Genomic DNA, 70,515 nt, shown 5'->3' with positions numbered 1-70,515 from the left:
TTCCCGGCAAAACTTTGTTGGAAGACATTAAATGAAAAAAAAAAATTTTAAAAAGGCAGTACCGAAAAAAACCATAGTAATAGGTGCATAAAATTAGCACAAAGAATAACACATCATTACTATAATATAAAAAAATTAACTACAGGACATATCATTATTCAAAAACATATGAGACAAGAGTTTTTGCATGATTCAACATAAAAAGATTACATTCACGAGATGCACAATCATTTTCATTATAAAAACTGAAGAAGAACAGAATATTAACAAGAGAATACAGAGAGGTGTGCAGAAAAGAAAGTAACAAAGACCAATTCTGGTGAAAAACGGTCGCTATTGTTTTCTAAGAATTGAAGAACAATACCATGGCTTGGTAAGCTTTAATTGCCCAAAACCCAAAGCCCAAGCGTAAGAAATATTTTATTTTGGAAGCCCATTTGTGCCCACGTCGACTTGAATAAATTTTTTTGACATGAGTGGGACTATTGACAACTCTCTAATCTCGTCATAAAATCTTTTTTTTTAGTTATTTTTATTTTAATTTCTTCTTCTTTTCTTTTCTAATCTTGTTGTCCTACACAATACGTTAAAAAAAATTTCAGTAATGGATTTTTAAAGTCAATTATTAAATAAAATTACACATATTTTAAACTGTAATTTGAAAGTAAACTTTTGTCTTGTAACTCACAAAAGGCAGTACACGACCCAGGTAAATTGCTGAAATGAACCATTTAAAATCACATAATTTATGTATTTTAATTTATTTACAGGATTTAGGTAGCGTGTTTTTTTTTTTTTTTTGTCTGAAATCTAAATTGGTTTGAATTTAACAAAAGTTTTAATAGGTTTAAAAACATATATTTGAATAAAATGTTTATTTTTCTTTTTAAAATATCTGAATATAAGCGTTAAGTTGTTTATTTTTCAAAATTAAAACATCTTAAATATGATATTTTGACATATATAAGTATATAACTTATAAATATTAACAATACTTAAATTTTATTGGTTAAACACATGACAAGTTATAGATAAATTATTTAATTAGTAAAAAAAAGTTTGATAATGTTTACCTTAACAAACCAAGAAAAATAAAAAATATATATAACCTATGTATCTTTTTACATTAATATATGATACTTATAATGTTCTTTTTGGTATATTAGGTTGATATTCTTATTAATTACAAAAGCCAATTAAAAATATGAGGGAAGGATACGAACTAAATAAGAGAATGGGTTGCTGGCGGGTTCTCTAACTAAGAATGGGTTTACTAAGTTATGGTCCAAATAAGATTTAGAGAACGGGTTTACTAAAGTAGAAATTTCATTTGTTAATATCCACTTTCTCATTCATAGAAAACTCAATGCATTTTCGTGCTTATGCCAATTAAATTTCACACATACATATACCCGTGTACATAATCACGCTCAACACATGGCAATACATCACATAAACACATGGGCAGAAACATATAAATCTACATATGTAAATATCAAAAATAGACTTTTCAAACAAGTCAAACATATACATACTGTTTATTGTGATTTGTTTTGAAGTCTAGTTTACTTACTTCTTGGCATCATCATGTAACAAATGCGTACTGATATCGTCGACCTAAAATTATCAATAAAATTTTCATAAGATATAATCAAGTCTCAATCATAAACTTTAATGTTCTCAAATATCTCATTTTAAATAGCTCCTAAACTCAACCTCAAATGTCCTCAATGTTCGACCCTCAAAACGAAACAGTCCTTGTTTTCTATTTTTAATAAATTATTCTCTCATTGGAAAAATCTCAAATTTTATAGACCATATGCTGACATATTGAAAATTCTTTGATAAAAATTTCATAACTTAATTCCTTTAAAATCTATCAAAACAAATTGACATTTCAGACATCATCAATACTATCAAACAGTTTTCTGTTTTGAACATACTTGTTTAAAAATACAAAACAATTTATTGTTTTATCATAAAATCATAAAAACATACAGAATCATATTAGACATATATAAAAATCACTGATCCAAATTTCATAATTTTTGAAGAAGTCTAGCTATGGTAAAAATAATTTCGTAATTCATGTTATTCACTGAAATCAGAAATTTCCAGGCTTTTAGACCTAAGTTTGAAAAATCATAACTAAATGAAATCTTATCCGATTAACTTGAAACAAGTTTCAAAACATTCTATAAGACGTCTAGCTTAACATGTCCAAAAATCAAAATCAAAATCAATTTGCACAAATTACTATGATTTTCGTAATAATGCGCATTGTCAGCATATTTCCTGTAAAATAATAAGCACAATTATGCAAATGAAGAGTAAATTAAACTTCACAATATGGAAATGCATGTGATACAAATTTTTGCTAAGTTGTTATGATGAAAACAATAAGCTACAGATTACAATTAAGGCAAATGCATCATTCCACACAAATTAATCACATACCAATGGTAACCACATTGGCACACAGTTTTTATTATTAAACGTTAAATATTATATGATGACGATTCCTTGCAATACTACAATATTTCTAAAATCATAATCTCAGTCTTAGATATATAGAAGAATACACTCACACTCACGGCAGCAACAACTCACATAAGCATTTATTACATGATAACACTGATAATAATTACCGAAACTCAAAGCATATCAATAGCAGCATTACCGCCACAATCTGATCCAGTATAGGTTTGATGAACTCATCAATGAATTCGCTAGAAGGAAGATATATATACTCCATCTGTTCATGGTAACAAAAAATATAATGGAAATTACTATACTAACATTAATACCTAATCATTATATGATTCTAACTATATATTTGACTAGAAAAAGATTTACTGACCTACTGCATTTGTTTATTTATTTATTAAACGTACTCAAATTACAGGGAAAAAGGGATTTCCTTGGTGAATTTTTATTTGAATTATATATAACTAAATTGTCTGTCAAATTAAAAATGAGAAAAATAATTTTTCTTAAAAGTAAATAGAAAATAATCCAAATACGCAGGAGAGTGGCAGACCTGTTTACTTATTTCATAGATGTGCATGACTGCTCCCTATTTGAGTCCTCTTCTTCGGCAGATTTGCTCGACATATTCAGGAGACAGAGATGAGAGAACCTCTTTTCGATAATGAAACACTTCCCCGGCCTTCACAAAAATGACAAGGACATCTGGTATATGCTCAGTAACCTTCTCCCAGTTCTCGTCTTTTGTCATGTAATACACTTGTTTAACCATACAAGAAAATACAAGTAGCTTAAGGTTTTTAAGATGTTCAATTCCAATAGGAATCTCCATCAACAGCGGGCAAGGCCCAATCCGCAGTTCTCTAATATCAGGCATCGCACCTTTCTCTATTATAACCGATTTCACCGCGACAAAGTCAAGGAGATTCAATATTTGGAGTTTTGGAAACCAACCTGCTTCAAAGTGAAAAAGCTCGTAGTTGTATGTCCCTGCGAATCTAAATTCCAATAAATTAGGCAAGGCTTGAAGGACTCTGATTGGCTCCTCAGTCAATCCCGACAAGTCCAAACCCAATCTGATTAGATTTTCAAGTTTAAAAATCCAATCCGGTAGTTTCTTCATATTCCCCGTCAAGTAGAGACGCTGCAGATATTGAGGAGGACTACTCAAAGACTGCAAGTCAAGCATCTCTTCTTTGCTTGTCATTTCTACTGTTAAGGTCTCTAGGTTTTCCAAATTTGCAATCAAAGCACACAGATCCTTGCCATTTCCATTTTGGGGCCTAACGCCCAACTTTCTTAGCTGCCTTAGCTTCATAAGCTCTTTAAGCACTTGAGAGTCAGCTTCTATAATAGACAACTTCTGCAGATTCGTTAGCGACCCCAAACCCCCGCGTACTTTGGCTACTGCTGCTTCTTCTGTTATACTAGAACCTGAGGTATAATGGTACTGATACACCATTAGATAACGCAACTTTTTAAGATTCCTGATCTCTACTGGAAGTTCTCTCACCAAAGTATTTTTCATATTCAAAGTTTCTAAACTGAGAAGATTTCCAATGGACGTGGGAATTATTTTTACTTTTGTATTTCTCAAACTCAGATAGTGTAAATTGAATAAGTTCCCCACTCCTTCAGGAAGGTAATCTACAGGAGCATCTTCCAGATCTAGTACTTTCATGAGCTTGAAATTGGCAATACTTGCATTCATGAAAGAGTCGGGCAGCTTATCTATATTGAATAGAAAAACAGAACGGACCTTCGAGTCCTTGATGCTCACTAAAGCACCATCATCAATACTTCTCTGCACAGTAATGCGTCGAGTTTTACTGCAGCGACTCAAGTCCTCTCCGTTCAGCAGACGACCGAAGCCCAATTCTTCAGTTTTTCTGATGATGATCTCGTGCATAAGATCATGAACTTGGCAGATTCTAGCTCGTCCAGAAATATCTCTCTCTGAAACTTGAACCAAGCTTCTGTCAACGAGCTCATTCAAGTATTCTTCTGCAACCTGTTCAGATGTGGGGCGTTTGCTGTACTGGACAAAGCCCTCAGCTATCCACAAACGGATGAGTCTAGCACAGTTAATTTTGTAGCTCTCTGGAAATAAGCCAAAGTACAGAAGACATGATTTGAGATGGTGAGGAAGATCATAATACCCTTCAGATAAAACTCGGTTGCAATCTTTTAGATGGGGATCGCTTCCTAACATTGAGCCCAACCTATCAAACAATTTCTTCCATTCAGATACAACCCTGTTCTTGGTTGAAAGAAGTCCACCTACGGCCACAATAGCAAGAGGCAAACCTCCACATTTTGCAAGGATGTCCTGGGACAACTCCCTCAACTCTGAAGGACAAGAGCCTCCGGAGCTTGGTCCGAACGCCTTTCTACAAAAAAGTTTCCACGCTTCATTCGGACGCAAAGTTTCAAGCTCATGGACATGAACAGGGGAAGATGATTTGCAAAACTTAGCGACATTCATGTGTCGTGTTGTGACAATTATCCTGCTGCTTTGCTTGTTATCAAGTAAAGCATGCTCCACGTCTCCCCAGAAATCAATCTTCCAAACATCGTCGAACACAACCATGTAACTCTTGTCCTTCAGGTGGTCCCTCAGCGCGGTGATCAGCTCCATCTCTTCCATGTCGTGTGTCTCCACTGAAGCAGGCTCATTTGTTACACGATGAAACTCCTTTAGAATTGTCCTCAACAAATCATTTTTGTTGTACTCTTTCCCAACGGTGACCCAAGCCCGGCTACTGAAGTGAGTTTTTAAACCTTCATTGTTAAAAGTTTTCCCGGCAAGAGTGGTCTTGCCTAGTCCTCCTTCACCCACCACAGCAACCACTGAACGTTCAGATCTTCCGTTCACCATCAAATCAATCAATTTATCTTTAATGGATTCGATGCCCACAACTTCATCATCTTCAACGAAAAAGGAACGAACTCGAGAGTCATGTGGGATAACATTTCTGGTTCCACTGCTCGATGGTTCATCAATAGATCTGAATCGATAGCTTTCTCCCCTTCGCTTTATATCAGCAAGCGCTGATTTGATATCTTGAATCTCAGTAGCAACTCCACGCCGCAGCTTCAGCTTCTTTATGAAACGACTGATTCTATGGAGAACACCAACGAGGCCACTCCCATGAGGGAGTTTTGCCACCATGAGTGTGTACTCGTCGATCACATCTTCAATGCGATAAGCTTCATCCCTCAGTTGTTTCACCCAAGTTCTGACACTTTCCTCACCGCCTCCTTCTAATTCTTCGACTGCTGCCCTTGCATCCGCATCTTTGAGGAAAGATCTGAGACTCTCCAGTTCGCTTTTGATGCTTTGAACTTCTTTTCTAACACCTCCCCACAATCGGATTTCTTCGACAAGCAAAGGACCCAAGGTCTCTAGAGCAAAGTTCACCGCAGCCTCCGCCATATCACGCCAGCAGGTCTAATTTACAAAGCAGATCGATGCTTCTGCATACACTGTTTGATGATTGTTTATGTTTGCAGACATGTTTACCCCTGTTTGAACATTGGTTTAAGAATGCAGAATTATCAACTTGCAGGTTGATTGTTTATATTTTATTCTTCATACTTACTATAGAATTAATTTTGAACTGAACAACCTGGAATTTGTGGGCATTTGAGCTTTTTCAGTTTATTTTAATATTTATTTTATTGCAAGTTGATTTGTTTATTTGTCGGCAAAAAATAAAGAAAACCAAACCATACAAATAAGAAAACTGCGAAGACCAAGAGCATGAAACTCTCTAGCCATACAGTATGCTACACAAACAAATGGATGCACCTTTCCTTTAAATTACTTCCAAGAACTAGGAGAGTTTCTGCGACTAACTGTATTCTTGATAAATTAATTTTCTCGCTGACAACTAATTCCCATTATCATATCCAACACCATCTCATCATTTGTGGTTATGCATCATAATAAATCAGTTAAAATGAAGGAGCTCGAACTCAACTCTATTTTGATTATATGAATAGAATTACTCGAGTTTTTGTGATAGCCGTGATATAATTTCATGATCAAAGGATCAGCCATTCCTCTAAAGAAAAAGAAAGCAATGTGAATCTCTACTTAACCATTCACATGGAGGATTGTTTTTGGAATTTGAAATGAAACTCAGATACTATTTACTATCATCTACTTCAACCAAGACGAGATCAATTGAATTTACAAAGTTGAGGCATTCAGTGTACACAAAGTGTCCTGGCTAAGTTATTAATGCGTAATCATATAAAATGAAAACGATTCCTTCCGAACTCCTATGGTTGAGTCTTTTTTTTATTTTATATATTCAACATATATATATAAAGTAGCTTAATTCAGTATTTGTATAAATTCCCAGCAAAACTTTGTTGGAAGACATTAAATGAAAAAAAAAATTTTAAAAAAGGCAGTACCGAAAAAAACCATAGTAATAGGTGCATAAAATTAGCACAAAGAATAACACATCATTACTATAATATAAAAAAATTAACTACAGGACATATCATTATTCAAAAACATATGAGACGAGTTTTTGCATGATTCAACATAAAAAGATTACATTCACGAGATGCACAATCATTTTCATTATAAAAACTGAAGAAAAACAGAATATTAACAAGAGAATACAGGGAGGAGTGCAGAAAAGAAAGTAACTAAGACCAATTCTTGTGAAAAACGGTCGCTATTGTTTTTTAAGAATACCATGGCTTTTTTTTTTTTTCGGCGCTAGAATACCATGGCTTGGTAAGCTTTAATTGCCCAAAACCCAAAGCCCAAGCGTAATAAATATTTTATTTTGGAAGCCCATTTCTACCCACATCGACTTGAATAAATTTTTTTGACATGAGTTGGATTATTGACAACTCTCTAATCTCGTCATAAAATCTTTTTTTCAGTTATTTTTATTTTAATTTCTTCTTCTTTTCTTTTCTAATCTTGTTGTCCTACACAATACGTCAAAAAGTTTTTTGAGTAATGGATTTTTAAAGTCAATTATTAAATAAAATTACACATAGATTAAACTATAATTTGAAAGCAAGCTTCAGTATAAAAATTTTTAATCAGTAAGAAATAGAAAAAGAAAAATATATTAGTTTAAATTTTTATAATTTATTTTGATTAAACAGAAGTGACTGAGTAGAAAAAAATAAATTGATTATGAACATAAGTAATTTATTGAAAAATATTTTAAGTGCGTTTAATTTTTTTTAATATAATATAATTTTATTTGAATTGAGGTTTTTCAAGAAGGGGTTCCAATAGCTTCACGATAAGAAAATAGGAAGGAGGTTTCTTTAGCAAAGGAAAAAAATGTGAGGGAAGGATACGAAATAAACAAGAGAAATGGGTTGCTGGCGGGTTCAGAATGGGTTTACTAAGTTATGGTGCGAATAAGATTTTGTACCATTTTTTAAGAATATGAAGATGAGATCAATGTGATTTAATCTTAAAAGAAAATATGGTGAAATTATGATTTTCTTTGGTCAATCCGCACATGGTCTTGTAATTCACAAAAGGCAGTACACGACCCAGTTAAATTGCTGAAATGAGCCCTTTAAAATCACATAATTTATGTATTTTAATTTATTTACAGGACTTAGGTAGCGTGTTTTTTTTTTTTTTTGTCTGAAATTTGAATTGGTTTAAATTTAACAAAAGTTTTAATAGGTTTAAATACATATATCTGAATAACATGCTTATTTTTTTTTTTTCAATATCTGAATATAAGTGTTAAGTTGTTTATTTTTCGAAATTAAAACATCTAAAATATGATATTTTGACATATATAACTTATAAATATTAACAATACTTAAATTTTACTGGTTAAATACATGACAAGTTATAGATAAATTATTTAATTAGTAAAAGAAAAGTTTGATAATGTTTACCTTAACAAACCAAGAAAAATAAAAAATATATATAACATATGTATCTTTTTACATTAATATATGATACTTATAATGTTCTTTTTGGTATATTAGGTTGATATTCTTATTAATTACAAAAGCCAATTAAAAATGTGAGGGAAGGATACGAAATAAATAAGAGAATGGGTTGCTGGCGGGTTCTCTAACTAAGAATGGGTTTACTAAGTTATGGTCCAAATAAGATTTAGAGAACGGGTTTACTAAGTTATGGTGCAAATAAGATTTTGTAACATTTTTTAAGAATATGAAGATGAGATCTATGTGATTTAATCTTAAAAGAAAATATAGTGAAATTATGATTATCGAATCTAAAACTAAGGACAATTCTCATCAACTGCATATGTTTGATTAAAAAATTTTGAAAACTCAAACATAATTAAAGCATGCATCATTCCGCATAAATTAACATACAGCAGAGGTAATCACATTGGGACACAATTTTCTTTTTCTTTTTTTAATTAAAACCTGATTACGATATGATGACAATAGAATTACAACAATTCTAAAATTACTGTCTTAGATATACAAAGATTACACTAACTCACAGCAGCATCCACTCACATAAGTATATATTACATAATAACACTGATAAAAGTATATTAATTGTAGCATTACTATAATTTGCATGTCTTAATTGACCGACGGGGGAGTATCTTCCTTGCGGTGAATGCATTGATGAGTTCATCGATCTTGTTAAGCTAAATTTAGTTCTATCAACAGGAAACAGATCGAGTTCTTTGCAAATAGGAGATTGACAACACCATGCAACGCACCAACAGATTGCTGAAATTCTTAATTGTTAAAACAAACACAAATGAAAGCAAATAAAAACTTTTTACCTGCACTAAGATACCTATATATGCTTAACTAGCTAGAATTCACGACTAAAGACAAAACGTCGCTCAATGTTCCACGAAAGCATAATAGCACCACTTCTCCCTTAAAGCAGCTAGTGACTAAATCCCAACCTCATCCTTGGCGGCTGTGCTGGTCTCAAAGTTCCCTCACAGGGACGTCCCTCCATAGGATACAAAAATCCGTTTAAGGTTCTTCCTGGTCCCACTGCTTTATCAGAAATCCTAGCATTTTCTCTTTGGAATCCTGCTACTTCCGTGTTATATCTTTCATATGGAATTGGTGATTCGGGACCAAGATAGCGCACGTCGTCAGCAACTGTTTCAAGCCTCATGTTGGGAGTATTACAGCAGCCATTATGGAACGTAGCATTGCTCATCAAAGCTTGTCTCTTATATCCTGGACGATCAGTCATATTTCAGTGAAGCTTGGAACAGAGTAACCCACCCAGCTACCATCAAACTTCACACAAAATGGAAATTCATTCATATCAGTGGCTGACCTGGCATTAGTATATCTCCTGTCAAATGGATCCGTTTCACGCTTCTGCACTTGGATTGGAATCTCTTGAACAGCCTTAGGTCTTTCGACAGCAAATCCACCATAACTCATTACTTTAGACCTCTTGCGAGCACGATAGAATCCAAATTTGAAGGTACTGCACTTTCTCAAGGGAAAATGGTCATCGCATTGCGAACCAGCTCCTTTCTTGTTGTTGTATCCTGGGTAGTCTTTTTTTCTAAATTGGACACAGTCGAGTCTTGAAAAAGAGTGCTTGCGGGCGAGTTCCTCGATCGATATGTCATTTGCAAAATGGAGCTGTTGTTTTGTGGCTTACATGAACTTCACCATCTGGCCTCAGCATACCACTTGCATTTCTGAAGAAACCTTCCACAAGGCTCATATGCATTCTGCGATAATTACCAGAAGAAAGATCATGGAACAGGTGTAGGAGCCAACATTTTAAGAATTGGTGACGTGGAAATATCACGGCAAACTCCTGAACACTACATGCATCTTGAATTATTAAGAAATATGGATCACTTTATCTATCAAGTTCCCTCGTATTATAACCATTTTTAACTCACTATATTGACACATATGTCCAATGGACTCACCAGGCAGCTCACCAATAACTTCGTCATCTTCTTCCTTTCCATAAAAGCCAGCATGGGGGAAGTTGAAGATTATTCTATCGAACTTCCGCTTGCTAAATTGAGGATGTTCCTTCATTTCAGTTGCATCAACTCCATGGAGAATGGATGCTCCCAGCTTCCTTAGGGTGTCCAAATTTGACCGTGCCTCCTTGAATTTCTGAATCACAGATTCTAGTCCATCCAAATATACAATTTATGTTCACTTCCAAATAAGCAAGATACGCCAACAAAATAATAATAATAATAATTTAGTTTTTTAGTTTTTTATTTTTTTCTATCTTGTTCACAAAATTACCATGCAGAATTTATAAAACTAGCTGCCACTGTTATTTTTAACAAAACACCACAGCATAATTTACAAGTTAATCACTCAATCTCACGGTCATTTTTCCCAACTTCTTCCCCACTCCATCTCATTTTAGAAATCTATTTTTGGTCTCAATTAAACTAATTACAAAAAGATATTTATCACTCATTTAGCTTTTAATTCTTTAAAGTGTCTATTTATGATTTCTAAGGATACCGTACTCTATAGACTAAGCATCATTAGATAATTAAAAAGTAATTAAAAGTCAATAATCTAGAACCATGTAACAGTGCCAAGTTGTGGAGTATGGCACTCATGGAGTATTGTAGTCACAGTTTTGAAGTTTGATAATTTTTACTTTTAAATAAACATAAATCACAAAATATTTTTAAAACCTAAAAAATGTGAACTTATTGTTATGGTTTAATTCAATAGCTTTACTTTAAGATGTGGCATTAATAATATGTTTTCCTGATTTTCCTGGTCATTTTACTATTTTCCTGTAAAATTTTTCATTTCTTTACGGTTACACATCAAATTAAGTGACAATTTAACATCAAATTGAGGATAAAGATCTATAAACAAGGTAATTTTTGCCACATCATATGATAAAATAAAAATTTAAAGAAAAAAAAAGATGTAAGACAAGAGAAAGAGATTAGAGAAATGAATGAGTTCCCATAAGAATCAAGAGAAGAAGCCCAGATGTTAGAAGCAGAGCCAAATTTCTGCGATAACCAAAAGAAAACGAGAAATCTCTCACCCACTAACAGTATTTGATGCTTTGATGAATAATGCATTATCCATTTGTCTTCTTCTTCATCTTTTTCCGTAAAGCTCATTTCTCTTTTCTCTTCTTCTTCTATTAGCAGCAGCTATACCTGCTACTAATATTGCCATCAAGATTCAAGGGTCGGTGTGTTGAATACAGAGAGTGTTTAACACTTAACGGTGAGATTAAAGTGCTGAAAAGTTTGTTATACGTTCGCAGGGAAAATGATCAATATGGAGGAAAATGCTTCATTTAACTTGACCCACAAATATACAATGACATAATTAACTTTACTGTTTGATCAAATTAAGGAATTATCTTCATGACTTTTAATGCAGGGAAAGTTTGGAAAGGTGTTTTGGGAACGATAATAAAGAGATTGAAATTATTTGAGGGTCGTGTTGTCATGTCCAAGGGCACGGCCCGGCCTTTGTATATGTGGTCGTTTGTGTTTTGGCTTTTTTATTTGTGTTTCCTTATTTATTAGTTTCCTTAATTTACTTTTCAAGTTCAAATCAAATACCATCTGTATTTTTATTGAAATTCTTCCAACCAAGATGGCTTTTTATTGATGAGCAGCGGTTACAATTTCTTTTAATGATTTTTTTAATTTTATTTCTTATATATGTTGCCTTAACTCTTATCTTTATTCTTAAATTTGTTTTAATAATCATGTTTTAAGTCAACAATGTGCAATTGTGAGACTTAGTGCGAAACCGTGAAGGTGGAGTTAAGAAGTATATATCTTATCATTTAAGGCCCACAAGTTTCTTATCCAATAATTAATAAAGGGCTAGAGGTAGGGACTGGGGACTACGTGCATTGAATATCATAAAGCTGAAGGAAAAGATGTATGAAAATTGCTTTTGTTGTGAAGAGACTCAACATTGTTTCGGCTCTCATTTATCCATGACATGAAAAAATAAAGAAGATGAAATTTCTAGCAATCTTTCTCTTTAACTCATGCAAAAACTAACACTTTGATCTAACATATAGATTATAAGGAGTGAGTCTCCGCAGGACCAATTTACTGAGCAACTTAAAGCAATTTCGAAAGCAAAATTACTAATTCAATCGCAATCATCTGTAATTTTCTAACTTTAGAGTTACCCATACTATTTTTTTAAATAAAATTTCTCTTTTATTTGATCGTAAATTTAGAGTCACCTATGCTTTTTCTTATAAAGTTTCTCTCTATTCTTTACCTTATAACCCTAACTGCAGCCACTTACACTTTTTCCCCAAGAATAGTAGAATGGCTTAGTAAGTTTAATTCCCCAATCCCAATTATAGACTTTCTCTGTGTTGCAAAAAGTCTGCAATCCACATGGATTTTATTCTCAAATTATATTTGAAAATCAATTATTTGATGATTGTGAGTGTATCCAGTCCAAAAATGATATATGTTTACTTAAAATAATTTGACAACTCAAATATAATTGAGTAAATTTTTTAAAAAAAATAAGTGATTGTTTGAAAATTCATTAACCGCAATCTTAAATATGCATTTAATTTTTAGAATAACGGTTTCACATACATGTCCAGTTCACTTCTTAAATCAAATAAATAAATCCATGAAAGTTGTAGACTAATCCAGATAGATGTCGCAAAATAATAAGCACAATTATGCAAATGATGAGGAAATTAAACTTGAGAAAATGAAAATGCATGTGATACAATATTTTGCTAAGTTATTATGACGAAAACAATAAGCTACAGATTAAAATTAAGGCAAATGCATCAGTCCACACAAATTAGCCACATTGGCACAGTTTTTATTATTAAACATTAAATATTATATGATGACGATTCCTTGCAATACTACAATATTTCAAAAATCATAATCTCAGTCTTAGATATGTAGAAGAATACACTCACACTCACAGCAGCAACAACTCACATAAGCATTTATTACATGATAACACTGATAATAATTACTCAAACTCAAAGCATATCAATAGTAGCATTGCCGCCACAATCTGATGCAGTATGTGATCGATGAACTCATCAATGAATTCGCTAGAAGCAAGATATATATACTCCATCTGTCCATGGTAACAAAAAATATAACGGAAATTACTATACTAACATTAATACCTAATCATTATATGATTCTAACTATATATTTAACTAGAAAATGATTTACTGACCTACCGCATTTGTTTATTTATTTATTAAACGTACTCAAATTACAGGGAAAAAGGAATTTTCTTGGTGAATTTTTATTTGAATTATATATAATTAAATTGTCTGTCAAATTAAAAATGAGAAAAATAATTTTTCTTAAAAGTAAATAGAAAATAATCCAAATACGCAGGAGAGTGGCAGACTTGTTTACTTATTTCATAGATGTGCATGACTGCTCCCTATTTGAGTCCTCTTCTTCAGCAGATTTGCTCGACATATTCAGGAGACAGAGATGACAGATATTCTTTTCCATAATGAAACAATTGCCCTGCCTCCATATAAGTGACAAGGACATCTGGTATATGCTCAGTAACCTTCCCCCAGTTCTCGTCTTTTGTCATGCAATAGACTTGTTTAACCATACAAGCAAATACAAGTAGCTTAAGGTTTTGAAGATGTTCAATTCCAGTAGGAATCTCCATCAACAGCGGGCAAGGCCCCATCCGCAGTTCTCTAATATCAGGCATCGCACCTTTCTCTATTATAACCGATTTCACCGCGACGAAGTCCCAGAGAAGCAACTTTTGGAGTTTTGGAAACCAACCTGCTTCAAAGTGAAAAAGCTCGTATTCGTATGTCCCTGTGAGTCTAAGTTCCAACAAATGATGAAAAAGCTCCTCAGCCAATCCCGACAGTTCCAAACCCAATCTGATTAGATTTTTAAGTTTAAAAATCCAATCCGACAGTTTCTTCATATTCCCCGTCAAGTAGAGACGCTGCAGATATTGAGGAGGACTACTCAAAGACTGCAAGTCAAGTATTTCTTCTTTGCTTGCCATTTATACTGTTAAAGACTCTAGGTTTTCCAAATTTGCAATCAAAGCACACACATCCTTGCCATTTCCATTTTGGGGCCTAATGCCCAACTTTCTTAACCGCCTTAGCTTCATAAGCTCGTCAAGCGCTTGAGAGTCAGCTTCTATAATAGACAACTTCTGCAGATCCGTTAGCGACCCAAGGCCCTGGTGTACTTTGGCTACTGCTGCTCCTGCTACACTAGAACCTGAGGTATAATGGTACTGATACACCATTAGATAGCGCAGCTTTTTAAGATTCCTGATCTCTACTGGTAGTTCTCTCACCAAACTATTTTTCAGATCCAAAATCTCTAAACCGAGAAGATTTCCAATGGACTTGGGAATTATTTTTACATTTGTATTTTTCACACTCAAGTAGTGTAAATTGAATAAGTTTCCCACTCCTTCAGGAAGGTAATCTACAGGAGCATCTTCCAGATCTAGTAGTTTCATAAGCTTATCTACATTGAAAAGGAAAACAGAACGGACCTTCGAGTCCTTGATGCTCTCTAAAGCACCATCATCAATACTTCCCTGTATAGTAATGCGTCGAGTTTTACTACAATGACTCAAGTCCTCTCCGTTCAGCGGACGACCGAAGCCCAATTCTTCAGTTTTTCTGATGATGATCTCGTGCATAAGATCATGAACTTGGCAGATACTAGCTCGTCCAGAAATATCCCTCTCTGAAACTTGTACCAAGCTTCTGTCAATGAGCTCATTCAAGAATTCTTCTGCAACTTGTTCAGATGTGGGGCGTTTGCTGTATTGGACAAAGCCCTCGGCTATCCACAAACGGATGAGTCTAGCACAGTTAACTTTGCAGCTCTCTTGAAATAAGCCAAAGTACAGAAGACATGATTTGAGATGGTGAGGAAGATCATGATATCCTTCAGATAAAACTCTGTTGCAGTCTTTTAGATGGGGATCACTTCCTAAGATTGAGCCCAACCGATCAAATAATTTCTTCCATTCAGATACAACCCTGTTCTTGGTTGAAAGAAGTCCACCTACGGCCACGATAGCAAGAGGCAAACCTTCACATTTTCCAAGGATGTCCTGGGACAACTCCTTCAACTCTGAAGGACAACAGCCTCCGGAGCTTGGTCCGGAAGCCTTTCTACAAAAAAGTTTCCACGCTTCATTCGGAGGCAAAGTTTCAAGCTCATGGATATGAACAGGGGAAGATGATTTGCAAGCCTTAGCGACATTCATGTGCCGTGTTGTGACAATTATCCTGCCGCATTTCTTGTTATCAAGTAAAGCATGCTCCACGTCTCCCCAAAAATCAATCTTCCAAACATCGTCGAACACAACCATGTAATTCTTGTCCTTCAAGTGGCCCCTCAGCGTGGTGATCAGCTCCATCTCTTCCATTTTGTGTATCTCGACTGGAGTAGGCTGCCCTGAGAAACTGTGAAACTCCTTTATAACTGTCCTCAACAATTCATTTTTGTTGTATTCTTTCCCAACGGTGACCCAAGCCCGGCTACTGAAGTGAGTTTTTAAACCATCATTGTTAAAAAGTTTTCCAGCAAGAGTGGTCTTGCCTAGCCCTCCTACACCCACCACAGCAACCACTGAACGTTCGGATCTTCCGTTCACCATCAAATCAATCAATTTACGTTTAATGGATTCGATGCCCACAACTTCATCATCTTCAACGAAAAAGGAACGAACTCGAGAGTCATGTGGGATAACATTTCTGGTTCCACTGCTCGATGGTTCATCAATAGATCTGAATCGATAGCTTTCTCCCCTTCACTTTATATCAGCAAGCGCTTGCATCTGCGTCTTTGAGGAAAGATCTGAGACTCTCCAGATCGCTTTTGATGCTTTGAACTTCTTTTCTAACACCTCCCCACAATCTGATTTCTTCGACAAGCAAAGGACCCAAGGTCTCTAGAGCAAAGTTCACCGCAGCCTCCGCCATATCACGCCAGCAGGTCTAATTTACAAAGCAGATCGATGCTTCTGCATACACTGTTTGATGATTGTTTATGTTTGCAGACATGTTTACCCCTGTTTGAACATTGGTTTAAGAATGCAGAATTATCAACTTGCAGGTTGATTGTTTATATTTTATTCTTCATACTTACTATAGAATTAATTTTGAACTGAACAACCTGGAATTTGTCGGCATTTGAGCTTTTTCAGTTTATTTTAATATTTATTTTATTGCAAGTTGATTTGTTTATTTGTCGGCAAAAAATAAAGAAAACCAAACCATACAAATAAGAAAACTGCGAAGACCAAGAGCATGAAACTCTCTAGCCATACAGTATGCTACACAAACAAATGGATGCACCTTTCCTTTAAATTACTTCCAAGGACTGGGAGAGTTTCTGCGACTAACTGTATTCTTGATAAATTAATTTTCTCGCTGACAACTAATTCCCATTATCATATCCGACACCATCTCATCATTTATTGTTATGCATCATAATAAATCAGTTAAAATGAAGAAGCTCGAACTCAACTCTATTTTGGTTATATGATTAGAATTACTCGAGTTTTTATGATTGTGATGGCTGTGATATAATGTCATGATCGAAGGAATCAGCCATTCCTCTAAAGAAAAAGAAAGCAATGCGGATCTCTACTTAACTATTCACATGGAGGATTGTTTTTGGAATCTGAAATGAAACAGATACTATTTACTATCATCTACTTCAACTAAGGGGAGATCAATTGAATTTAAAATCTAGAGGCAATCAGTGCACACAAAGTTTCTTGGCTTCCTGAAATTTCTACTTCATTCATTAATGCTAGATATGCTTTAAAACATGCACTACAAAAAAGTATGGAGAATGGGAACTATCAGCATAAGAATTTTTTGCTCCCTTGTTCTAATTCTTCCAAATATACGGTGTAAGAAAAATTGATTGTTTGAAAGCTTAACAAGTGACTTTCATCCATAGGATACAAACTGCTCGCATTTTCTCTTTGGAATCCTGGTACTTCCGCGATATACCTTTCGCACAGAATTATGGAACTATTGAAGCGGCCATTATGGGACCTAGCATTTTCTCTTTGTATATTACTCATCAAAGCTAGTCTCTTATATTCGAGGATGTATGAAACTGTCAAACCTAGGATATTCAGGAACAGAGTAATCCCTGCCGCTGCCATCAAACTTCGAAGAGGCTGGAAATTCATTAATACCAGTGGCTGACTTTGCATTAGCATATCTCGAGTCAAATGGAGTTCCATCCTTCTGCACTTGGATTGGAATCTCTTGAACCGGCTGATGTCTTTTGTTAGCGAATCCACCATAACTCATTACTCTCTTGCGAGCACGATAGAATCCAAATATGAAGGTACTGCACTCTCCCAAGGGGAAGGGCTCATCACATTTCAAACCAGCTCCTCTCTTGTTGTTGTAACCAGGGTAGTCTTCTTTTTTAAGATTGACAGGGTACATTGATGACAAACAGTGTTTGGGAGCAAGTTCCTCGATATTCTAGTCGCGAAATGTAGCAGTTGTTTTGTGGGTTACATGAACTTCACAACTATGCCTTAGCATGCCACTTGCATTTCAAGAAACCTTCCACAAGACTCATATGCATTCTGCGATTACCAGAAGAAAGATCATCGAACAGGTATACGAGCAAGCATTTTCAGAATTAGTGATTTTTAAAATATCACAGGGAACTCTAGACTACAATGTATTGAATTTTTAAGCAAAACGGATCACTTTATTAAGCAAGTTCACTCTTTTTTTTTTTTAACCATTTTCATGTCACTGTAGTGTATCGACCCACGTTTCCACAGGACTCTGCATATTTCGTCACTCTGAAATTCCTCACTAACAAGTAATCAACCATTGAAAGCAAAACATTACAATAATATCCTACATATGTAAGAGTCATCCAAATCCCAGATCCCTTAAAATCAAAGCGGGGTTTTCGCTTTCAACTTGTATCTAAATCTAAACGAGACTATAATTTCTTCATCAGCAATTTAGCAATTCCCCTTTGGAAACTATACTTTTCAATTAAGTTTCAATCCGATCCAGTAGATCTTCAAAAGCATGAGTCGTTAATCCCCTGTATTAACATCAAACAATGACAATGAATAGCTGGATCATTGCAAAAGAAATGAAAGTTTCAAATTAGTAAGCAATTCAGAAGAAACAGAAAATTTCTACAAGGAACTGTATCTTAAAGCAGCTCACTGAATAAGTTGATTGTTGTCTTCCTTTCCAGAAAAGCCAGCATGGGGGAAATTGAAGGTAATTCTGTCAACGCTCCGCTCTCTTAATTCAGGATGACGCTTCATTTCAGTTGCATCAACTCCATGGATAAGGTGTTGGGAAAATATGTTCTTTAAAAGCATATGTGTTTATTTAATTATAATAAATAATTTTTTTATTAATAAAATAAAAGATGTATTATATTTAAATATCTTAATTGCATTAATATTTTGATTAAAGTCCATTTAATTATATTATATGTATTTATGTGATCACCATGTGGATTTACAGAAGACATAAATACAAGTTATCTTATGATTAAATAAATTTAGTTCGTAATTGATAAATAAAGTTGGGCACTTTATTTAGGTATAGACTGTAATGAATTTTTTGAATGATTTGTCTTAATCATGTTTGAATTTATTGATGTAATACGACTACATTGAACTAGATCACATATGAGATTTAATTAACTTTGTAATAACTGTCAGACTTATTAAATCTCATAGGCATTGATTTTACTGTAATCTTAATCTTGAGTTAATTATGATTTTATGTGGATTTTTATTTAAATCAAATTTGATTTAATAGAATTAAAAAATAGAAAATATGGAGCCTAGGATTTCCACTAGATAGAGATATAAAAGGGTTTATTTTTTCCCAAAAAATAAAAAAGAGGCCACATTATACAATTCTGAGAAAAAGATTTTTCTCTCTAATTTTGAGAGAAAAATTTTCTCGTGCTAGTTACTTTAACGGTAATAAAGGCGCCCACACATCAAGTGCAGATCAAACTTGAGTTATAACCTGAAAGATTATTTGGTGGCGGATCGTGATATAGCAGGAGTAGTGGTGACGGATCATGATATGGGAGCCTAAATCACTTCAGTGGAAAAAGCAAAGATTGTTAATCTTTTCAAGTTTTTAAGGTACGATTTCTAGATTATGAATTCTTATATATTATATGAGATCAATCCTAAAAGTTTTTTTAAAAAAAAAAATTGATTTTTCCCCAACATAAGGGACGCTCCCAGCTTCTTAATTTAGAGTGTCCGAGTTTGACTCGGCCTTTTTGAATTTCTTAATGACAGTTTCTAAACCATCCAAATATAGTTTATATTGACTTCCAAATAAACAAGATATGTAAACAGATAATAATACTTTTTAATAATTTTCCAGGTAATTTTACAATTTTCTATTTTTCTTTTTCCGTAAAATTGATTATATTACCATACCATAAGAATCAAGAGAAGAAGCGCATATGTGAGAAGCAGAGCCAAATTTCTGAAATAAAGCAAGAGAAAAAGAGAAATCTCCTTCGCTCGGTAACTATATTTTATGTTTTGATGAATAATGCATTATCCATTGAGTTATACTATTTACTCCGGGTCAAACACCGAAGCCAATAAACGACGCCGTTTCAATCTCCTCTTTTTTTTTCCTTTCATTCTCCCTAAAACGACGTCGTTTTAGCTTGGTTAAGGCAGCAACGACAAAGCCAAATTGCCCAATTGGATCAGTTATACTTCATAATGTAGGAAAACTGGAAAAGAATTCTTCAACAAGAAAGAAGCTCAAATGATTTAAAAATTTCTTCATCCTTCTAGATTTCTGAAACCTCTCCGACAAACTCAAAAATCATAAAGGAAAATCAGACAAAGTTAAATAAAAAATCTGTTGAAGAACTTCACAAAATTTACAGGTTCCGTTTTAACCACTGCGACTGTCCTTGCTTCTAAGAATAGTGACACTACATTTTGATTATAGTTATTCTACTATGCTTCCAGAATTTATTTGTCCATAAGTTTCACTTATGATCTGCTTGGGGATTTCAGATGGTTCTCTTAGCCCAAGCACTTTTTGCATAGAGTGAGAAAAACCCAGATAAAATACACATGACATCTCATTAAACTGCTAACTAGGTTTTCATTCAAGTATCATTTACCCATGACAATGATACCAATTGTGAAACGAAAGGGAAGAAAGCAGTGGTTTTACATAGAAATAGAAGGAGAATGGTTGTGGTGAGAGTAAGACGAAGAGGAGAGAAAGCAATTTGGGGCAACGAGCAATTTGGGGCTGTCGTTGTTGCCTTAACCAAGCTAAAACGACATTGTTTTAGGGAGAATGAAAGCAAAAAAAATAAAAAAAATTAAAATGGCGTCGTTTATTGGTTTTGAGATTTGACCTGGGATTTGACTTAGGGCAAATAGCATTTTCGTTATCCATTTCTCTTCTTTTTTTTATTTTTTTGGTCAAAACCATTTCTTTTTCCTCTTCTTTTTCAGCAGCTTCAGCAACTATTGCCATAGCAGTAGTGAGATTGCCGAAGAGTTTGTTATACGTTTGCATGGCAAATGATCATGATGAGGACAATACTTCACCAGATTTGACCCAGGAATTTAAAATGATATAATTAGCCTTGATGTAATTACCGTCTGTGAGTCTGTCTTCTGTAGTTTGAGAAGTTTGGAAGGGTGTTTTAGGAAGAATGATAAAAAGATTGAAATTATCGGAGGGCTATGTTGTCAGGTCCACGGCCACGGCCAATATGGTTTTGTGTTTCATTTTATTTACTAGTTTCCTTAATTGAGTTTAAATTTCAAATTCAAAACCCCATCTATATTTTTCCGGAATTTCTTCCAACAAAGATTGTTTTCTTGAGATGTTGAACGTAATTTTCACAATGGAGCAACGGTTACAATTTCTTTTTAATGGGCTTTTCTTAAATTAAATTCTTTTTAATGGTTAATTTAGAATGGAAATAAAAAAAAAATCAGTAACATGAAAAAAAAAAAATTATATATATATATTCTTAAATTCTAACGATCATTTAGGGCCACAAGTTTCTTTTACTGTGAAGAGACGCAACATTGTGGGGGGCATTGAATCTCTTAAAGCTAAAGGAAAAGAAGTCTAAATGTGAAAATGGCTTTTACCGTGAAGAGACTCAACATTGTGGCTTTCAATTTTATGAATAAATAAAACCATGACATAATAAATAAATAAAATTAAAATTTCTAGCAATATTTCTCTTTTAAAGAACTATTCAACAGTTTGGTCTACTTTATGCTTCACGCTTCCTTAACCAGTTTGACATATCAATTAGACAATTACAATGAGTGAGCCTCCCAAGACCATTGCTTCAATTTAAAAAAAAAACAAGGACTAATTCAAACACAAACATCTGTAAGTTCCAACTTTAGAGCCACCTACACTTACTTTTGCCATTCTCAAAAACAACACATTGGTCCCACTACCTCTCAATCAAAAAGCTTATTTTCCTTAGCCCTTACTTTAATCCACTACTGGGTCTGGGATTGATTTATTTAAAGACACCACCACCTGAATTCCCATCTTCTTTCTCATTACTTACCTCAGAAGTTCTTTTCCTTTTCCCTCCAAAGCACTTGGCTGAAAATGCTTTCTCTTCCACCTCCGCCTACACCTCCCATTTCACCATCAACACCACTGACACTAAGGCCACCATCAAGGAAGCAATCCACCCCAGTGTCTCTAAAACAAATTGTCATATCAAAGCCACCTATAAACCACCAAAGTCCAGCACCGGAAACAGAACCTCTTGACATCAAAAGACCAAGAAAGCCACCAGTACTCCATCATCCTCGGCCTCGCCAGACTAACATCCTTATATGGTGTTGTGCAACTCTGTGTCTGATATTTAGCCTAATCCTTATCTTCTTTGGAATTGCAACTTTAATAATCTTCTTGGTCATTAGACCAAGAACTCCTGTGTTTGACACTCCAAATGCAAACCTCAGCACCATCTACTTTGACTCACCTGAGTACTTTAATGGTGATTTCACCTTTCTGGCAAATTTTTCCAACCCAAATCGGAAAATTGGTGCGAGATTCGAGTTTTTGGAAATAGAGCTTTTATTCTTCAACAGGCTCATTTCAACTCAGATTGTTCAGCCTTTCAGTCAGCAACCGAGGGAGCAGAGGTTAGAATCGGTTCACATGATATCAAGCTTGGTCTTCATGCCACAGGATCATGCTGTTGAACTACGGAAGCAGGTGCAGAATAACAGAATTAATTATAACATAAGAGCAAGTTTTAAGGTGAAGGCAACTCTGGGTGTGATCCATTTTTCTTACTGGTTGCACAGCAGATGCCAGTTAGAGATGACAGGTCCACCAACTGGTGTTTTAGTTGCCCATCGTTGCCAAACAAAGAGATAAAGTAGCAGAACATGTTTCCAGATTCCTAGTTGTTATTTTTCCCTTTTCTTCTGCCTGAAATGAAATGTAAGAGGCAATTTCTAATGTAAAGAACATTCAGATAAGCTATATACTTAAATTACAAAACCATTGTTTGCGGTTGCGATAACCACTCCCAGAGAATGTTTTATTGGCACCTTGGAATCAACATATGTAAAAGTTATTGCCAATGTAGTTCTTGGTTATAGGCACAGCAAAAAGTTACAAACCTAGATAATTATAATTATCAGTCATGAAGGTTAAAAAATTGGCAGGGGAACAATGTGGATTAGAAAGCTCAAGCAGGCAGTTAACAGGAGTAGACAAGATCTTCAAATAATTTAAAATTGCATTCATTCTCATAAAAGTAAATTAGGGAAAGAGGGAGGTGGATGGAGACTTCAAAGTTGCTAAGCTCTAATTGCGGAAAGATTCAGCTGTGAAGCGAGGAGTGATTGAAACAGATTGCTAAATTGATTTCCAAGTTATTTATTAACTTTTAATTATCCACTATTAATTTATAAATTTATTAATTCATATGTCCTAGGGCAGCTGGATCAATCCAGAATCTTAAAAGGGATGTTCTTTATCTTTTGTGTTTGAGATAAATAAATTTATTTGTTCAAAAAGAGAAAAGGTAGAGCAGAGGCCTAACTGGCTACAAAAGCTAAAAGAGCATAACGACTACCATTAAGAAAACTCAGTCCATGAACAGACAAATACTTAACCACAAAGATACCTAAGCAATATTAAACGGCATGTGATTGGATGTTGGTTGGAACATATGATCTGCGTGAATAAGTTTTACAAATGCAACCTTGTGTTCTTTTCTTATCATACATGGTATATAACTGAACTGAAAGCAAGGTCCAAAATGAATATAGAAAAAGCTTAGCCTTTTTTGAGATTTCTTTGCCCAATAAAATTCTCTTCTTAACTACCTGCTTCCACCAAGATTTGACATTTCTGCAGAATCTTTATTCCATGAAAATTTCTTATCTAGTGCAAGCAAAAAAGAATATGTTCGGTTGACTTCAAGCTCCAAATACAAAATAAGAAAAAGCAATTAGCATTTCTAACCTATTATTGCTTCTTACTTTGGGGAGTGTTCAGTCAAAAGAACCAGCTACTACACGGCAGTATAAGGATCATTAAATGCCAACTATCACACAGAAAAGAATCAAATTACTCCTGATTTGGCAAATTAAGATTAGTCCAGCTATATAGTTCAATTTCAAAGTCTTTCTACAACCTTTGCTACAATCACCAGGTGTCAGCACACAAAAGATATTTCATTAAACATTACAGAGATGATACCCAGAATAGATAGCATTCAAAAGAACACTAATTCAGAACTTTGTTTGTAAATGGAAAACTCAAAACAAAATAAGATTAACTCAGGCACAGCTATGACCAAGCCTAATGAATTAGAAATTGAACAATAGAGAAGTCAGTTAACAACTGAGCTAAGTCCTAGAAGCAGTACAGATGATTAATCTTAAGAAAACCAACCACATAAGTGGTTTAATTTATTGCCCAGAACCATCAATATATTAAGCTACATAGTGTAAAGATCAAAGACTTAACTATTACAAGTGAACACCCTTTAGAAATAACTATAGAAATACATTGTCTCGCATGAATTAAAACAGAAATATTATTAATTTCTCACTGTAATGAATCGAGTAGAGTAGAAAAATGAACCTATTTCCATCAGTGTTAATACCACTTAAATTTCAGATGGTGTCCTAGCAACAATTGACAATGCGTGCAATCCACTCTGCAGCTCCTCTTGTAATAAATCATAAATCAACCTATGCCTCTTCACCAAACTCCTCCCTTCAAACTCCTTTGATACAATCTTCACATTAAAATGTGTCTCTCCATCACTTCCTCCAACACCAGCATGCCCAGCGTGCTGATACGAAATATCTTCCACTTCTAATACAACAGGCCTGAGCTCCTTTTCTAATTTATCCCTAATTCTCATCCCTCTACTCCCCAAAGCGCCTGAATTCGACCCATTGTCACCAGCCCCACTATCACCTTCCATCCCCAAGATCAAATTTTTACCACTACCTACTTGAGAGCTCGATTCAACCTTTGACTCCAATCCTCCAGCACCATCTTTCATCTCCAAAGTCAAATTTTTACTATTTTTCGACCCCAAATTCGATCCCTCAACGGACCCACCAGCCTTCTCACTCTCAAAAACCAATTCAACCGCTTTCTTTTGCATCAACTTCAACATATTCAAGAACCCATTATTCCTAGAAGGAGTCAAACTCTGTTGCAACCCAAGAAGCACAACAAAATCAGGCGTAACTTTCACAATCTCCTCTACAGGCCTATTAGACAAGCCTTGAACAAGCAGAGCCGCCAATCCTTTGGTCAAAACGGAATCAGAATCAGCTTCGTACACAACGTTCTTTTGGTCATCAAGATAAGCCCTGACCCAGACCTGAGAAACGCAGCCTTCCACTTTGTTCTCCCTCGTTTTGAACCGGGTATCGAGGGGTTTCAAGTTTTTTCCGTAGAACAGTAGCTGCTCGTACTTGGCTTTGGGTTCTTGCACTGACTGAAAGAGCTGGACGATTTCTTGAAGCTTTGGCGGGAGGTCTTCGACGGGCTGTATTGGTGACGTGGAGGTTGATGATGAGACTGCGACGAGTGATTTTGAGAGTGGGTTTTTGGCGAAGCTTGTGGGTTTGTAAAAGAAAGAGAGATTTTTGCTGGGTTTTGGTGAAAGGAATGATCTGGTTGTGAATAAGCGAAGACAAGAGGAGATTGATGACGAAGCCATTGCTAGAGAGCCAGAGCAATCGAGAGAGAAACGGACACCCCACCGTAACGCTCAAAAGACGGAGCATTAATTAATTAATTGTGGACGATAATTAGAGTAAAAATAATTGGGACGGTTTTTTAACCCGAATTGTTTGGATAATCCAATTTGAGGCCAATACGGCACCGTTGTCGTATTGGTGATTCATTTACGCGCCAATCAATTAAAAAATTAAGCCTGTACGCTATTAGTAAAGTGATCATCGAAAATTTCGCACACCCAATATGCATTTTTCATTTTTCCTCTTATCAGTTTAATAATATCAACGGCTTATGGCTGAGAACCACTGCTATTTTTTACGTGGTTTTCAAGGATTTTTTTTTGTAGCTTTTGTTGGATTATTTGATTAGGAGATTTGGTTGGTTGGTTAGCGTTGTGAGCATTACGGATTTCATTTGTAAGCTTGCCTCGTTTAGTTACTACAATCTAATTAGCTTTAACCAAATTAGACACATTAATTAATTTGCAATCTACATATTAATATTATTGTAATGATGGAGTCCACACAGTTTTGTTTTTGTCTTCACAGCCGGCGGCCTTACCTAAACCAACTCCATGGGATCTATTGCCTAGTTGTATTTGGTGGAATCAGCATGTAGTTTTGCATATTTTATATGAATCACTTAAAATATTTTATGATGGTAGAAAGACTAATGTGGACTTACTTTGCAAAACAGTCAATGTTAGCTCTCTGAGTTAGTCACTCTTATTATTGTTTGGTCTCATCAGTCTCTTTTGTCACAATTAGCCTTAATTTCTTTGTTTTGATAGACTCACAACACAACACAAGCATGGCTCTGGCGCTGCATTTCTTCAATTGCTGCTCCAAAAAATTGGCTTCTCGGAGTTCTTGAAGTTAGTGTGCGGAGATGGGTACGTTCAAAGCTGAAAAAGCTGACACAGAGTTGGAAATGATTCTGTTGGGGGGACGCATAAAATTTCTAAATATTCAACTCAAAAGACTAATTTTTTAAGTAGAGTAAGCTACATCCTTATAAACTCAAGTATCTCTCCTTTATTAGGAGACGAAACCACCGTCAGATTCTGATTCTTTCGTCCGACACACTTAAATTATTACACCACTACATTCCGGCTACTAGAGTCTAACTCTGGTCCTTTCGTTCAAACTTTGTCAAAATCTGGCAATCCAATCTCCAACACTTGGCTTATGATATGGAAGACTTGGCGGACGAGTTTGTAACTGAGCATCTGAGTTGCAAGATTATGGCGGCAAATAGTGCTGCTAGTTCCAGCAGAGTGAAAAAAATTATCGCTGGTAGATTCACTCGTTTGACTCCAAGAACTGTCAAGTTTGACGCTGACACGAATTCCGAGATAAAACCAATCAACTGCCGTTTGGATGAACTCTGTAAACAAAGAGTATCTCTGGGATTGCAGAAGATTCTCGGAGGGACATCAACAGCAGCTGCACAAAAGCAAATACCGCGCACAACTTGTGTGCCAACAGAACCTGTTGTTTATGGGAGAGAAAATGATAGGGCCAAAATACTTCATATGGTACTTAGAGCTGAACCAACTGATGATTCCAATTTTCACATGATACCTATTGTGGGTATGGAAGGAATAGGTAAAACAACTCTGGCTCGGCCTGTGTAGATGAGACCATGAAAGGTTTCGACTTAAGAGCTTGAGTTTGTTTCTGATGAGTTTGATGTTCTGCAAGTCTCAAAAGGTAATACTTAAGTCAATCACTCTTTCCTCCTCCAGTCTTACGGATTTAAATCCAGTGTAGGTCAAGCTAAGAGAACTAGTAGCTAGAAAATTCTTGCTTGTTTTAGAGGATGTTTGGAGCAAGGATTATGGCTTGTGGGAAGCCTTGAAGTCTCCTTTCATGGCAGGAGCCCCGAGAAGCAAGATAATTATATCAACGCGCCTTGGAGATGTTACATCAACAATGGGAACAACTGATTATTACAATATAGAGCTTCTACGAGATGGTGATCATATATAGACTTCTACTCTTGACTGACTGCTGCTGCCAATTCAAGTATGTCTAACTAATTTTCTTATACTGAGGTTAATGATGAAATTATATTCAATGAAATAATTATTTTTTTATTTAATTAATTCCTTACATGTGTGCTTTAATATTTATAGTTCTTGTTTTACATGATTAATTGGATGTTATTAAATTCTTTTCACCAATTCTGTTATGCATTATTGTTCGTTAAGATTAATATTTGATTAAATTTATACTTGGATTTATGAAGTTTATATATGATTATCTTTGATTATGTGTCTTTCATTAAATTATTTACACAGAGTACTTAAGAAACTTTGACTCTTTGTTATTCAATATGTTTACATGAGATGTTTAGATATCATAATATTAAGCGGAAAAAGAACCTACTTTAAATTAATTTTAATTGGGCTTAATTGTTATATCCATGAGTTGACATAATTGATTTCGAGTTGTCACTCTAAAATTGAGGATTAATTAATAATTAGATAATTATAGTTGAATAGTGATAGATTCTGAAATCATGGTAATTTTTTGTCTTATTGAATTCTCTTTTGCTTTAATTATTTTCTTATTTTAATTAGTTTTATCCCCCTTAAAAACTCAATTTGCAACTAGGTTAGAATTAATATTAATTTTATATTTAAATTAAAATTTTTAATTTATAACAATCCTTGTGAGTTCGACTTCATTAACACTATTCTATTTGTAGATTCGTGCGTTTGCAAGTATATTAATTTTTTTTCACAACATAAACCTTTCTGGCACAAGATCAAAACTTTACCAGAGTCAACAAGGTCCTTGTTCAACTTGCAATTTTTTATATTAGTAGAATGCCTTTGTCTCATGAAGTTGCCTTCCAATATGAGGAATTTGATCAATCTATATTATCTTGATATCAGCGATGCAAATTTGATCGGGGAGATGCCACTAGGAATGAAAGAATTGAAAATTCTACGAAAATTGTCCAACTTTATTGTGGGTAAAGGTAACAGATCTGGCATAGAAGATTTTAAGAAACCTAAAACTTCTTCATGAAAAAACTTCACATTTCAAGATTAGAGAATGTAACAGATTCAAAAGACGCAAGAGTAGAGAATGGGGGTCTCAATTTGATCACTCACGAAATGAGGCAGTAGAAGAGAATGTCCTTGACATGTTGCAACCTCAAAGAAATCTGAAAGAGCTCACAATCAAATGCTACAGTGGTAGGATATTCCCATCTTGGATAGGACATCCATCATTCTGCAAAATGGGTGCCTGAGATTGGAAAACTGTAAGAATTGCAGTCTTACCGTCTCTTGGGCAATTGAGTTCACTTAAAGATCTTACTATCATTGGGATGACAGGAATAAAAAGTATAGGCTCTGAGATGCATGGAGAGATTAATTCAGTACTGTCGTTTCAATCATTGGAGAGTCTATCTTTGATGATTTCCCGGAATGGGAGCATTGGGAGCTTGCTAATGAAAATGAGCATGTCTAAAGATTTCCTCGCCTACGTAAGCTTTCCATTGTACAATGCCCCAAACTATTTGAGAGATTACCTTGCTATCTTTCTTCATTAGAGAAGCTTATGATTTGTGACTGTTCACAGTTGGTGGTTTCACTCTCAAGCATTTCAATGCTCTGCGATTTAACAGTGGACGGATGCAAGAGGATGGCACGTGGCAGCCCAACTATGCTTCAACAATTAAAATCTTTCACTGTTTCAAATATTTCAGATTATGGAAATTGGTTAAAGTGGGGTTTTCCAAGTGTAGAAAATTTACAGTCGGTTGTGAAGATGTCAGACATTTGTGGCAAAATGAAATTTCTATTGGGAAGCCACCAGAAGGGCTGCATAGCTTCACCTCCCTCAGAGGCCTATGCATTACAAATTGCCCATGTCTTGTTTCGTTTTCAGATGCCAGCCTCTTTTCCCATCTAAGAGAACTTTTTGGTTATAAATTGATTCGCTCTAAGTTCGTTACCCGAGGGAATGCTGCTTGAGTGCTTGCTTGATTGAAGGCTGTCATTCTCTGCAATTTATAATAAAAGGGCAATTATTGCCTTCTCTGAAGAAGCTTAGCATAATGAAGTGTGAGAATCTGCAGTGTGTGATAGATGATAAGCAATACAGTTATATTTCTTCACCTTCGACTTCAATTTTGCAACAAGAGATTGCAGTGTTTCAGCAGTTGGTTATCTCCAAGTGCCCGTCTCTTATCTACTTAACATCAAGAGGCCAGTTACCTGAGTTGCTTCAATACTTGGAAATTAATGATTGTTTGAAGCTAGAGTCGATAGCAGAGGTTTCACAATAACTCTTCTCTTGAATATATATCGTTGAAGAAATGAGAACATCTCAAATCTATACACCAAGGCCTACGCAATCTTAGCCATCTACAAGAGATTCATATTGATAATTGTTCAAGTCTTGTTTCCTTTCCGCAAGGGGGGCTTCCCATCACCAACTTAAAAGTTCTTTATATCCACTGTTGCGAGAAACTTAAAGCTCTACCCAACATGCACAGTCTCATGTCTCTTAAAGAATTAAGCGTAATCCAAATTGGAACAAGCATCTTATCCTTTCCGGAAGAAGCATTTTTCGCCAACCTAACATTTCTCGTAATTGCAGATCAAAATATCTGTAAACCATTGTTTGAGTGGGGATCGCACAACCTCAGCTCTCCTAAAGAGCTATACATTAATATATGCTCCCATGCAGTTTCCTTTCCTGATGAGGAGATAGGAATGATATTGCCTTCCTCTCTAATTACCCAAACTACAATGAACATCCCAAAATTGAAATACCTATCTTCCAAGGGCTTTCAAAACCTCACCCCTCTCAAATATTTGACTATCCAAGCTTGCCCCAACCTCTCGGCCTTTCCAGACGTGGGATTGCCATCATTACTGTTGGATATAAACATAGATTACTGTCCTAGGCTGAAAAAACATTGCAAATAAGATAAAGGAAAAAAGTGTCCAAGATAGCTCACATCCTTGCAGTTTTCTTAGATGGCAAGACAGTCTACAACACACAGAAAGATGATGACATTCCATTCCCACCCACGTAATTTTTTATTTTTTTTAACACTTGAAATATCATCTATCTACCTTTTATCTGAAAGTATCACTTAAAAAAATTCATTTTACTTATCAGGATGTTTATGAATATTTGACTCAGTGATGTCAATGCTTGTGTATTGAACTGTAATGGCAACCAAGCAAAACCTTGTAGTGATTAAGGTAATTATTGATCTTGTTCTGTTCAATTTCCGTACTCAGTCAACTTTATTTTAATACCCTGTACACTTATCCTGACTCTCATTATATAACACTATAACACATTACACATATTCCTTATTTGTTTGATTTTAATTATACATTTTTTTATCTTTTTTTTTGTGAATCTATTTTAATTAGCGTTATTTGAGATAAGGTATAATAATTTTTTATTTATTTTTTAAAATAAATTATAAGAGATTATCTATCTTTATCTTATAATGCATTTTTATAAAAGGCATATGTTTTTATAAAACTTAAACTCTTTCTATCTCCCTACAATTTAAAACTCTATAACTAAATAAATATGTAAAAGTAAACAATTCTGGAGTTTTCTTTTATGCACATTTGAAAGAAGTTTTGAGATATTTATCTTTCTTTAATACATGCTCTCTAATACGATTTTATGTGTTTGATGATGAAGGCATGCATTATTCTCTTTATCATGATTCATGAATGTCTAGGTAGGCATTATGAGGCATGAGAGGAGTGATTTGATTACTGTTTTTCCTTTACTTTTGATTTAATTTCTACATGAATTTCCATAATCCTACAGTTTTCAATGATGTATTTTGTGTGTAACCAATTTGTTGTGAATTTTCAAAATTGGAACAGTGGTGCTGAAAAACTCTGATTTTCAATAACATGTCTGATTACGCTGATTTTTCTGACTAGCCAAATGATCTCTAAAAATTATGGTATTTTGTTTTTAAATCCCCGTTATGTCTACTTACTAAGTCTTTAATTTCATAATTTTTGGTTGAGTATAACAGTTACTAAAAATCATTATGTCGGGTAGCTGCAATTTTAGAGACTGCTTTCAAGAATTGCAATGGCTAATGGTAAAAATTACTTTAGATTGTTAAAAATCTTTAAAATGACCTATAGAAATTATTTTCATATAACATTATGAGTCTTCTATGATTTTTAAAGTTTATTTGACTAATTTTTATTGAGTTAACATTAAGTTATGAATTTTTGAAAGTGCAAAACACAAACCTGAAAGTTTCTAGACACGTTTGCTGGACTCTTAATATGAATTCGTTTAAAATAGTTCTACATCTTCAAAAATTCTAGAAATTTTGTAATTGTTTCTTGATGTTTCTACTATTGTAAAATCAAGTTGTCTAATTTTTATGAGTTCTATTATATTTTACAAATTTTCTAATTCAGAGACCTCTGTTTTTATCACTGCTGAATAGAGTGGATATGTGCAAGTAAAGTTTTTTTTGCAATATGTTTCTGACTTTTATTCATTTTTTTTAATTTTTATATGAAATGGTATACATGTTTATGGTTTCTTTTCTTTAATTTGTTTTTCCGACATATGATTAGCTTGGTAAAAATCATCTTGCATAAGATGGTCAGGTTTAGACTAGCTTTGATGGTTTTGTGCTTATGATTAGGCTTGATTGTGTTGGATTTATATTAAGGTCAGAATAAGTAATAATATTGATAAGAATGTATTTTAATGTTTTAAGACGAGTGTGAGCTCGCAGTTGAGGTTACTGTTTTTTTTATTGCTGAGGATCGAGGTAAGTAAATTCATGTATGGTACATGTATTTCACTATTAAATTAATTTTATTTCGAGGTAGGTATTATGTTGAATGAAAAATATATACAACTAATTTGTTTAATCTATTAAAATATTTTGTTAAGTAAAATCATTCTTTAAAATTATTTATAGCAAAACTTTATTTATTAAAAAATTGTGTTACAAATTATCTTAGAAATGAAAATCTTTATTAAATTGTTTTAAGTCAAATACTTTGAAATAATTATCAATTATGTAAACGTAATCTATGGAAGCGACAGTTTTAAATGATTTGGTTGATTGTCCGTACTGATGTTATGCTATGTTACAAAAGGCTAATCAAATTTTGCGCACATTTGATGTTAATATTAATGATTCCTGCAGGATACTATACCCTAAATGATATTATATGGTCGAGTCACCAAGTTTACATGTGATATACTATGTGGTATGAGCTAATTATATTTTATGTGTTTAAACTACTATTATTATGTTTAAAGAATTTAAATTACTTTTATGATGTTTTGATTTATTTTTATTGTTAAACGATGATTTACAAAGGTAATTTCTCTTATTATTATACATATCTAAGAAATTCAATCAATTATATTTTAATGGTTTTTTATATTGTGTATAAATTTTATTTATTGAGTTGACAGCTCACCGCTCGTTATCACATTTTTGCAAATAAAATTAAATGATATAAGCTTATGGTCTTAAGAAGAAGAATAAGAGCTCGGTTTTTTATGGGAATTAACGTTATGTTAATAATCTATGAATATTTTAATTTCCTTTAGGATAATATTTATTTGAGAATATGTTATTTCATTATTATTTTCTTTTGGAGGTTTAAAACATATATTATTGGATTATTTTGGTGGTTTTCTTAGAAATGAGAGATGAAATGCAGTTTCACTTCAATTTCACCTTAGTACATTGTTAGTGGAATTGCGGTATTAATTCAAAAAGATATTAGACTTATAAAGGGTTATCTACACCTTAATTGACAAAATGAGTTTTGAGGAGTATGGTCGACCCAAAATGCGTCCCTTGTTAAGGCCCAAAATGGACAATGTATTACTAGATCTGAGTTGGGCCATGACAGATGGTATCAGAGCTGCTCTATATGTCCTCTTGAATAATGGTGGGGCAAACCTCGGCGAGGTCTCTAGGTCCCTAAAAGGAGGTGTATGTAATACCTTAAGCAAATCACACATCGACGAAATATGGGAGAGATGCTAGGTTTATAAAGGGTAATTCACATCTTAATTGGCAAGACACATTTTGGAGAGCATGGGCCCCATAAAAACAAAATCGCCCAAAGCAGATAATATATTGTCAGGTCTAGGTTGGGTCATGATAGATGGTATCAGAGCAGCTTCGTGTGTCCTCTTAAACAATGGTAGGACAAATTTCAGCGAGGATGTTGAGTCCCTAAGGGAGGGTATATATAACACTCTAAACAAATCGCACATCAACAAAGTACGGGAGAGATACTGATTTTATAAGGGGTGATCCACGTCTTAATTAGCAATACATGTTTTGGGGTGTCTTGGTATTCTAGAAACAAAACCGTGCAGGCCTTGTTAAGAACTAAAGCAAAACAATTGAAGAAGCTGGTTGCGTCACTTGATCAGTGAGAAGATGGAGATGACGGCACATGCAAATATCGACTCAGATGATTGCAAACTTAGAACGCAATGATCCTAGAAGTGAATGATAAGTCAGAAGCTACATTTGTTTTACATTACGTCCCAAATAGTTCTTTCCGGTGATGCTGTTGATAAATTTTTCCAGCTTACGGGTTTTGTCAAGTTGACGCATTATGATTTTTGTTTCTGTTTCTGTGTGCAATCTTAAGTGTTTTAATAAAATATTCTCTTAGTATTTTTTATTTTAGATCTATGCATGCAGATTTTGTGGGCAAGACTAGCTATCCCCCATATTTTCTCTGTACTGATTAAATTTTCCTTGTAATGACAAGGTTAATTTTTTCTTAGAGCACTTATGACGTTTTTCTCATGTCAACGGAAACACAGGCTGATTTTAGCAATTTGCAGACAATATGTAATGAATAGTGAGATGAAATTAACCTCAGTGCAGGCTAATTGAATGAACCTTCAATTTCCTACACGTCATAACTTGTTTGTGAAGCAAAGGTTCTGACTATCACTTTTCCGGGTATTACTGTTTGAGCTAACGCCTGATAAAGTTTTTGACATGATTTTTTTGCCCCTTTATTCTCATTAAATTTTCTACATTTATTATTATTATTATTCTTATTATTAGTAGTAGTAGTCGTAGGAAGCTAAGAGACCATTTGAATCTAAAATTGGAGAATAGCTTGCACAAGGTCCTGAGACTCGGGCTTACTTGCATTACAGGCAACTTGAAAATGGGGTTCCCATCTCTGGTTTTTCTGGTGAATTGCTTCTTCACCCATTGGTTCTCTAAACTCTTGCGGGTGAAAGGAGCCCAGAAACGTTTGTAAATTTAGTTTAAAAAAAAATTATCTACATTTATTTGAAATTCTTAATGGCTCACACGCACTGATACTTCTTGCCCAATGAATATGTTACATCCACTGAATTTTTTTAATTTTTTTGTAATATTTTTACTAGTTTTTGGTCATGTGTTCAAAGTTTGTTCGTTAGATTATTCAACTTGTACATTATAACTAGAATAACAGATAACGCTTGAAAAAGATTATAATTAACTGGATAAGTTAATATGAACAGCAATTTGTAAGATATGTGGCAAAATTAAATGCAGTTAATAGGAAAAACACAAGTCACATGTGACACATCCTTCATCCCCCCAACACAACACGTAGAAAAAGATCTAGTACTTGTAACCCTTGACGTACAAACTCTCCGAAGCCAATCCACCGGCACTGCCGCCAGTATATTTCCCGAGGGTTGCCTCAGAATTGGCCTTGCACCTCACGGAGAATGCATCTTGAGCTTTGGCAACATTCTCCTTCTTTCCACCCCATATCTTGAGTGTGCTCTGCTGCAATGCTCGCCCGAATGAGAATGACAATGTCCATGGCTTCAACACCTCTAGCTTGTTCATTGCATTGAGATTCACCGTGGCCTCTTCCTCGCTCTGCCCGCCGGACAAAAACACAATCCCCGGAACAGCTGGTGGGACAGTTCGACGAAGTGCAGTCACTGTGTACTCTGCTATCACCTCTGCTGCCACCTGTGAAACAACAACAAAAAACAATTGTTGGGCCTCGAAAATATACACAAATTTCTTTTGTAACCCTCAGTCTCCTCCAATATTCGGGGGAAGAAATTAAAAAAAATAAAATTTGAAAATCAATCGCCCAACCGTCCAAGCCCCGTAGGCCAAGAGTTACCTTTGGGCTGTCAGAGCCAGGAGCGACCATGTTAGGCTTCAGAAGGGTTCCTTCGAGAAGGACATGGTGATCATTGAGAGCCTTGTAAACAGCAGCAAGCACTGTTTCCGTGACAGCAGCGCATTTCTTGATGTCATGGCTTCCATCAGTCAACACTTCTGGCTCAACAATAGGGACCAAGCCGTTTTCCTGACAAATGATAGCATAACGAGCCAGGCCCTGAGCGTTCTGCTGGATTGACAATTCGGATGGCTCAGTGGGGCCAATCTTCAGGACAGCACGCCACTTGGCGAACCGGGCACCTGCCTTGTAGTACTGCTGGCACCGGGCTCCCAGAGAGTCAAAGCCTTGAGTTGTGGTTTCACAGTTTGTTCCGGCTATTTCGACAGTTCCCTTGTCAACTTTGATGCCTGGAATCACATTGTTTTCCTGAAGGACTTCAACAAAAGGCTTGCCATCAGAGGTTTTTTGGTAAAGAGTTTCTTCAAACAGGATGACTCCTGAGAGGAAAGACAGGGCGTTGGGAGAGGTGAAGAGGAGTTCACGCAGAACCTGACGATTGGACTCGATGTTCTCGACGTTGATGCTTGCAAGACGCTTGCCAATTGTGCCTGTGCTCTCATCTGCGGCCAAAATTCCCTTGCCTGGAGCGGCAATGTACTTTGCATTCTTGATAAGTTCCTCTGATCAACAATACAAAGATTTAGCCCAAGGAACTTTCTTCAGAGTGTTTTTTAGATAACAAGCTAAACCAGCTAGAAAAATATAAAATACATCCATTGTAGTACAATCTTCCAATGATAATAGTTTACGAACAAGTTTTGGTTTTAGGTTTGATGCACAACAATGTGTGAAGCTTTGTGTATAAAAGTAGAATACACATGTGAACCCCAGTTAATTCAACTGATAAAATATTTTAGAATGGTACAAATGATTAGGTTTGCACCTTATTTGCATGAGTATTTAGTTTCATTTGTTGCCAAACTTACAAAAGGAGATCCTTAATGATTGAGTATACATGTATGGTTATTTAAGCCTTTTGGCATGAGAGACAAGGGAAGATTACCTGCATACTTTCCAACAAAGGCAGACATGGTGTAAGTCAGATTTGGATGATGTGTTGGATAGAGGGAAAAACCACAGAGGACGAAAATGCAAAAACAAACTACACAAGCACCACTCTATATAGATATCACCTAGCATGGAATTGGAATATACCAACGGAATCCAACCCCATGCCATGCACCAACACGTGTCGAAAGATTAGCCCGACGAAGGTTATCATCCTTGGATAAAGCAACGAGTGATCACTCTCCTTGCCAAGTGGCACTAATCCAAGGGATTTTTAAAATTATTATCCATAATAAGAAACTTGAAAATTATTGTGGAAAGGCTCCTTCCTCACGTCCTGCCCTCTACAATTTAAATGTACAACCCAAAAACCAATTCCTGGATATTACTGATTTCATTATCTCAGCCACTGCCCACAAGCTCAACAACCATCCAGAATCTTTCATATAGTAGCAGTAACATGTTGACTAAGCTAAGCTAATTCAACAAAATGATAGCAATTTCAATAAATAAAATGACGAGAATATTCCAATCCAAAGTAGCAAAAAATGTAGCATGAAATTTCATAAATGTCCGGATTTTGTAAATACATATATGAAAGTTGGGGAAGCAAGCAGTTTCAAATATTGTCCCCAGGAGTGCTCGTCCCCAGCAATTCAGATGAAAGCTTTATTTCCTATATGGGGGTTGACTAGCAATGTTAATGACATGGTATTTGAGCCATTTTAGATTACTGTCTTGAAACTTGAAGCTAAGTAATGAGACTCCCCCCAAGTATAACTTGAAAATGTTTCGGTAAATAAGGGGGGAAAAAAAGAGATATCCAAAAACAATACTTCTATGTGTTTGATTGTATCAAAATTTTTGCAAACTAAAACCCAAGTCCCACACGTTGAAGCCAATTCTCCAAACTCAGTAGTGCAGGATGATCATCTCAGAAATGATTGATACAAACATTTGTTCCTCTAGATCTACTGTGAACGGATCACCACTTGTTGGTCGTCATCATCTGTACCAAAATATCGGTCTCCAAATTCACCCATGCCAGGTATGACACGGAAATCTTCATTCAAGCCAATATCAATCTCAGATGTCACAATCTTTAGTCTTGGGAAGCTTTTGCAAACCACATGCACACCCTGAGGTGCCTGGTGAGATTCAGAGACACAGAGTGCGGATGAGAAAATATCCATAGAAACACTAAAAGAAATCCAGAAAGAGACTTTTGAGGACTCTAAGATATTAAAATTACTTACAGATATGAGATTCAGAAATATGATGTTGGACTCTGGTACACCTTTTCTTAGAAGTAAAGAAATAGCTTGAACAGCCGAGTTGCCTGAATGAAGGGAATGATAACTATATTAAGTTAATTCCAGCCACTTGGCTACTAAATGTTCAATTAGCTTTTAAGAGAAACAAGTTACAGATACCTAAAAGCAAGCAAATATTTTTAAGGTCATGAGAGGTCATGAGACATGAGTTGCAAATAACTTGCTTAAGGGAGCAAGGACAATTAGGAAGAGTAAAAGATACATGAGTTAAGGACTGCATAAATACTAACAACTAATACTTTTGCAGAAGTTATTGATTATCTATGTTAAAACAGAACTAATTAAGGCAATGCACAAGCTGAAAACATAAAAAGCACATCAAATCAGTCGAACCTGTGCCTAGAATAGGATCCAATAGTAACACATGCCTTTCTGAGATGTCTTGCGGTAATTTTTCATAGATTAACTGCCAAATCATTGAACCATCAAGAAAAAAATTAAAACTTTAGCAGACACAAAAAAGCACATTCTAGACATTGGAAGAACTTTGCAAACCTGTTGACCGTTGTCCCCTTCTCTATGAATTAAGATCTTCCCAATCTTGATACCTTTACAACAAGCTCGCAAAGCATTCTCCATACTCTCGCCACTTGAATCGATTTAAAGAAAGCATTAAAGTAGTTGTTAGGCATCATAATGTGGAAGGAGAACAAAAAAAAAAAAAAGCAAGATAAGAGAAGAAATTAAGGGAAGCTCATTGCAAACAATTAGTTAATGACCAAGTTTATTCATGTATAACACCATATGCTAATAATCATTGTTCACCTATAAAATAGTTAGGAAAAATTTAAATCTTGCTTTATCCCTCAAACAAACCCCTACCATACTCCAGCTTCGTAGTTTCTACTTTCTACTGCCTGTCCATGGTTCAGCCCTAGGACTTGATGCTGTTTCCCCAGAATGCATCCTAATTTTTGGCCTAATTCTTCTTCTGATGAGTGATTCAATATAGTGACTACTTTCTGGACCAATGAAATTGTCTTTATATATGACATATAATTGAGATACATCTCTAACATTTCAAATCAAGTAGTAAGAGGTATTTATATTGTACTTCAAGATTTGAAAGTTGAGACAAGATATCTACCTCCTAATAACAGAGACACCACATAACCTTTTACAGAAATCTACACCAGTATATACAGCTCCTGCATTCACAGCAAGAAGTTGTAAAAACAACACATAAGCAAGTAAAGTTTTAAAGCAAATTGAATAACAAACAACCAAGCACTAGAATATGGGGAAAATAATGGAGAAGATTGTAACAAAAAACGACAAATACCAGAAAGTAACACAATAATATTATGACTCATCTTGGATCTTAAGCATTACCATTTTTCAAATCCTAAGATTAAAAACAAGGGGAGTTGAGTCATGTAAAGTGAAAAAGGAGCTAAAATCTGCTAATATCTAGTAGAAGCAGAAAACATTTCAATTTGCAGAGAAACGTACCAATCAAGTGTTATTATGCAAATTAAGGTCAAGACATCACATACATTAAACAAGTAACATTTCAAAAACAAACCAAAACCACAAGTAGGATACTCTATGTTAGAGATTAAGATGATGAATTATACATCGGTAACATTTGCTCACCAGTTGGAGTAATCACTTGCTTCTCAGTAAATGGTAGATGTCCCAGACCATGTTCAACAACCTGACAAAGGTGTAAAAGAGCTGATGAATTGACAAATGAAAGTAAAGAATTTCTAGCATCCATTATGGCCCAAGAAACCGTGATAAAAATTAACCAAAACATGTGCCCACCAAACGAATCAATCGGTCAGAATAAAAGACAAAGTCATGTTTTGTCGTTTGAGAATCACGTATAAGGGTATGCATTCCCCGTATCTGCAAAAGCAGTCATTCATTAAAATCTCAATATGCAAACAAAATAGTATATTGAAGAAAACCTGCACTTCCAAAAATAAAATTACTTGAAAAGATTGATATTAGCTACCATAATTCAAAATGACAAGCTTGGATCTCTAGAAAATATATATTACTTAAAAGTTAAGTAGTCAGTGAGTAGGAAAATGATACCTGAAAAGTTGAATGGATGACATACAGATTAGGGTATATTTTACAAAGATCATGCTGGCCAAGTTTTGTGCGAATATGTTGCACAATCAGATCAATGGCAACATGATTATCTCCCCCACGGGGAATGATGATATCTGCATACTTCTTTGTTGGAAGTATGAAGTCATCAAAAGCAGGCTTCACAAATTTTGAGTACTGCATCCAAATTAGATTATATCAACATCCATTCAAGGAAACATTAAAAACATTAACATGCTTTACAATATCTTAAAAACAAAATTATTAAAGGGGGTTAAAAGTTAAAATTGGCTTGCATACTGTATTGCTAAAAAAAAAAACAAAAAATATCAACGTCAATTCTATTATTCATTGAGATAAAAAAATTATGTTCTAACCTGGTCAAGTACTGTAGCAATATCTCTACCCTTCTCAACAGTGTCACGCCTTATTCTCCTTGCCAGGCGTACATCAGCATCTGCACTGAAAAATTTAAAATGTGAAGTGACGGCCCAACTTAGTGACACAATGAAGCAACATAAATTCTTTCCCATAACTAGGGAAATCAATCTCTTAATGGAAAGTCAGCAACGGTTTTTTTCACTGATTGGAATGACAAGAAAATTCTTGAACACTTAATTATCAAATACTAGTAGCTTGTTAGGTACTACATACCGTAAGTTTCAGGACAAAGCAGGGATGAAGTTAACTTTAACTGCAACTCCAATTTAGTTTAACAATACTTAAAAATTTTAAAACAGCATTCAAATATGAAGAGACATGCACCTTAATAAACAAGCATTCATCAAACCAAAAATCCACCAGCTTTAGGGAGCTACAGACTACCAGTGCTCCAAAAATTACTTCTTATAGACCAGTCTAATCAAGTGCTTTACAGGTTAAAGCTTCTATATGACTACGTTTTCTAAAATTAAACACACAGGTACAAAAAATTAGTCCTGCTAGTAACTTCTAACAATTTTGATATCCTAAGGTCAATATCTAGTAATTGAAATATCTAAGTAAACAACCTGTATCAACAAATATCTTCATGTTCATCAACTCTCGGACACGGGAATCATGGAAAACAAGTATGCCCTCCAATAGTATAACATCCGAAGGGTTTACCTGCAGAAGATAGTCGGATTTATCTTTCACACTGAAAACTGCAACAGATACTTGTAGAAAAAAATCAGTAACAACATATTAACTCGCATCTTTTGGAGCAGAAGGATATACCCTTCTTGCTGGAAAGACGTTATTTTTGTAACTCTTGAAGTCGTAGTTTGGAATATCTACTGCTTGTCCGTGCCTCAGCTTCTCCATTGAAGATAATAGCTTCTCAGTATCAAAGGCATCTAACAGTAAGAGCAATCTTGTGTTAAAATGGCAGCATAAACTTTAGGATAGAAAACCCCATGTACAGTAAAGGAAACAAAAGATCATAATTCCGTAATGCTATCTAACGTTAAATTGCAATCAAGTTTTAATTGGGTACCGAGCTCGAATTCCTTATAAACAATTGCAATATATGAATCATAACATCTCAATGGTTCAGGAGATACAACCAAGTGGTAAGATTATAGTACGATTCAATAATTGCAAATAGCTTCAGCACTTAGGTTATCTACTTGTCCAAATTCCAATAAAATAATTAATACTACAAATCTATTTTACGGAGATTCCCTCACCAGGATGGTCGAAGTTGTATTCATGAACTCGAGCAAGTTCCTGTTCTGTAAGATTGTGATAAAAGGAATCCTGCCACAGTTTTCCTATTAAAATATTTATTTCTGAAGGAAAAATGCTCATCTCACGTAAAATACCACAAGATCATATGATGAGTATCTGATATATTACTGCATTACCAGCATTAAAATTGAGAGAAAAAAAAAAGAGTTCCACAGAAAGGTTTTTAGATTTATTATTACTATAGTAAAGAGTAAAGACACAGTGGAAGAATCCAGAGATAACCAGCCAAAACAGTCCAACACTGAAAACAATAATCACATTTTAAAACAAAGTTCCCAAAGTTTTATATATGTGAACCAAAAGAAGCACCAAAATTATAAATATCTAAATATTAAACCAAATAAATGGATGAATTGCTCATATTCAGCCTAACATGATTTGCTGGTGTTCAAAAACATAGAGTGTTTTCCTTTTAATGTGGTTCAAAACTAACAAATCTGTTACCATTATCTGACTTTTTCTTTTAATGGCAGATGGAGAGAAGCAAAGAATTATCGGTAGTCAGGAAGATATCAGACAGTAAGTAGCTAACAACACTCTAAAAAATCCAGAAAATGTCAAATTCTAAGCAAGCTGTGATTTAGTTTGAATAATACTTATCACCACTATGCCAAAGTCCATTTGGTATCAAGAAGGCCATTACCTGGTTAACAAGTACAACACGTTGATCATGAAGCTGCTGAATAATCATATCACAAACAGTGGTCTTCCCAGATGCAGCTCCCCCAGCAACTCCTGCAGAAAAAGGAAATATTAAAGCCAAAACTAGAATAAAGGTGAAGAAACTACACCAAATTTTCAAGATTTAATTAGAGGAAGGAAATGCGTGGAAAAATAGGCATAGACCAACATTTAGCATGTAAAATGGAAGTACCTGATCAGTACCAAACAAAGACTGTTAAGTCTGATACACGAAGAACCGAACGTCAAACCTTCCTATCTCTAAAGCTATGGTGCCATTGACTCTTATTAAACCGGAGAGTGTATACATTATCAATACTTGATCCCAAATACTTAGAACTATACGTCATAATACTTACTCATTCGATATATTTTAGATCTTAGACTACCATACAGCATATTAGAGATACCTGACGTAGTAAGCTAGAAAACAATATAATTTGGGAACAACAGGATGCTTGCATCTTGCTTATACCAAATTCTACCAATTATAAGTAATTAAGCACTTCATGTTCACATTTCCATAATATGCTCCAAGAGACTATCAAACATCTTTAACCAAGTATGGTAAAATAGATAGTTATTCAATAAAACTTCACATACCAATACTTACCAATCACAAAAGGTTGTCTATGCAAGTTTTCTGCTGCAGAAATTGTTGGTTGCCCTGTTTCTTTATTTCTAACCTCCAAACCATCCATATGAAACCCAGAAAAATGAACCCCAGAAGAGGCCTCTATCATATCCACAACTGTTTTAGAATCCATATCCTCAACTACCTGCTAATTCAATATACAAGTAATCAAAAAGGGAGACAAAACAAAAGGGCACCCGGATCAAGGTATTAACCTTTAAATTCCACTACCAATCAATGTCAATAAGTAAAATCAAAGAGATTTCCAGTTAAAGGTATAGCATTTCCAATACATGGAAAGAAAAAAAAAAGTTAACAATCAAGGAAACTCAAATACAATGTTCAATGTACATTGTCCAGCTGAAACCAAATCACAAACAAAATTCTAAAGCAAATGCTGTAGCTATTCATAGTACTAGTTCCAGTTGCGTGTACCATTAAACACAATCATGTCTTTTAGCTTTTGTTCCTTTGGACAAATGAAACAAACTCATGTCACGAAAAAAATACTAAAAACAAGTCACCCAAGACACTAATTACTTCAGCTCCAAAACACAATCAAACTTAAACACATTGCACTAAATGCATACTCACGCATACACATACAGACACATGTTCCTAAACAGTTTCTATCCACACAGATTGACTTAAAAGAAACTGGAAATCAAATAAGTTGATTACTACAATCAACAATCCCTTAATCAGCAACAAATACACAAAGATCACTTACTAAATTCAATAAAAATCAAATCTTTGATAAAAAAAACAACAACTCTAGATCAAATAAACCATATTTCAGATTCAGCTAACACATACAGTATTCACTAAACATACCCAGATCACCAAAGGTAAATTTATTTCATCAAAAAAAAAATTAAAATCAAATGCATATCATTAAATATACCTGATAAGCCAATAATTAAAAAAGAAAGAGAAAAAAATTTGAACTTTTTGTAAGAGAGAGAGGTAAAGAGAGATGTAAACACAGATTTTGAGGATTTTAAAAAAAAAAAATTAATTTTGTATGTTTTGTTCACGTAATAATTGAAGAGAAAAATTTTCACAAAGAGAAAATTGAACTGAGATATTTATAGCCTCTATCTAGGTTTAAAAAATAGAGGCTATTTTCAGAGTTATTTACAATGGAGTCCTTGCTCCCACAATCAATTCATTAATGTCCTTGTGTTGAAATTATTTGTCTAGTAGTTTTTCCACAGTTTAAAATACAAATTAAATCATAATACGTAAAAATTAAAAATTTTATGGGTTTATAAAATTCATAGAAATTAATTGATTAGATTTAATAGAAGATAAATTAATAATTGTAAAACCATCCACATGTATTGTTACATATTTTTATTTTTTTAATTAAAAAGTATATTCTTATAATTTTATAAAGTTAAAGTTTAAATTTTACGAAAATTATGAGTTTGCAAAGCCTATTTTTATAGATTTAATGGGGTAATTTTAATAGATTTTAATGGGCTAATTGGAAATTCAAGTAATTTTTATTTAATTTTGAGAATTTTTTTCACCATTATAATTTGAGCCTGCATTAATCATAAGCAGATCTGTCCCTAATTATATGATCTATCGACTTTTGTAGAATTTCTTATCATCAAATTACACTTTAAAGTCTAGAATTAACATACCCTTAAAGTACCTAATCACACATAATAAGTAAGTTAATTTTCTTCAAATAACTAATTTTTCTTAAAAAATTTCGTGTGTCCAAAAGAATAAACTTGAAATTGACACAATTATTACTATTACGAATAACAGTTTAAATTTATTTGAATTTATTAATTTTCATGATACGTTATTATCGAATCCATGGAGTGTTACCACTAATTACAACCTAAACTGAAAATTTTAAATATTTTTCTTTTTATTTATTTTTCGGATTATTATTACTTTTTCAGAATTTTATATTACAGCACAGCGAATTGCAGTAAAAGGCAAGTTATGGCACACTCAAAGCTGCGTCGGTTTTAGATTAGAAACAAGAGATTCCACGTCAGAACCAATTCAGCTGTGGGCCCCATTGGATATGGGAGTTGTAATTGTTCTTGTTCTTATGTGAGTGTCACAATTTCTCACTTCAAAAAAAAAAAAAGTAATAATTTCTAACAATTATCTGGATAAATTTCACTCAAATCCCGATATTTGGCTTTAAATGCAGTGAAGTCCTTTAAAGACTTTAAAAATTCTTTTTCTTTTTCTTTTTTGAATTACCACATTACAATCTATACCAATTATTAGAATTAGAAATTTATCAAAAAATTCTTAAATTAACGCTTTGTAAATCAATTATGCGATAATGTAGTCTAAATATCCAAGTACATGACGAGACAGATCCACTTCTAAATATTTAAACTCAAACTCTCGACCTCAAAAATGAGATATTCAATACACAACTAAAGAGTAATTTAGTTATTTTTTAATTTTTAATTTCTAAAGTATTTCACATTCACTATAAGATTCATAAAAGAAGAGTTGCGAATCAATAAATATAAATAAAAAATGTGTCGAACAAATTCACCTCCTGTTGATACATAAAACACATTTACTACTCTAATGAAAATACTATTATTGCAAATTCGCAATATTAATGTTCTGAATTGCGTGTTTTTATTTATATAATTGCAAGGTATTAATGGTATTTGATTTGTCATGTGTCGTCCACGAGGGCCGTGACAGTAGCTGATACACTTACCAAATTGGTGAAATTTTTTAATCAATTTTTGAACGGCTAGATGACATTGATTAAATGTTTTTTTTTTGGGGGGGTCTTATTTAGAATATTTAAATTAATATTCAAAATCTGAATTCAATTTTATTTCTTCTTTTGGGATTCAGGAATTTTACAGAATCTTCCATGTTCAGATTTGATTCATTCATCATCACTTCATAAAAACAATAATAATAATGTTGCTTCACTTTAAAATATTTCGCAAATCTAATGATTGTACTTGGCTGCTACTTGCTAAAATTTTCAGAATATTTTGTTGTTCAAAACGTTAAAAATCTTTTTTTTCACAAAATCAATGAAAATATCTTTCTATCATTAAAATTTTACAGTCAAATTAACTTTCTTTTATTATTCATGCAGTTCTAAAAATTATTTCACCAAATATATAATAAAAAAAAATCATTGGACGAACCTATAGAAGAATTTGGACAAAGTTTAAGATATGATATGTTCACTTTCCTTCATATTAATTTTTTAAATACTTTTAGCTCGTAAAATTATTAATTTTTTAACGAAGCACTTCCATGGAAAGTGCTTAAAATGGCACAACTAAAAAATTGGTTAGATGATGGGGAGGCCTTCTAGTGCTAGTCTCATTGATTTTGTCTCCACTACATGCCATGCTAGATTATTCCTCGACCGAGTTTTTTTTTTTTTTAGAATGCTTTTATATATTTTTTAAAAATAAATATTTAATAAATAATGCCACAAAAAATTTATTGTCCAAATTGTTATTAAGTTGCTATCAAGGTGAGAAAATATATATATAAATAAATATACAGCATCTATGATGTTAGTATTGTTACATAACAGATGACACATAAAGGGATTGTTAATAATTAATTTCGATAGCAATGTAAAAATATTGTCGTGGTATTCATCATCGACTTAGTAGACAAGTCTCTTTCATTATATATTTTGCGGGAAACTAACCATGGAACATAATTTGTAAGGTAGTGATTGTTGTTATTTGAATTCTTTATGATTATATTTGTCTTGTTTTAGTAAAAGATAATGTTGAAAAAAACAAGAAGAAGAATAGGATTTGAATAGAATTGCCACTCGGTTTAGCCAAGAAGTCAATTTTTTTTTTTTTTTTTGTAATGTATGTAGAAGATGAATGAAGTTTCAAACCAAATTGAAAACGTAATTTAATTATGTGATGTGTGCATGAAAACTAGGTATAAATTCATCTAAACTAGTAAAAAATATTTGATCTAGTAGCAGGACTATAAATACATACCTCACCTCATTATTTAGGAACCATCAAATGGGTAGATTTTATTAACTTCTTAATTATGTGAAGATATCTAGATTGTGGGATGTATTATTATCATAATAGTTCTCTAATCCGGAAAATCTTTAAAACTGCACAATTTTGAAGTATTGTGAAATTAAACCTTTAATCGAAAATCCTACATTTCTCAAATTTTCCTACATTTAAAAATGTTTGATTAAAAAATTTATAATTATTATCATATCCAAATGGTAACGTTAATCGAAAATATAACATTCGTTGTTGTAGGATTAAATAGAGAGTGTCTATTAATATTTAATCTAACTTTATTTTATTTTTTTTTTCATAGCAAAAACAAGATCTTGTGGTAGGCCCGTAAATAATGATTTTGAAAAGAAAGTTGGAAATTAGGCATGGAGACGTGAGAATTGATAATTTTAATTGGGTGTTTTTGGTGGGATGATGATGATGATTCATCGTTGTTGCAATGTCTAATTCCAATATTTCTTTTCATCCCAAACAACGTTGCTGTTCATTGTGACATTTCACTTCTGATAGACATGAAAATGTGTTGCTTAATCTTATCCCAAAAGTGACTTCTTTTTCTTTATTTTGCATACGGATTGGCTGCCGCTACATCTTTTGATCTATCCATCTGAATGAAAGAAAATGATGGAAGCACTTATGGATAGAACCGATGGAAGCACTTATGGATAGAGCCAATGGAAGTACTTTTTATTGTACATTGACTTCTCGAGGGGATGAAATTGTTTGTGCCCACTCTTCATGATCATCCAATTCGGCTGAGATTTTGACTCAGTTAAGCAACAAAGGCCCAAATTTTTGTAGTTCTGGCCCATTTGTATTTTACAATGGCTAAGCCCTTTTTTGGTTTTAACATTGTAGGCCAGAAGAAGCAATGAAAGAGATTTTATTAAGAGTTAGACTACTGACACCCTCTAAATACCTCTTAAAACCCCTTTAATTATTTTACAATTTTAACTTTTATTAAAATTATATAATATGACAATTTCTAATTAAACTCCACTCAAAATTTATATAATTTTTTATTTTAAAAATTAGAAAAGTTATTTTTTTATTTTCAGGTGAGGAATTTACCATCAATGACTACAATAAAAAGAAAGAAAAACTCTTTTTTTTTTTAAATGGAAGAAATCTGGTTGTTGAAATGAGTTTTAATAATAAAAATTAGAGAATGAAATTTACACAATAAATTTTACTTAAAGGTATTTTTGTCATTGATGGAGGTGTTAAAAGAGTTTTATAATTTTTTTAAAATATTGTAATGGAGTTAATTAAAAAAAAAAGGGTGTTAAGAGATATTTAGAGGGGTGCCAATAGTCCCACTCTTTTGTTAATGTTGTGAGTTGTGCGAACCAAACCCACAATGAGTTGAATCCATCATAATAATGAGCTCTGTTGCCAGAAGTTGAGCACGAGCCACACTTACATAATCTTGTACTTGCACTTTAACCCTAATATCTCATCAAACGCTACCATGCTCTCTTCAATTTTGATAGAACCTTGGCGACTTGGAAAAGGGTCCAAAGATAATCTGTTATTTATCATATAATTATTCAAAGGTGTGGGCACCCTCATTTTCTTTTTAATATGCAATTTAAGAGAGTTAAAAAAATAATTTTCTTAAATCTATAGTTTAAAAAACGTGTCTACATAAAAATAAAAAAAGTATGCTCATACTAAAGAATAATTCATATATCATTATAAGTGTGTAATATATTAAATTATTATCATGTGTGTATTTACTCTTTCACAAGCGATAAAAAATTACATGTAACAAGAATTTAATAAAATGAGATATTACGTCGAGAATTCCTAAGATCACCTCTAATTATTGAATTCCTAAGAATTTAACATAAATATCCATAACGTGAATCACTTACAAACTAGAACCACAAAACATATTAAAGGGGAAGCGATAGACAGCATGCGTGAATGATTTACGATATATAGAGGGGACCAAACAATCAATATGCGTTGCATGTTTTGCTGGATGGAAAAAAAAAATTTCTCTGTGTCCAAAAAAGAAATGTACAAATTGTTCATGTTCCCATAATTTTGAATTGAAAAAAAAAAAGGGTTGTTTTGCACAGGGATCATGGCTTTAATTAATCTTATGCTGAAAAAAACAAAGAAGTGTACGTGGTAAATCATATCATTGTTCTCGGAAGATATTCAATTGGGTTTGTGCTATTGCACCGACCAGTATTGATGGTGGAGAAGTTTAATGCTTTAAGGTGACAAAGCATAATAATTATGGCACTATATATTTACATCTTTATAATCATAATCCTTACAAATAATAATAAATCATGGGATTATGAAGCATCAAGTGCCCATTGACTAATATTCTATTGTTCTTGGAGAAAAATAATAGTTATCAAACAAGATCCACCAATGCCATTGACCTTTCTTTCGAGCGTCAGATCCAATAATCATATAAATATTTGGGAAAAAAAGAAAAAGAAAAAAAAAAAACTCCAAGTCTTACCCATAATTTTGATGATTGTAGAATGACAATTTTATCTTTCGAATATTTTTTTTATCGCCTGACCTTATAAGTTGGTATAAGAACTACAAACCTAATTAATTTTTTATGTATAAAAATCATATTTATTATTTGATAAATAAAAAATTTACGTGGGATGATTGTTATTATTATACCTTTAAGTGACAAAAGAGAAGATAAATTGAAGGTCAAGCCATTTTTATAAAAATAAAAAGAAGAAAAAAATCTTGAAAGAAAAAGATAATTACAGATGTTTCTTGACCATATGATAATCAAACATCTTTTTAACTGTAACAATTTTGACTCTAGACACCACAACAATACTTATAAAACAAGTATCATTCGCAAACTCTCTCTCTCTCTCTCTCTCTCTCTCTCTCTCTCTCACACAACTTTATCAATTATCAACTAATGCAAAAGAAAAAGGGAGCGAGAAAAGTAATTGCATGCAGCAGATTGAGGGAACCCTCCTTCTTAAATGGGGTACAAATTTTAGAAAGACTCAATGAAAAAGTGACCCTCCACAATCATTTAAATCTAGGGGATCCAACGTTCCTACAATGAAGTTAATTCAACTTTGGCTCTTTTTTATTTCAAAAACCCTAACGTTGTGCTTACACAAACAACTTTAATTTACTTGCCTTTATTGGTGTCAAAGTGAGAATATCACCACTTTCTCAGACCTAACGAATATGGAAAATATGAAGAAACTTTGTTTTTTTTTTTTTCCCTTTTAATTTTTGGAGGAGAATCTACAGCCAGTATTTTCTCACCAACCATTGTTTATTTCTTCACCAAACACTAGGATTTTAGTTCAGAAAAAAAGGGCAGCTTTCTTGTTTTATAGTTCTCAGATTAGAGTGTTGATTATTTAATTACTCTCTGAATATTGTTTTCTACACATATGGCACATGAGCTGTTTACTAATTAATTGAGAATTTGGGTATCATTTTTTAGCGCCAAATTCAATTTAAAACTAAGGTAATTAATGGGACATTTCGATTGTTCCAGGGCACATAACGAGGTTGAAAATACTGCAAAACAGTCATTAAGCTCCTAATTGAGAATTATAATCATCCTTCACCATCATCATCGAGCAACAAAATTAATATGTATACAAAATGGAGAGAAAGGGATAGACAGCAAGTGCATGCATGAGAATGACAAATATCATAACATCCACTTTGAGAGAAAACACCATAACAAAAGAAATGCCAAAGTCCGAAGCTTTATAAAGCCACCCAAATTATGCCATCATTTTGGGTGGATCTTGCCGTGCAGTCCAACGGTTTAAGGGTCCCATTGCGTTCCACAGTTGTCATTTCCTAATTTGCCTTCATGGCATGCCATTTGGAAGCACATTTTCAAAACTTTTAAGTCAATAAATATAGCCTTAGAAATAATAATAATATTAAAATTATTATCTTCTTCTTATACGAGATCTACTTCAATTTTATCAATAGTAAAATAATTTTAATTGCCAGATGTTGCGAAATCTTTAAATCTCTTGTTCAACAGTTTGAAGTTTGGAATGCAATTATGTTAAATATTTGTTGAAAGAATTTTGTCGTTCTAGTAGTCCTACCCGATTTGAATCTAAATTAGTTGGGTTCTAATGTGATTTTTAAATACCAACGGATTTTATATACCAAAAAAAATCTTTAAAACTCTTGTGTGTATTATAAAATTATTATTTTTCATTATTTAGAGATAGATTCTATCTATTTTATACCTCGTCGTTTAAACTATACGACAATATTACTATTGTACATATATTGAGAGAGAGGTAAGTTACATTAGACATGACCCAAAAAAAAAAAAAAAGAAAGATGAAGAAGAAAGAGCAGTTATGACCCATTTAAAAGCATTATGAATATGTCACTTTTGTAGAGTAATATTAATTCTTTATTTAGATAGAAGAAGGCAAAGCCACTAAAACGTTTAAATTTCATTAGTCCTTTGATTTTCTCTTACCAGGACTCTTTCTCTTTCAGTTTCTTTCGTAAGCAGCAAAGAGAAACATATACACACATGTAAGTTGAAGCATTTAATGAAGCAGAGGCTCATCATGTACATGTAATTTCATTAATGCTCTCTCTTTAACCCCACACGGGAAGCTTATTTGTTTCACCTCCCATTTCTGCAACGGCTCTGAGTTCCGACCATCTTCTCAAGCTCAAGTACAGCTTCCCCCCCCCCCCCCCCCCCAGCTAAATTTTCGAGGACTCTTCACAATTTTAAAGACCCTTCAAGGTAACTTCAGTTACTATTTGCTTGCTCTTAAATTAGTATCACTGAACAAAGTCATTTCGTTTCTGGGGTTGTGTGCTCATTCATCTGTTTCTCTTTTTCTTACATCTTCACGCATTGTATCATTTTCTTGAATTTTTGTTTTTTCATTTACTGATCATCAAAGAATTCATCATTTCAAATTTTTTTGAGCAGTTCTTTTTTGTTTGTTGTGGCAGTGAGTTTAGAGAGAGAGAGAGAGATAAGATAGAAAGATGCCACAAGAAACAAATCACTCAAGTTCAGTTTTCACCTCTCCTTGCAAGAACTTAAGAGGACTAAAGTCGGTAGTCTCCAACAATGAGGCTTCATACACTGAAGAAATTATTAATGACTATGAATTAGCTCACAGAAAAGCTGAGGAAGCAGGTGCCATTTCTGATTATTACTATTTTGCCTGTTTGTTTCTCTAGAATTTTTTTCTTTTTTTTGTGTAATTTACTTTCTTTTTTACTTTATTTTCGTGGGTTTGGTGATCATATGATATTATTCTCATTTTGGAAAAGAAAAGGAAAAAAAAAAACAAATAGGAATCATGATGTTCCTTCCACAAAATGCGGGTGATCTCTGTTTGAAAAATGAAAAGGGTTTGGTATCCCCGTCACAAATAGTGCTGACATGGGACCATCTTGGAGAAATTAATTCAATTTAGCCCCATTGTTAGTTTGTTTATTTACTTTAGTATGAATCCCCAGTTTTTATTTACACCTACCTTTACAAACACTCTACCTTTTTTGGGAGTGTATAGAATGAAACATTGCAACTAATGATGGATAGTGGTCCAATTCTCAGCTCATAGGTATGGTAGATAAAAAAGTTATAGTGACAGTAAATGAAAAAGAAAAAGCAAAAGATAAGATGGTATTAAGTCACAGTAAAGTATCTGAGAAATAATATTAGCAAGTCTTGATCAGATGATGATGTGTAATCATGTCAATTATTTTTTTGTTTATACTTGGTGCTTGAGTGTATATCATAAGCATGGATTGATGGAGCTTGGAGACTAAATCTTGATATTCAACTGTTCAAGTACTGGCATATTAAAATGTGCAGGCTAAAATTACCAGAATCAAAATTTATATATTCATTTGTTTGTTACTTGTTTCACCTACCAAACTTTCATACTGGCATATTAAAATGTGCAGGCTAAAATTACCAGAATCAAAATTTATATATTCATTTGTTTGTTACTTGTTTCACCTACCAAACCTGAAAGTTTATAGAATTTGTCAGTGAGGTGTGGGTCAATGTGGTGGTAAATAAGAGTAAAAATGGCCCCAATTTTGATGCTCAGGGCCACATAAATGCAAGCAGTTGTAGTTTATAAACTGCACACCGCTCACCATTAGTGCACACCTCTCTGCTTTTATAGCTCAAAATCTAGTACTAGGTACTCACAAATAGCAAGGGATCAAACTTAAAATTCTATCTGACATGTATGTAGTAAAATTTACAAAATGAAAGGACCAACATTGTTAATACACTATACGCCATCAGTTTTAGTTAGATGCCTATCCTTTCTAAGGCTCTATACGAACAAGATTGTCCCTTAACATGTTTAACATAATTTTTATACTTATTTTAGCATAGTTCATAAGGATTATCAATTATGCAGTCTATTGATTATATATATATATAAAACAAAAGAATGATATAACTTCTGTATAATTCTCAAAGAAAAAGCACAGAAAATGAGAATATGTTAGTGAATGAAGAACAATTTCTAAATCTTTAAGTTATAACTATATTAATTTCTTATTTATACCAGCTGCAAGGAGGTACCAGGCAGCAGAATGGCTAAGGCAGATGGACAAAGGTGCTTCAGGAACCCTGCCTAAAGAACCCTCTGAAGAAGAGTTTCGCCTTGCCCTTCGCAATGGCCTTATTTTATGCAATGTGCTTAACAAAGTCAATCCTGGAGCTGTTCTTAAGGTACTAATTATATAGCAGATTATGTAATTGTTTCCTTTGACAAGAAAATTTACGTAATCATACACATTCATTGTTCTTGTAACCACTCAATTCTTTTCTTAGTTTCAACTCTGTGTTTGAAATGTAAATAGGTGGTGGAAAATCCAATTATTGCAGTACAGGCAACGGAGGGAGCAGCACAGTCTGCAATTCAGTATTTCGAAAACATGAGGAACTTTCTTGTGGCTGTTAAAGATATGCAGCTTCTGACTTTTGAAGCATCTGATTTGGAAAAGGTTTTAACTCTTTCTTAAACTGTTTGGTATGTAAATCAACATGCAGGATGATGCATTTAAAATCAGTTGTCATCTGAGGCAATCAAATGTTATTTCATTTAACATTATCTCAAGTGCAAGACCATGCCAAATTTTTTTCTGCCTATTTTCTTATAGTAGTTTTATGTGTTTAGCATGTTATTTCCTTAAAACTGAGCTTGAGAAACTTTATGTGATACAGGGAGGCTCCTCAAGTAAATGAAATAACATTTGATTGCCTGAAAGGTTATTATGAGTGGAAGCAAGCTGGAGGAATTGGTGTTTGGAGGTATGGAGGGACTGTAAAGATCACATCCTTCCCGAACAGGTCACCATCCTTGGTTGGTAGTGAAAGTACAGATGAGTCCTTTGATGAATCTGAATCATCACAATATGAACAGCTATTGGAATTTCTCCATCTCTCCAATGAGGTCTCACTTGAAGAATCCAAAACTGCAAATGCTCTGGCATTCCTTTTTGATCGTTTTGGGCTTCGACTTCTTCAGGCTTACCTTAGAGAGAGTAATGGGATTGAAGAGTTTCCTTTGAATGCAATGGTAGGTAAGATCCTTTCCAATTTGTTGTGCAAATACTCTTACAAATATCAATAGTTCATTTGAAGATAAAAGTATATTTAACAGCACTTTGAATGGGCAATTACGAAAATTCAAAAAGATCTGAACTAAATACTACATTATTATTAATTAATCTCAAATTCTTATCTAATCATGCTGGCATACTACTGTCTTCAAGTCAACATGATTCTCTGATGTTCTTTCGACTTAAATTATCATGGAATTTGTGGTATGGCCCCTGGAAGTATGTAAAGATCAAAATACAAAATACCGTGCTTCGGAATCTGTTATTTGTTTATTTTTTTATAATGAAATTTCTCTGCATTCATAGCCCAACAAAAAAAGAAAAAAAAAGCTATCTTATTGTATATGCTCATTTCTCTTTCTTTCTTTTGGTTAAATTTTCAACTCTTATGTATGAAATGTTGCAGATAATTGACACTTTGCTCGGTAAGGTTGTTAAGGATTTCTCAGCAGTACTAGTCTCTCAAGGCACTCAGGTACTTAAAATTTGAACTATCACAACGTATGTTGTGCTTTCATTGACATTTCAATGAGTACTAAACATTTTCTACAGCTTGGACTATTTCTGAAGAAAATATTGAAAGGAGAAGTTGGTTCTCTGTCAAAAGCTGAATTCATGGAAGCCATTTCACAATACCTTGGACAAAAAACTAGTTTGGTATCTGGTGATCACTCCAAATTCTGCGTCTGTGGTGAGAAACGTGAAGTCATTCAGCATTCCATCAGTCGTTCTTGTGATCATGCAGAACTAACAGATCGGCATCAGAAACAACTTCAGGTTTGATCATAATGCACTGAAATTATTACCATTTGAAATCAACTTAGATGCATCTTCTGTTTTATACAAAAAATGGTTTTCCAAAAACGGGTGATCAAAAGATCGAATCACTATGCGTATCTTGGGAGTCGTTACTTTATGTTAATTTCCTGCTGGTTTTAGGAGTTAAAATTGCAATATCTGGAGACAAAAGGAGAAGTCAAAGAAATTCAATCAAATTGGGAGGAAGAACTTTATAGACTTGGTGAGGATCTGGAAAAAAAAAAAGAAAGAAAATCCTTTTGACATCATTTTTTGGTTATTATATGTTGACTTGAAAATTTCCATTATTAGCATTTCCATTGAAGCTGTATTTTTACTTATTGCAGAGCATTATATCAAGAATCTTGAAGTCGCCTCTTCTTCTTACCAAAAGGTTTTAGAGGAAAACCGTGTACTTTACAATCAAGTCCAAGATCTTAAAGGTTTTTCTCCATTATCTTGCATCTTTTGAGTTGAGAAAATAAAAAATCTTATGATGCAAGGTGCTTATCTTTTGAATTCAATGCAGGAACAATAAGGGTATATTGTAGAGTAAGACCCTTTTTACCAGGGCAATCAAATGGACAATCCACTGTTGATTATATTGGTGAAAATGGAAATATTATGGTTACTAATCCTTTCAAACAAGGCAAAGATGCACGAAAGATGTTTTTATTCAATAAGGTGTTTGCACCAAATGTGTCACAGGGTATCTTCTCTTTCTCGAGATTAGGCTTTTCAATTATTTTCAAAGTCTGTTAATAATCTAAAATCCTAAAATGGTTTAGTGACCATACGCCACCCTACTCATGATTTTTATTTTATTTTATTATTTTTTATGCACAGAGCAAATATATGTAGATACGCAACCATTGGTCAGGTCCGTTCTAGATGGTTTTAATGTCTGCATATTTGCTTATGGACAAACTGGCTCAGGGAAGACATACACAATGGTAAAACCATGCTTGTTTGAATTCCTTAATGTAAAAGTACTGCTGTGTGTTAAGTCAAAACTTGACTCATAGCAAATAACTTAATGCTGCACTAACATTCTGAAAATAAATGAGCAGCAATATTTTCTTCAACCTCAATTTACAAATAACATATTTTCTTTTACAGAGTGGCCCTGACCTGACAGCTGAGGAAACATGGGGTGTAAACTATCGAGCTCTACGTGACTTATTTCAAATATCAAATACAAGGGGTGATATGATAAAGTATGAGGTTGGAGTTCAGATGATTGAAATATACAATGAACAAGTGAGAGACTTGTTAGTCAGTGATGGCTCTAATAGAAGATATCCTTTTTGAAATTTACTTTCTACAACACATTTGATGACTTTAAAATTTTATGTTTGTTTGCAATTTGAGTTGAAAAGCTGCAAAAGTATTTGATTTACCTTAACAATCATTACATTAGATATACGTAACACTGCTCAAGCAAATGGCCTTAATGTACCAGATGCAAGTTTGATTCCAGTTACAAGTACTGAAGATGTTATTGAGTTGATGAGAATTGGTCAAAAGAATCGTGCTGTTGGTGCTACTGCTCTAAATGAACGAAGTAGCCGTTCTCACAGGTAAAGATTTTCTTTTTGTAGCATTTATTTTGCAACTGTAACATAAACCAAAGGCTTCTAATAATACTACTGCAAGTTTTAATGTTACATTTGTTGGTTCCGTATTACACTGTCACAATAGTTGAAACTTTTTTATCAATTTAGGTAATTTAGTTATGTTTTTGTGAATGCAACCTTCCTTCTGCAGTGTTTTGACAGTTCATGTCCTGGGAAGAGAGTTGGTAACTGGATCCATTCTTAAAGGTTGCCTTCATCTGGTGGATTTGGCTGGAAGTGAGAGAGTTGATAAATCAGAAGCTGTAGGTGAAAGATTAAAAGAAGCTCAACATATTAATAGATCACTTTCAGCTCTTGGAGATGTCATTTCTGCTCTTGCCCAAAAGAGTGCACATATTCCTTACAGAAACAGCAAACTTACTCAAGTATTACAGGATTCTTTAGGTATGCATAGACTTATTTTGCCACTCATTTGATAAACGGTAGTAGACTTTTTCCTCTCTAATCTCTTTAGTCTCTGATTGCTTTTATTGTTTTTGATTTAATGAACAGGTGGGCATGCTAAAACATTAATGTTTGTACACATAAATCCTGAACATAATGCTATTGGAGAGACCATTAGCACACTCAAGTTTGCTGAGAGAGTTTCCTCCATAGAACTAGGGGCTGCCCGCTCTAACAAAGAAAGTGGTGAAATCCGAGAACTCAGAGAAGAGGTTTGTTTTTCATCACCCTCAAATACAATTTTTTGCATGAGTGTTTCTCACTATATTTGAAACTCGACAACAATTTACAATGTATTCAGATATCGAATCTTAAACAAACATTGGAGAAAAAGGAAGCAGAATTGGAACAACTGAGACGTGGGGTAACAAGAAATACTTCAGAATCTCAAAAACCAAGAGCAGTTTCACCTTTTCATACTTCAGAATCTCAAAAATCAAGAGCAGTTTCACCTTTTCATACTTCAGAATCTCAAAAACCAAGAGCAGTTTCACCTTTTCATGTGCCACGATATGGAATTAGTGCTAGCTTGAAGCCTGGGATAAATCAGCCAAATGATGACAGTAGAAGCCTTGAGGTAAAAGAAATCACAATGTAAAATATATATCCATATTTTTTTTAAAACATTGTATTGTGGACGCCTCATCTCCGTCTTGCTGTCATGTATGATTTTCAGCCTAGAAGCACTTCTTCAGGTAAGCAAAGGAGGTCAAGGTTTCCTTCTGCATTGACGGACAAGGAGCCATTGCCAAAGATTCCTTTAGTGGCTGAAGACAGATTGGGGGGGTCATCAAAGCCAAGAACATCATCCCCTTCTGTTAGGAGATCAATATCCACTGATAGAGGAACCCTCCTGAGAAGCAGGGTCAAGGCTGACACAACTGAGAACCAACCAATTTCACGAGTACCATTTCCAGCTAGAGTACCAGTCAATAAATCCATCTCCGCAACGCCAGTGATCACATCTTCAATAGAAATCAATAATTCAAGAGTGTATATAGGTTCACAAGAACCGGCAAAGCAGCAGGATAATGTTTTAGATACATTGTCCAGCCTCCAAAAGGTCAGCCACAGGAGTAAATACCCAGAGCATGAAGATGACCAAATTCGGCAAGCTCTTAATATAAGACAAGGTGGCATTAGAAAAAGCAAGCCAGAGAGCAAGGCCAAGGCCAAGCATCAACTTCCAGCTAGATTCCAGAAATCTGATATGGGAATAACATTGCTTTCTGATATGGATACTGGTGAAAAGATGGATGAGGCTAGAAAAAGTGATTTCTCCGAACCAGAAAATGAGCATTCGCTTCTTGGTTCACCAGTGCACAGTGAATTAAAGATGAAGAAGGTTCAACAGAACTTCTCAAGGAACTCCCAAAATCTAGAACCGAGGTTTTCAAAGCTTTTTATCCTCATTTGATTAGTTCTTGTTAACAGTTACTGTTGGTATCTTCATATGTTCGCTGTTAAGTTACATTGTGCAATGTGTGCAGCAGGGGATTGGTGCAGCCAGTGGAACCCTTTTTGGCTGAGAAACTTGAAAACAAGCTGCGAAATGCTGCAACTCACCAAGCACAGGAAGGAGGCAATAATACATCAATGCCCGAATTTAAGAGGAGTCGGTCTTCACCTCGTGGAAAGTTTTTGATTTGACCTTAAGGATATACAGTATAAAAAAAGATCGAAATTTTATCTGTTGCCACTAATATTTTACGTTTTTGTACATTGGATGTTCACGTTGGTGTCTTGAGTTGTATACTATAAGTTATTGAGAGTGAATTGTTGTGGTACCTAAGAGCATTTTATCAATCAAAAGAATCTATAATTACGAAGAGTACATCTCAAAGGCAGTCTGGCTGAACTTTTCACTTCCAAAAAAAAAAAAAAATTAACAGCACAATTTTAAGTATTACGATTATATTGGGCATGATGATTGTCAGCAGATAGAAGGGGAAAACTGAAAATAACTGGGCTTAGTTCCTGATCTTATTAGTTGTAATACAACCTTAACTTAGTTTTGTACTTGAATTTTTCAAAGAAGGTTTCATGCTTACTAAAGATAGTTTCAATATTACTCGGGTGGTTCAAGAATTAGCCATATTTACCTCCAATCTGGAAAACTCTTAACTTAAATTAAGTGAAAGAATCAATCAAGTTTTAGTAACAGAAAACAAAAAAGCTTCTATCTAGGACCTGACATTAATGGCCTCTGCTTATATGCATATTTCCTCCAAAGTAATCTCTACGGAAACTTCCCCAAAACCTCCCAACATTGTCCTATTTCCCGTCTTCTCATTTTTTGAGGGCTTCAAATCCAAGGCTGAGATTCAGATTCCCTCGTGACATGCATATTTTACGACTTGAATCAGCCTCGAGAATCCAATGCCTGAACATTTTTATGAAACCGGATCACCTTTCATTCCAGCAAAGCCGCCACCATCATCAACAAAAAGGGAGGATCGGGTGGCAAATAAAGCTTCACAGAGCTGGCTAATCCTCATCTACCAAGCCAAAATTGCACATTTTTTTCGGAAGATAACAGTTACATGGAGTAAGAACCTCGTTAACCATTACCTTTGCTTCAACGTGGAGAACCCTTACGATGATCAACATCCGTACACCTTCAAGACTGATTTAAAAGCTTCTCAATTTTGGAACAAGAAGGGACTCAAAAACTTTGAAATTGATGGTAAAAGGGCTTTTGTTTATTGGGATTTTCGACAGGCCAAATTCTCCAGCAACCCAGCTCCAAGTTCAGATTATTATGTTGCCGTTGTGTATGAAGATGAGATTGTGTTATTGCTAGGAGATTCACCGAATGACGCGTACAAGAGAACCAAGAAAAGACCAACCTTCCCAGAGGCTACCTTATTGTGCAAGAAAGAGAATGTGTACGGAAAAAAGTTGTTTTGCACTAGAGCCCTCTTGGGTGATGGGAAAGAAGAGCACGACATCGTCATCGAAAATTCTTTATTTGGTCCGGGAGATCCTGAAATGTGGATAAGTATAGATGGGATCTCGACAATTCGCATTCTGAACTTGAATTGGAGATTTAGAGGAAATGAGACCATCTCAATGAATGACACATCGATACAAATTTATTGGGACGTGCACGACTGGTTATTTAATGAATCTAGCCCAAGCTATGGATTATTCATTTTTAAGCCAAACACAATTGAATGCGCATCTAGTGCCAATAAAGAAAATGATGATTCAATCCAAGGGTTTTGCCATGTTCTGTATGCTCTGAAAATGGGATAAGGTAAAGATAAGATTATCAGCAGGTCTTGTAGCATTCGAGTTGAGTGAATAGGTATGAAGCAATTTGATATTGCTTATGGTATGTATCTTTTAAGTTGCCTGTAAATATTCACTAAAAACGTTATTTTCTCATCCCTAATATCAAAATAAAGAATTACATGGGTGTTTGATTCTTGAATCTTGAATATAAAATAATAAAATGTTTGCTAAACCATGAGAGGGTAAAATAATGTGTATTAAAAAAAAATCATCTTGTCAAATTAACAAAAACAAAAAGAGAAATATATTTTTGGGCGGAAATTATTATTGGCATTAACATTTTTGAAAGTTCGGTAACCGCGGCAAAAGTGGGGTCCACAATAGTTTCTATAAGCACCAACTGGTACGCTCCTTAGAGACACTGCAAACACGCGCCATTTGAGTTAAAATTTAATCTAGGGTTTATGGACACGCTCTCCTCTGCGAAAAATTGAAATTTTAATTTAAAATGGCAACTCTAGCGGGAAATGTCGGGTTAAAAATCTCGCCTCGGCTTGAATTTCGCGGGTTGTTGATTCCTTGGTAAGATTTCTCTCTCAATTTTGGCTTCAATCACTGTTACCCTCTGCTTGGTTGGTTAGAAAATGAAGGAAAATGAAATTAAAGTGCAGAAAGATCCTTTTGTAGGAAACCCTTTTCTTTTCCATCTAGTTTCAGCTTTCCTTTTTTTTTTTTTTTTACCTACATCTTCCTGGCAACCAAACGGAATATTTATTTGTTGGAAAGAAAATGTGTGGCATATTATTTAGATTTTGGTAATAATGCAATTTTACTGTAGTGATGACAATTCTGATTTTATTTTATTTCATTTTATTTTTTTTGTTTATTTTAGGATAAGTAAAAATGCAATTTCGTGTGTGAAAGGAAGGGACTACAGTTCATCTTTTCCTGTTAGGTATGTCCCTAAGAAATCTGTAAAGATTAAGGAATCAGAAAATTCTGTGCCGGTAAAGGGTTTGGAAAGAAATGAACTGCGCAAACAGCCAGATGCAAGTGGGTTAAGAACTGAGGTTTCAAATAGTGGGAGAGATGTAAAGAAACCTTTAAAGATTTATGACCCGAAAAATTCTGTGCCGGTAAATGGTTTGCAGAGAAATGAACTGCAAAAACAGTCAGATGCAAGTGAGTTGAGAACTGAGGTTTCAAATAGTGGGAGAGATGTGAAGACAAGTTTTGCTTCACATAAGAAGTTCCAAAATCATAATCGAATGACCAACAACAACATATTGTTGGATGCTGCTAAACAAGGTATAATGTTCTCTTTAGCTTGCTTTTGTATTGAAACAAATTTGGAATTTTCTCTTTAGCATGCAAAAGGTGGACTATCTACTAAAATTAACTTCTTTATGTGCATGTATTCAAAATATTGATTTATGTTAACCATGTTGAAAGTTTATTTCACAGAAATGTTGGCTACATAGTATTGTTATTACCTGTCTTAGCTTTATTTATTTACTATTTCTTTTTTCTTCTTGTATTAAAATTAAGCATATGCTTTATATATTTAGTCAGAGTTTGGAGAAGAAATTAGTTGTGAGCATGGACTTTTCGAAGAATCTGAGGTATTTGAAGAACCCCAGGAGGTTGCTGAGGAGATGAAAATCCTTCAACAAAAAGATTTTTATTTGCAAGCAGCTAAAGCAAGACAGGATGCTGAGAATTTGGCAGTCAAATTACTTGCGACAAGGTTAGAATATAGTTTTGGTCTTAAAACTTCTCAAGATTTGAAATTTTTTTCAATATGTTTCTTGTTGTTGAAATTTTTAGTTCTTCTAGGAAAAGTAGTTTACTGCATTGTGGGTACTATTTCTAGCGTGTTGGAAATACATCTGCTGTTGTTATCAGGTTCATATCATTTCCAGTGCTTTGAAATTCTTAAGCTTGTTTTCTTTATCTAGAGCATTTACAGCAGTCGAGATGAGAAAGAAGCTGAATGGAAAGAAATTTCCTTCTCATGTAATTGAGGCTGTGATAACTGATTTCCAAAGCAGGTAAATACTACCTAGTTAGGATATTGTCCTTCAGAATGTGTTGTGTGCTACTTCTTGGGAACACCATTACTATAGTTGGCTAGTTTCTTAAACTCTTTGATCTCTCGGTTATGCTAGAGGGTTGATCAATGATAGCTTGTACGCGGAATCATATTCTCGATCTAGGTGGTCTTCTGCAAGTTGGGGACCTAGACGAATCAAGCAAGTAAGCATCTGCCTTTTAGTATTTTTCTTTATGGTCAAATGATTTACTACATAAACCTTCATTTCATTGTTTTGCCATTTCTTTCCAGATTTTAGACATTTCTTTTAAGGGAAAACAAATCTAGATGGTTATGTTTACATACGAAGCTAGTCCTAGTATTAAATAATTTTAAATTTCTGATATAAATGTTTACACAGTATGACTCTGCAAGATTTTTCAGAGAGGAAAGACCATACAGCACTGAAATTCCTTTTGAAAATTTGCAGTCATGAGAGATTGTCACTGTCTTGAATTAGATGAAATATTAAATATCACCATAATCATATGCTGCACAAGCTCATCACAACTATCAGGAGACATGGGAAAATATTTTCAGGCTCACTTTAGGTATTACAAAATATTGTGGTAGTTAACCGATGGTTTGCATGTATCATATTCAGTGAGTAAATTTACTGGTTATATGGAAAGACATGTAATGGGGCAAAAGTATTGGTTTTTTCTTCTGAATTTTTATTCTTTATGAGTGAAGATACTAATTCGTTGAGTTCCCTTTTTTTTTTTTTCCAAATTATTAGGCATTGTTCAAGAAGGGAATAAGTCAAACCGATGCAAAAAAGGCTGTGAACCTGGTTTTCAGGGATGGTGAATCTGATGAAGACCAAGAATCAAAACTTGGCATGTCCAAGCATTCAATTGATCATCTATTTGTTCAGGCCTCAAAGCAATGGCTCCGAAGTCAAGGTGCACCCAAGGAGACACGTAAGTCAAGGATTATCCATTGGCTTCAGTACCGTGGTTTCAATTGGTGTGTCACAAGTTTCATATTGAAGAAGCTAGAATCCCAGTATCCTTCCTAAAGCTCAACAATAAGTTCTCCTTATGCCATGTTAGAATGGAATGATGGTCCATAGCCAGTTCACTTAAAGTTGTTTGAAAAGGACAGGGTATGCCTTTCATTGGAACAATGGCGGCCAAAAAGATGGCCACTGTAGCACGCAACTGTCCCAAACTTATTTTTTGTCTGCCTACCCTAGTGCCATCCTGTATATATGTGTTTTTTGACAACTAGCTCCATGAAAAAGAAACAAGTGGCTTTGGTTTGAAGTTTGATTCTGTTGATAAGATCACCTTTTTGTTAGAATGTAAGAGAGATCCCATCAATTCATATGCTGCAAATAAATAGTTCAATGAAATCCTCGGGTTTCTGTTGGCACAGCATTTGTCTTCTTCTTGATGTTTACAGTTTGGGGGGAAAAATGTGCAAATTTAAAGCACATAAAGCTCGTCATTGAAGTGCTGCTATCAAGATTACGGTAGAACGCGAGCCTCTCTAGACAAGGACAGTAGAATTTTAAAACATTACTATTGCTTCATTTACAGTTCCTGCACACTATAAGTTAAATCATAACAGTGGATTTGCAGTAATACTCAAAATGGGACCTTAATTCCTTTGCATGTGAAGCAATCTTGTTAATGAAATGACTTAATTTATAGATGAAGTGTGATGACTGATGATCTTCTTACACTTACACGTGCTTCTGATTAGGACATACTGACTTCAATAACAAAGTTAATATATTTTAATTGGCAAGTGTCTTTACATTGTTGTGGAAAGTCTCTCTCAGACAGCACATGGACATGTGATTTGAGGAGCCTGGGGACCATGTGAGCACCGGTGCTTAGACTGCACTGTTCAGGAAAGAAAGAGAGAGAATCCCATAGCTTTTGCAATAAATTCTACTAACATAAATACAAAAATACCAATCATTGTTACAGCTCCTTGCTTTTTCCTGCAGTCATTCTCTCAACCTCCAAAACATCTCTCATATCTACTTCCAAGATAATCACTTCTAATAAAAGTGCTTTCCATCCCTTCAAAACTCACACTAAGTGCTTATTTTTGTTACAATAATACAATTGGTGAATGTATTATTTTAGCTGAAATTATACTGATGCTTCCTCTAGTATTGGGGATTATACTGACTCATCAGAGAAGGCAAAAGAACAGTTAGATGACCCATGTGAAACTACAATCTTAGCTGGAGGCGATGAGCGAGGAACTGATAAATGAGGTTTTGATATGTCAGGTTCTGGCCTTGTGGAATCAACATGTTTGATTTCCTTGAGCATTGCAACAACATCTTTCATCATTGGCCTATCATCAGCTTTTGTGCTGATGCAGAGAAATGATACAGCCAGTGTTTGTAGCATCTCATGCATTATTGGGTCTGCTCTGCCTCTAAGTTTAGCATCAAGAACATCAGAGGGGTCTCTTTTGCTGGCTAAATGGTCCCTAACCCATTGAACCAAAGGTGCACCACCTGGCAATGTTGGGTCCAACGGATGCCTTCCTGTTAAAACCTCTAAAAGAACCACACCAAAACTGTACACATCACTTTTCTCAGTGATCCGCTGCATTGATGCATGTTCTGTGAACAACCCAGATAAATAAAACTGATTAATCATACATTATTAAGCTGATTAAGAATCTAAATATTAAAAAAATGGTAGAAAAATAAATGAATACCTGGAGCCATGTAACCATAAGAACCAGCTAATTGAGGCCTTTGATTTGTTTTGGAGCAATTATCGTCTCCGCTGCCACTGACTATTCTAGCTAATCCAAAGTCTGCAAGATAGGCTTGATATCCAGGGCCTAACAAAACATTCATTGCTTTGACATCTCCATGCAAAATTGGAGGCATGCAATCATGATGCAAGTACGCAAGCGCATGAGCTACCCCCAATACAACTTCATATCTAGCCTCCCAATCTGCTCCTCCTTTGCCTGCTCCATGCAGCAGTGAGCTCAAGCTTCCATTGGGGAGGTAATCATAGAAGAGAAGCTTCAGGTTCTTATTAGAACCCCAACCTAAAAGCCTCACAATGTTCTTGTGTCTGATTGAACCTAGCGTCTGAATTTCAGAGCTGAATGCACCAGACTCATCTGATGACCACATCTTCTTCACTGCTAGTGTTTCTCCATTTGGGATTGTCACTCTATACACAACTCCGGAGCTTCCAGTGCCAATCACATTAGCTGACGTTAGATTCCTGACAACGTCATCAATGGAAAAATCTAGCTTCTGATACAAAGTCATCTCCCAAGTGTCATCTGCCGTGAAGCTATTGTTAGCCATTCTAGTACGAACTAACACATAGATTGCTAGCAGCACAAGCACTGCACTGGCACTAACGAGGATCGACATCACTAGCTTCATTGCTGACCTTGCCTGGCCTGCGGGTAAGCTGTCTGTTGGAGAAACAACTCCACCAGAGATATAGAGGCCTCGGTTTGAAGCAAGGTCACTAAGTGGGAGCTTTCGGAAAAATGGAGTGTTAGGCAATTCACCAGAGAAATCATTGAAGGAGACATTGAGGGAGACAAGGTTTTGCAAGCTTGCAAGAGCATCTAAGTCCCCAGATAATTTGTTGTGAGAGAGATCAAGTATTCCTAGCTTGGTAAGGCCAGAGAATTCTGATGGGATCTCTCCTGAAAACTGGTTAGAGCTAAGATTGAGAGAGATTTCAAGTGATGAAATTTGACCCAGTTCCTTTGGAATTTCACCAGAGAAACGATTGTTTCCAATGTCCAACAATATCAGCTTCCTGCAAGACAATATCTCTGCTGGAATTCTGCCAGAAAGTTGATTCTTTGACAAAAGAAGCTTGCTTAATTCTGTTAGAGATCCGATGCTGTGAGCAAGTGAGCCTGAGAGCCTGTTGTCTGAAAGGTCCACAAGCTGTAAGCTTGTAGGCAGAGCATCAGGAACAGAACCAGTAAGCCCATTTGAATGAAGATCAAGAAACTCCAAGCTTTGACATCCGACTACTGATGGAGGAATTCCTCCAACAAGATGATTTTCACTCATGTCAACAAAATTCAAGTGCTTCAAGTTTCCCATCTCCGATGGAATAGTACCAGAGAGCCTATTGTCATTCAATCTTAACCGGCGTAAAGTGGTGCAGTTTCCTATATCTGGTGGTATAAAACCAGATAAATCATTGGAAAGTAGAAGCAACTTAGTGAGATTTCTCAGGCCAAAAATCTCTTTTGGTATTGGACCGGAGAGGTTATTGTAAGAAAAATCAAGAGCCTGAAGCTCTTGACATTGAGAAAGACTCTCTGGAATATTGCCTGTTAGCTTATTTTTCCAGGCAAAGAATAGAGTCAAACCATTTATATTGCCAATATCAGCAGGAATCTCACCAGATATTGCATTGTTGTCAATTTCCAAATGAGTCAATGCTGTGCAGGTTGCAATTTCAATTGGTATGGTACCTGACAGCTGATTGACACTAAGCTGAAGCTCTTGAAGCTTTAAGAGGTTTCCAAAACTTCTCGGTATGCTGCCAGTTAGAAGATTATCTGAGAAATCCACAACTGTCAGCTCTGTGCAGCTTCCAAGCTCATCTGGAATTGCACCAACCAAGCTGTTCTGCCACAAGAGTAAGCTTTTAAGCTTGCTGAGAGCACCAATTCTCCCTGGGATTGGACCTGAGATTGAATTCTGATACAAGTAAAGATTCTGCAACTCACTGCAGTTTCCAATCTCCTCTGGTATAGGACCTGACAGCAGAGATGTGTAAATGGCAATGGTTTGAATCCTTTCCAGCATTCCAATTGATGAAGGAAGATTTCCAGAAATGCTGGTTTCGGCAAGGCCTAACATGACCAAGTTGCTGCAGTTGCCTATCTCCCAAGGCAGCTCCCCCTTCAGATTTTGATTCCCACCAGCTCGAAAGACTTGTAGCTTACTCAATGCTCCAATACTCTTTGGAATTTTTCCACTGAGTTGATTGTCGTAGAGTGTCAAATATGCAAGACTTGACAAGTTTCCAATGTCAGAAGGAATTTCACCTTCAAGAAGGTTTGTGTTGAGATACAAACTTTCCAGCTTCCTTAGCCTGCATACTTCTGTAGGAATTTCACCCCAGAGAGAGTTGCCACTAAGATCAATGAAAGTAAGCTCGCGATAGTGTCCAAATTCTTTTGGGATTGTGCCAGTGAGGTTGCATGATGAGATGATAAGCCTCTTTAAGGACTTGAGAGGCTGAAATATTGAAGGCAATGAGCCTTGCAAATCCACTGCTTTCAAGCTTATCTCCACCACTTCTCCATTTGAGTTGCAATGAATCCCAAACCATTTGCATGGACTTGTTTCTGCAGGATTCCATGAGCTTAATGCATCTGTTGAGCTGTTTAAACTGTTCTTCCATGTTAACAGAGCCTGGCCTTGTTCATCAATAGCATCACAAGTAGAAAAGAAAAGAAAATTTATTGAAATAAGTAACAAGGTGAATGAGAAAATGTTTTGAGAAAACAGGAGATGCCTTAGAGCTGCAGGCATTGCTTAGAGATGAGAACAGGTGATCTGTTTTGGGATTGTTGAGGGGAGAACCCCATGTTTTGTTTATAGAAGAAAAACAGAAGATCTGGATCCAAGAGCACCTTCTTTTTTTATTTATTTATTTATTTTATTTTCTTCATAGTATTATTGTAATTAACTGGTGTAGTTGTTAATTCAAAGAAGGTGACGCAGATGGGGTTTTTTGGTTTTATTTACGTAAGTGGACTTTTTATGAAGTTATGCTGTCAATACTAAGCAGAGTTTTTTAGCTTTTGCTTTCTGAAACATACCCTCTAGTAGTTTTTACTAGGAGTAACAATCATAAAGCAACGTCTTGGTGCCTAATGCTATCAAAATAATTTCCGTTTTCTAACTTTTACCCGCTCTACCTTCTTGTTTCCTCTTTTTTGGTCATTTTTTGGGGTCACCATCAAAAGAGAATTTCAACTTGTCACACCCCAGAAACTGATTAAAAAGAAGATTAGCACTGGCACTATATCTTATCAAAATTGCCCCGTTCGATTGACGGATTTCATCTATCAGAAAGTGATAGCTTAATGATCAAACCAACGAGATACACCAACTATTCTTGAATGTCTTAGCTCTTGCTTAGTTAAAATCAAGACGATCATTCATATCATATCTTCTGTACGAAGCCAAAAGCTCGAGGTGGTCCATCAATTTATGTGGACACAAATCAATGAAACAGCAAAATGCAGTACATTCTGTCACATAGTTTTTGGCTTAAACCCATCGTTATTTTGTGGCACAAACGAAGGTAAAAAACTCTTAAATTCACACTTTTTCTTAATGTATATTGACAGCAAATTCCTGTGAATTTTTGGGATCTTGTATAGAAGCAGATTAGGTATATTTACTGAATATAAAAATAATGATAATGCATTGATGAAGATTTTAAATTTATGGAATCTGATGGAGTAGTGAAGTGCACATGAAAGTAATGAATAAGTGAAAATATAATTAGTTTTCCATAATCTGCAAATCTGGTCAAGCTGTCTAGGAGTCTTTGCTGTAAAGGATCAAAAGAATACATATAAAATGAACATTTGCCTTGAGTGGAAGGGACAGCATTACACCAACTTAGGGTTCTTAATTAACTTTATCAACCCATTAAAGCTAAATGGCCTGCAGAAAACAAAAGATGGTTCATAATAAAATTGCAGATGATGTGGATCAGCATCTCTCATACCATGGCGGTTAACATCATTATTAGGTCACGGGAGCGGTTTCGAGTCAATATTTAAAGTCTTAATAGTAATGATTCAAGATTTATGCAAGAACTAGATGTAAAATTTGCTGCAGTTTTGATATTCAATGTAGCAGGAAGGTGAATGACTTTTGATCTTCATCCTTTATGTTTCTCTGAATATACGGACATTCATTAACTTCTTGTGCAAAATTTGGCCAGCATGAATGGCGATTGGTGCTTGACATGATTTTGCAAAGGCCCTTGCTTCATAATACACACACACATATATAGGAAATTAATACAATAGGGGAAAACATATTTGATTGTTGAACGAAAAGATTTATAAGAACCGAAAAAAGAAAATTAAAGGGACTACAACATGCAATAACATCAAAAGAAGAGACAAGGACCCAAATAAATATGTACTGTACATAGATGAGCAAGAATATGAAAAAAAAAAATTGTACAATCTAAAATGGGGGCAAATTTATGGTACCACAGTTGTAC

At 34.5% G+C, this 70,515-nt stretch overlaps 9 protein-coding genes and 2 pseudogenes across 11 annotated transcripts; 4 read left to right on the top strand and 7 right to left on the bottom strand.

The window, feature by feature from the left end:
- Window positions 1–3,013: 3,013 nt before the first annotated feature.
- Window positions 3,014–5,975, bottom strand: LOC18054372 (disease resistance protein RPM1). Its single transcript, XM_006452625.2, has one exon. The coding sequence runs from the start codon at window positions 5,921–5,923 to the stop codon at window positions 3,077–3,079; it is 2,847 nt and encodes a 948-aa protein (XP_006452688.1). The 5' UTR covers window positions 5,924–5,975; the 3' UTR covers window positions 3,014–3,076.
- A 7,881-nt stretch (window positions 5,976–13,856) lies between these two features.
- On the bottom strand, window positions 13,857–16,257 carry LOC18054370 (annotated as a pseudogene).
- A 1,306-nt stretch (window positions 16,258–17,563) lies between these two features.
- Window positions 17,564–20,926, bottom strand: LOC112095765 (annotated as a pseudogene).
- An 899-nt stretch (window positions 20,927–21,825) lies between these two features.
- Window positions 21,826–24,392, top strand: LOC18054371 (uncharacterized protein At1g08160). Its single transcript, XM_024178326.1, has one exon. The coding sequence runs from the start codon at window positions 22,118–22,120 to the stop codon at window positions 22,898–22,900; it is 783 nt and encodes a 260-aa protein (XP_024034094.1). The 5' UTR covers window positions 21,826–22,117; the 3' UTR covers window positions 22,901–24,392.
- A 19-nt stretch (window positions 24,393–24,411) lies between these two features.
- LOC18054369 (sufE-like protein 1, chloroplastic/mitochondrial) lies at window positions 24,412–25,801 on the bottom strand. The gene has a single exon (XM_024178324.1). The coding sequence runs from the start codon at window positions 25,719–25,721 to the stop codon at window positions 24,648–24,650; it is 1,074 nt and encodes a 357-aa protein (XP_024034092.1). The 5' UTR covers window positions 25,722–25,801; the 3' UTR covers window positions 24,412–24,647.
- A 9,558-nt stretch (window positions 25,802–35,359) lies between these two features.
- On the bottom strand, window positions 35,360–37,048 carry LOC18054367 (fructose-bisphosphate aldolase, cytoplasmic isozyme 1). The gene is made up of 3 exons (XM_006452619.2): window positions 36,976–37,048; window positions 35,910–36,592; window positions 35,360–35,749 (listed from the first exon to the last, which is right to left on the bottom strand). The coding sequence occupies exons 1-3, from the start codon at window positions 37,001–37,003 to the stop codon at window positions 35,387–35,389; spliced, it is 1,074 nt and encodes a 357-aa protein (XP_006452682.1). The 5' UTR covers window positions 37,004–37,048; the 3' UTR covers window positions 35,360–35,386.
- A 471-nt stretch (window positions 37,049–37,519) lies between these two features.
- On the bottom strand, window positions 37,520–44,453 carry LOC18054366 (uridine kinase-like protein 3). 3 transcript variants are annotated; one of them, XM_006452615.2, is made up of 15 exons: window positions 44,326–44,453; window positions 43,401–43,566; window positions 42,750–42,841; window positions 42,046–42,115; window positions 41,594–41,712; window positions 41,386–41,482; window positions 40,753–40,832; window positions 40,358–40,552; window positions 40,082–40,165; window positions 39,911–39,971; window positions 39,402–39,462; window positions 38,810–38,903; window positions 38,648–38,720; window positions 38,237–38,319; window positions 37,520–38,128 (listed from the first exon to the last, which is right to left on the bottom strand). In XM_006452615.2, the coding sequence occupies exons 2-15, from the start codon at window positions 43,552–43,554 to the stop codon at window positions 37,952–37,954; spliced, it is 1,440 nt and encodes a 479-aa protein (XP_006452678.1). In that variant the 5' UTR covers window positions 43,555–43,566; window positions 44,326–44,453; the 3' UTR covers window positions 37,520–37,951. The 3 variants fall into 3 exon arrangements, with proteins under 3 accessions (XP_006452678.1, XP_024048247.1, XP_024048246.1); XM_024192479.1 differs by lacking the exon at window positions 44,326–44,453 and having other exon boundaries at window positions 41,386–41,520; window positions 41,626–41,712; window positions 43,401–44,295; XM_024192478.1 differs by lacking the exons at window positions 39,402–39,462; window positions 44,326–44,453 and having other exon boundaries at window positions 39,892–39,971; window positions 43,401–44,294.
- An 8,011-nt stretch (window positions 44,454–52,464) lies between these two features.
- LOC18054365 (kinesin-like protein KIN-14F) lies at window positions 52,465–59,739 on the top strand. Its single transcript, XM_024178529.1, is given in 17 exon segments — window positions 52,465–52,619; window positions 54,019–54,182; window positions 54,314–54,457; window positions 54,678–54,701; window positions 54,703–55,032; window positions 55,482–55,550; window positions 55,628–55,852; window positions 56,015–56,096; window positions 56,221–56,316; window positions 56,403–56,582; window positions 56,720–56,826; window positions 56,993–57,453; window positions 57,641–57,894; window positions 58,003–58,166; window positions 58,256–58,531; window positions 58,631–59,343; window positions 59,448–59,739. Coding segments are annotated over 17 exon segments (3,600 nt in total). The 5' UTR covers window position 52,465; the 3' UTR covers window positions 59,605–59,739.
- A 374-nt stretch (window positions 59,740–60,113) lies between these two features.
- Window positions 60,114–61,212, top strand: LOC18054364. Its single transcript, XM_006452609.2, has one exon. It carries the CDS (start codon window positions 60,334–60,336, stop codon window positions 61,210–61,212), a length of 879 nt encoding a protein of 292 aa, XP_006452672.1. The 5' UTR covers window positions 60,114–60,333.
- A 417-nt stretch (window positions 61,213–61,629) lies between these two features.
- LOC18054363 lies at window positions 61,630–64,512 on the top strand. The gene is made up of 6 exons (XM_006452608.2): window positions 61,630–61,773; window positions 62,084–62,499; window positions 62,764–62,938; window positions 63,150–63,242; window positions 63,360–63,447; window positions 64,023–64,512. Exons 1-6 carry the CDS (start codon window positions 61,700–61,702, stop codon window positions 64,302–64,304), a joined length of 1,128 nt encoding a protein of 375 aa, XP_006452671.1. The 5' UTR covers window positions 61,630–61,699; the 3' UTR covers window positions 64,305–64,512.
- A 527-nt stretch (window positions 64,513–65,039) lies between these two features.
- Window positions 65,040–68,855, bottom strand: LOC18054362 (LRR receptor-like serine/threonine-protein kinase). The gene is made up of 2 exons (XM_024192294.1): window positions 65,975–68,855; window positions 65,040–65,876 (listed from the first exon to the last, which is right to left on the bottom strand). The coding sequence occupies exons 1-2, from the start codon at window positions 68,796–68,798 to the stop codon at window positions 65,422–65,424; spliced, it is 3,279 nt and encodes a 1,092-aa protein (XP_024048062.1). The 5' UTR covers window positions 68,799–68,855; the 3' UTR covers window positions 65,040–65,421.
- Window positions 68,856–70,515: the final 1,660 nt, after the last annotated feature.

The sequence above is a fragment of the Citrus clementina genome, unplaced genomic scaffold (assembly GCF_000493195.1).
Source record: "Citrus clementina cultivar Clemenules unplaced genomic scaffold, Citrus_clementina_v1.0 scaffold_1, whole genome shotgun sequence".
Taxonomy (NCBI): domain Eukaryota; kingdom Viridiplantae; phylum Streptophyta; class Magnoliopsida; order Sapindales; family Rutaceae; genus Citrus; species Citrus x clementina.
Note: the sequence above shows the minus strand (reverse complement) of the source record. Positions and strands in the feature narration are given on the sequence as shown.

Coding starts and splice junctions, on each gene's coding strand:
- LOC18054364 (XM_006452609.2), top strand. CDS start 60,334: ATGCCTGAACATTTTTATGAAACCGGATCACCTTTCATTCCAGCAAAG.
- LOC18054367 (XM_006452619.2), bottom strand. CDS start 37,003: ATGTCTGCCTTTGTTGGAAAGTATGCAG. Junction 36,593..36,975: donor CTTTGTTGGAAAGTATGCAG/GTAATCTTCCCT, acceptor ATTGTTGATCAG/AGGAACTTATCAAGAATGCA. Junction 35,750..35,909: donor CTGGCTCTGACAGCCCAAAG/GTAACTCTTGGC, acceptor GTTGTTTCACAG/GTGGCAGCAGAGGTGATAGC.
- LOC18054362 (XM_024192294.1), bottom strand. CDS start 68,798: ATGCCTGCAGCTCTAAGGCATCTCCTGTTTTCTCAAAACATTTTCTCA. Junction 65,877..65,974: donor TTATGGTTACATGGCTCCAG/GTATTCATTTAT, acceptor GGTTGTTCACAG/AACATGCATCAATGCAGCGG.
- LOC18054366 (XM_024192479.1), bottom strand. CDS start 43,554: ATGGATTCTAAAACAGTTGTGGATATGATAGAGGCCTCTTCTGGGGTT. Junction 41,521..41,625: donor TCCAAACTACGACTTCAAGA/GTTACAAAAATA, acceptor TATCTGTTGCAG/TTTTCAGTGTGAAAGATAAA. Junction 38,721..38,809: donor AAGGGGACAACGGTCAACAG/GTTTGCAAAGTT, acceptor ATGATTTGGCAG/TTAATCTATGAAAAATTACC.
- LOC18054369 (XM_024178324.1), bottom strand. CDS start 25,721: ATGGCTTCGTCATCAATCTCCTCTTGTCTTCGCTTATTCACAACCAGA.
- LOC18054372 (XM_006452625.2), bottom strand. CDS start 5,923: ATGGCGGAGGCTGCGGTGAACTTTGCTCTAGAGACCTTGGGTCCTTTG.
- LOC18054363 (XM_006452608.2), top strand. CDS start 61,700: ATGGCAACTCTAGCGGGAAATGTCGGGTTAAAAATCTCGCCTCGGCTT. Junction 61,774..62,083: donor CGCGGGTTGTTGATTCCTTG/GTAAGATTTCTC, acceptor TGTTTATTTTAG/GATAAGTAAAAATGCAATTT. Junction 62,939..63,149: donor GTCAAATTACTTGCGACAAG/GTTAGAATATAG, acceptor TTCTTTATCTAG/AGCATTTACAGCAGTCGAGA.
- LOC18054371 (XM_024178326.1), top strand. CDS start 22,118: ATGCTTTCTCTTCCACCTCCGCCTACACCTCCCATTTCACCATCAACA.